Source organism: Scophthalmus maximus, chromosome 21 (genome assembly GCF_022379125.1).
Source record: "Scophthalmus maximus strain ysfricsl-2021 chromosome 21, ASM2237912v1, whole genome shotgun sequence".
NCBI classification, from domain to species: Eukaryota; Metazoa; Chordata; class Actinopteri; order Pleuronectiformes; family Scophthalmidae; genus Scophthalmus; species Scophthalmus maximus.
This window is the reverse complement of record NC_061535.1, coordinates 4,951,019-5,020,000: the sequence shown is the minus strand read 5'-3', so window position 1 is coordinate 5,020,000 and position 68,982 is coordinate 4,951,019. Positions and strand designations below refer to the sequence as shown.

The following is a 68,982-nucleotide window of genomic DNA, read 5'->3' as shown; positions in this document are numbered from 1 at the left end:
GCATGTCAGATTTGCAAGCACACACACACACACACACACACACACACACACACACACACACACACACACTTGTGCAGCCTGAACGGTTGAAGCTGCTGCTGTTGCTGCTGCTGCAGAGCCGTGACTTATACTGCGGACCCAAATATGGCACAACGTTGTTTAATGGTTCACCAAAAAAATTCAAATAAACCCGATTGTAAATTCCATCCACCAGCCGCTCTGAAAGACAGTTGAAAATTGTTTAATCGGAATTAAATTGCCCGCGTGGCTGCAAGAAAGAAGTGATGACTTACATACGCACGTTAAGTTAACACAGAGTGTGAATGTTCGTCGCATTGCAAAACTGAGCGGCGTCAACAGCATGTGTCCATGAAATTGTAATGGCGCAGCCTGTGTGCGCCTCTGCAGCCATGAAGCCTTCAGCAACAAACCATGTGTCCCTGCATATTTCAGCCACACAGTGTTTCTCGTGACGTGAACACTTAAGTTAAACTCCGCAGAGGCAACCCCCCCCCCCGCAATAGTTAGATATACCAGGGTGAAGCTACAGGCCATATGGGAAGAGGTGGGAGAAATTACATTTTCCCTTATTGTAGTGAATTTAAAAAAACAACATGACGACCTGACAAAGCTCCTCTGCTACGTGGCCCATGAGTTTGGTTTTTTAAAACACGAAATTACAGTGCACGCATGAGAATATACGGGATATATACTTTGCCTTCTCTCTTTTGTCGGTATTAATATTTTTTGGACCTATATCTACACGAGCTCCAAGCGATTCTATGCTTTGCAGCGTATACACTTGTGAAGCTGCACAGACATTGCAGGATTGATGGGTTTAACACCAGCAAGAGTGTTATTGCTTATGCTGAGATTTTCATTTGTTTTTGCAACCCTAATTGGAAACAAATGTGGTATTAATTTTAATCCCCCAATTGAAAACCTCCCAAAGACTCCATTTAGTAACACGAGCGTGATACTTTGACACGTTGTGCGTGGAGACAGGCCGAATGCTGCAAAGCCCCGAGATGCATCAATGCATCAAAGAAATAAGTAGTGCAAAGGTCAGGGGCTCATTACGTTGTAATATCCATATGATCATGTTGTCATTACATAAGACAACAGTGATAAGGGGATGTTTTGATCAGGTTTATATAGCAGCTGGGTCCTGGTCATCCTCACATGTACCTTCATGTCCAGATCGTGGTGGTTTTAGGCGCTGCCTCCACTGGGGCTTTAGCCGGCATCCTCCTGCTCAGACCCGGGGTCCGAGGGAGGGATGGCGGCCTGTATGTGGCGAGGACATGGGAACAGCAATGCAGCTGAAAAAAAAGAAAATATGTATATTTAAAAAAACAAAAAACATAGTCAGTGTCTCAGAAGGAATGAAATATATATATTTTTAAAAGCACTTCTAATGTGGAAGCATTTTTCTAAAGAAAATATAAACTACTGTTGAAATGTACTTGCATACCTCTGTTTGTGTGGGTTTCCTGAAAGCACTCAAGACCTCTGCAACAAAATAACATGAGAATTGTGTTTGTCATATGTAATTATCATTTTTATTTGTAGTAGAAATTTAGGACTAGTAGTAGTCGTATGTATAATGCGTGTCTTCCAATAACTGCACAATGATAATTTCCAAAGACTAAATGAACACCAGTTTATGAGTGAGTATAATCTTTCCAGGGTGACGCAAATCCCGCGTCTTTTCTTGCCTAAGCGCGTGTAAATGAAATGTAAATCCCCTCGGGTTGATGAGTGGCCCTAAAGCGATGAAAACGCATTTAGAAAAAAAGAAGAAAAAAAAAAAAGACACGCAATTGAGGTGGATTTCCCTCGCCAGAGGGGAAAGTGCGTGGTTTGGGGTCATGAGTGGGGGGGGGGGCGAGTTGGGGAGGGGGAGTGAGGGAGAAGGAGGAAGAAGGAGGAAGGGGAAAACCAGGACCAGAGGGCTTCTGCTCCGTCATGGAGCTCAACTCCATTTGTTAAAGGCTTTCCTCGGGACAGCGCACAGCCAGATGCAGCCTCGTGCTGAACGGCGCACGGAGATCTGCGGCAAACTTTCGAACACATACAATTCAATCAGTTATCAACGAGCGCCGTTCGATGACGCGTACCAGGCTCCAGAGGAGCGGTGAGGCCACAGCGTTCAGGCGACCACACTCTCATATAGAGGCAAACTAAGTCTAAGCTCATGTAAGGCTGTTATGTTGCATCAAAAAACAAAAACCCTACTCTTCTTTTTTTTTCTTTTTCTGTTGACCTATGGCCCCTTATCAGAGGTTTATTTATGAATTATTCATCAAATTTAAGTAGGGGAAAAGATATTTACACAATTCCAAAACTGGTGGCTTTGTGGAGACAATGTATCTGTTTATTTGTTAATATATTTAGTTTGTCAAGGTCGAGACACTGCACTTAAACTAAAAAAGTTTCTGTCAATTTGATAAAATGTAAATGTAAATGTAAAAAAAAAAAATCATAAGGCTATTGTCATTCAGTCCAGTTTTCATCTGAGGATAGAAATGTATAGTGTGAAACATGCACCTGACATGTGTGTTCCTCAAATAAGACAGATTTCAGACCCAGTGATATTTTTTTCAGTGACCAGTGACCCTCTTCTCAGATATTGAGCAAAGTTAAAGTTTGACATTCCTGTTGTTCATTTGAAGAAATTGTCTAATCCCATTACCCGAATGAGTGAACATGTCTCACGTCTCATCATGCCCGTTTACGACAATCTTCTCAAACAGATATATTCTTCTTATTCTTCTTTTTCTTCTTATTCTTAATGTTGTTATTTTATTTATTTTATTTATTTTATTTATTTTATTTATTTTATTTATTTTATTTATTTTATTTATTCAAAACAATAACATTTTCTGAAGCAAAACGAATCAAAATCTTGGAAATGTAAAATTTAATTCAGCTTTTAAAGTGAACCCAACCTCTACATTAACATTATAAAGAGGAAAAAAGAGGGAAAATGTCCTGCAACCATTCATAATTAAGTCAAACTATTCATGCCACTATTTAAATACATATATCTCAGTTTATTTGAATATAAATTTGAAGAAAAAATATTTAAAAAAAAGAAATTATGCAGTCCTAAATTAATAGAATCTAAACCTTGGAACAAAAGGAAGTGACAATTAATTAAAATGTTCCAAGGCCTGAAAACTAATATCTGGACACTGGCTCCCTTTAAGAAAAGGACAGGTCAGTTGAGAACATCACACACTATAGGGGGATTTGAACAGGCCACAAGCAGCGGTGACCTTTGACCTCTCATACCAGGGACTTAGAACAAGGAGCCCTGGCTGGATTGGGGATAAAAGGCGCACACACACAAACACACACACACACACACACACACACACTGTAGAACACACACGACTGACACATTGAGAAATATATGGAACTCACTTTTACAAACTTACAAAATAGAAATTATTCTTCATGACAGAACATTAGCAGAGTTCCCAGTTACCCAAATCGTAGTCAGGCCCCAGCTCGTCGATTATTAATTAGCATGTCAGCGCCACTGCCCTTTGCCTAAGTCGACAGATATTCTCACCCAGAAACCAATATGTCAAACGTCAGGCAGATGAAAAACAGCCCCACTGCCTTGCTGCGGGGCAGAGGAGGCGCGATGTGTCAGGAGCCGATTTGAGCGGATGAGCTTTTCTTCCTTCCTCCTCTTTAAGTGAAGTTTCTTTAAAAATCGGCTCGGTGAGAAATATAATAGGACGCGCTCGGCGCTCGTCTGGGGCCTTCGCCAGATAAGGTTTCAGCCAGCGTTTTTCGCAGCAGCCACTTCTTGGCGTCAAGTTATTCAGGATGTGGGACAAAGGGGAACGCTTTGGATTCAACACTCATTGTAACTAACTCCTGATTTAGGTCTAAACTCCAACATGTAGCCAGAAGGTGTTTCAACATCCAAATAAATAAAAAGCAGGAGACGCTGCCTCAAAAGATCATGTCTGTAGTGCTTATTGGTTAATGGTATTATTTCTACCTGCAGATTTAAAATATGCTTATTTTTCATAATGTGTTTACAAAGATAATGTATGTATTCTGTCCATGAGTTTGTTCACAAAGAGTTACTAAGTGGATATCGCTTTCATTATTGACTCCTTATTGTTCTTATCTCACTATTTTGCAGTGTACCATACAGGCTAAATTAACCATAACCTTTGTTGATTTTCATTAACATCAACAGAATATTATTTCATTGCAAAATGTTGGAATTTATTTATGGGTTTATTTTTTTCAGAGCAGTTTCTTCTCGCTAAAATCAAACATTTTCTGATGTTCTTAGTTCTTCTTGGTGTGTCTCTGTCCATGGTTGTCAAACAGGTGACGGCTCCTGCTGATGCAGCTCAGATAAGCACGGCCTGTTACAGTGGATCCTCTTAATAATTTGGCCTGATTATTAGGTTTGTTTGGAGTGTAACCGGAGTCCGCAGAGCTCCTTCACCCTGGGGGGGGGGGGGGGGGGGGGGGGGGGGGGGGGGGGCAGTGTTTAAATAAGGATGTTTACCCCAGCCTATATATGTTTAAGTACAGTGGTGACACAATGGAGGCAGGACGGGGGGGAATTTATGCCTTAATAAAGGTTAAGGATTTAATAAAACACACTATAAACCCATGTGTCCCAATAAAAGCAACTGTTTCTCTATGTGCTCACTTAACACTTCCTTACTTTGGACCCTTTCAAAATGTCCCTGCCCGTCAAGGCCTCCTTTTGTGGAGCCGTGGTTGAGCAGCTTGTAAATAAATTGGTGAGTCACTGAACAAGACCAGAGTCTCCTATCACCAGTTGTGTGCACAAAGAGAAGTTGTTCTGCCTCCTGAAGAGGAAACCATCGGACGCTCAGGTCTGAGGAGCTTTCTGGGGGATTTGTTAATTAACATGCCACTTTTTAACCGGAGTTATCTCAGAGCCCTTTAATACATTTAAGAGCAGGTCTAGACTGTATACTCTCTATTTTAGTATTGACAGAGGCCCAACAGTTCTGGGCAGGAACAAGAAGATACTCACTTTTTCGAGAAGAACCGGGATCAGGATGGACGACCATCTGCCTACGCCATGGGGTTTTGGAGGGGTGGGATGGGGGGTCCGGGTGGGGGCAGGAGGAATGACAGGAGAAAAGAGCACAATGCATGTCCCACATCAAAATGTATAGCAATATTAATTATCATTAGACAATTAATTATGAAAATAAGACTAGTAATATGACTACCTATAGTGAGACTAATGATAAAACTATTAAAATAGGCTAACAGTAACAATTATAGCAGTTGAAGATTATAATATCATCATAATGTTGAGACGCAGGTCTTCCTTTCTTGGATATTTGAATCCAAGCTTTACACAATACAGAGCCGCTCATTTTTTTGTCTATCAAGTATGTGGTCTATATATGTTTATAATATTTTTCAGGTTAGATGTGTGGAAGCTATTTGAAAGACAGAGAATGAACTGGAATAAAAAGCAGCTGTTAAAACCTGAAATGAAATTAGATTAAAGCAACTTCCACTCATCAGTTGTTCTCCTTTCTTTAAACTTTTTTGTTTTGCTTTACATATCATTTTTTTGAATGCTGATTGAGGATTTAGCTGTCTTCCTTTTCAGATTTGGAAACTTGCCACGAAACACCATAATCCAATCTGCAGTTTTATTCCAGTTTTGGCAACATGATGCAGCATTTTCTTCTCTTGGTCTGACTTTTTTTGTTTTTGTTTAATCCTGTTCAAAACATTAGAAAGCAGATAAGGTGTAAGACCGGAGAGGTTTGTGACCACACTTGGATGATATTTTAAAATGTTTTACAGAAAGTCCCACAGAGTCGACTGTTCAATGAACATGGCTCATATGAGACCTCACACCCCAAACCCTCTGTGACCATCTGACCTGATGTACAAACATTTATTTGAATTAATAAATTGTTTTATCGTGGCTTCGTTAGGATCCATGTGTTCTGCATTCATCTCTGAGACATTTTATGAAAATAAATTTAAAAAACGGAACCAAACCTCTGGCTCAATAAAGTTTTATTTGACAGGTTAAAAAGAAAGAAATGCTGCTGAATGAATGAACTGCCACACACCAGGTATTTACTTAACGTTATTCAATTGGAGATAGGATCTGATAAGATCAGACCTATTGGTTTTGGAGATGAATGTAGGCCTACTAAATTATGATATTACGTCTGCAGAAAGTCCTCAGAGTCCAGTATCCCAAAGGCAAAAGGAAAGACGGTTGTTGGCAGTTAATGTTACTCAAGAAAAATAAAACCTTCAATGAATGAGGCTAGAAAAGAGCAAATGAAACACAATAAAACATAAGCTGTTCGATTCTCTCCTGGGAGAAGCAGGAAACTTACCTTTTGGATTTTGAAAGTCAGCTCGGTTTTACAGCTTTAAAACCGAAAAGAAAGGAACCAACTGAAAAGGTACAGGTCAAATATGACACATCCACTCAGACAACCACATTTAAATTTACTTTTATATAACTCCAGCCACAAATGAAAACACATTCATGTGACGCATCAGTGGGTGGTGTCGCCTTCTCTTTGTAATTTCTTTGAATAAAGTTTAAAACCAGGAGCTGCTGATCTCAATAAATGCATGCATATAAAAAGGTGAGTGAACTAAACTTATTGGCTCTTTCCTCCTCTCCTCTCGTTGTAAAATCACCAAGGCGATATATGTGGTTTCAGGTGACACTTGAGTCTGAGCCGAGCTCCTCTCCGGCGGGACTCCGGGTCCTCGGTCGTGCATGTGGCGCAAAACTGCGGTGCGCTTACATAACGCTTCGCCCGTTTATCACGACGCCCCGTTAACGCAGCACCCCGGCGCGGATCTCACTTCCTTACAACATTTCGTTGTACGGAGGTCGTTTTTTGTTTTTGTTTTTTTGTTTTACTGTAACACAGCACGCGCTCAACGAATGACGCAGGTTATTCGAGTTAACGTGCGGGCCCCATGCGGTGCGTTTAACGCGCCGCCGCGACCACACCGCCCCGCGCCGGTGTCGGGGTGTTGTGGTTAGAAAATGCTTCTCGACGCGTGATCCTGGGACCTCCAGGGGTCCCTGAATAGACTCCGGGGGGGTCCCGTTGTGAATACACTCCATGTATTTCTTCAGTGGAAAATTTATTCACACGGAATGACCTCATTTTAATATGAATATGAGGTTCTAATGAGGATTCGACTCCCACGAGTGTTTGATTTTTGTATGTGCAATTGAATCCATATTAAATCAACATACAAATCACACCGTATAGTTTTTAGGGGGATTTGTTTGTGTGTATAAATAAGTGTGTGTGTGTGTGGAGGGTGTTTTCGAATGGCGTGAAGACGTCTTCCGAGTCCGCGCGTGCGGAGACGAAACGAAATCAACCAAATCCGGAGCGTGTTGCGTATAAAAAGATGGACAGAGGAAATGTGTGCGGTTCCCCCCGCTGTGCCCCTCTGCTGCAGCAGCCGCCGCGCGGGGGGGACGCGGTCTGGCAGCGCCCCCTGCCGCCCGCGAAGAGGAGTCGAATGATCTCTTAAAGGGGATGTCTGTGGAGCCGGAAGAGGGTTTTAAGGTGGACCGGCGCAGTTAGCAGCATGACGAGGACGCTTTAGTATGATTATTTGTCTCCCTCCCGACCCCTCCCCCTCTCAGCATAAGGTTCTCACACGGCATCCTGAACTCGAGACCGTTTCATATTTTGATTTCATTCTTTTTTTAAATTTCTCCGCCACCATCAAGCGTCCAGTGTCCTGCTGCATGGGGCTGATCATATCGCGTCTCTTGGATCAAGTTGAAAAATAACACTGCTTATGAAATAATCTCTCTCTCATTCCAGTTTTTTTTTTAAGGGGAATTTCCTCGAACTAACCACATCGAGCGACCCAGCGTTGATCCACACTGCTGAAACTCCGTGGAAAGATGAGTGATTTACTTGTCTGACATATATATTTATATTTAAGGACTCAGAACAAAATCAAACGGTCGAGGAGATTCATATTTTGTCATAGTCTGTGTTGTATATTGCTTTATGGTGATGCAGACCATTGGCTCATTCAAGTCAGTTGGACGATGATCCAATTGGTCGAAAAATATCCTGGCAGCACAATAAAACGTAGATTTAATCAGGTCTCCCTAATCTGGAATAGTCCACATTTTGTTTTTAAACGCTGATGAAAGAGAACAGACAAAGTCTGTGGCCCTGAAGTGGACCAGTCGACCGGAGTTGGACGACACGGGGTCAGTAACGGAACCGAATCAGTGGTGTGAATTCCTTCATGGCTCGACCTCTGTCTCAGGGGTGTGAAGGTTGTAAATAAAGAGCTCATCTCCCTCCTGTGATATAGTTTATACATATACAGTTTGAACAACACTACATGGAGCATGACAGGTCCCTTCTGGTCATTTGAGCCCAGGTTTCATAACAACTGGACGATCAGTCAGAAGTGAACACGGGGGGAGACACATCACAGAAAGAAAGCCCCCTGTTCCTCTTTCTCTGAAGTTCCTTCTGTTTTGTTTAACATCATTGGGATTTTCTTTGCTTCGATAGGGTCACGCAATATATGTATATATATATATATATATTTTTTTTTTATCTCTGAGGCAAAGGGCACCCCAGAACACCGGCCTCTGTTCACCTGGAGACGGATTTATTTTTTCGAGAGCAGCACGCGTAAAAACCCTCCAACTCCTGCAACGCTGTTAAAGCCTGTCTGTCTGCCCGGTGACCTCGCGGTGTTCACGGAATGTTGGAGCACGAGAGACAGAATTTTGATATCAACGTTTGGCGATGCAGACTTATTGATGTTAAAAAAAACGCTTTTTGGTAAAGACGACCAGTGATCCACTCTCCCCCAGCAGCAGGACGCGGAATATAGTGGAATGAGGGGGACGCGTGTATTCTCGCTGAAATGTAAAAAAAACAAAAACCATTGAAGGTCTCAGACGCTTTGTGACTGCAGAACAGACCTGTGGGATCAGTGAAAGCAGCATCCCTCCCTCCTCCCTCCTCCCTCCTCCCGTTTGCATACAGTCCCCCTCTCTCGTCCTCACCTCCCACACGTCTTGTATGCAGAGCACCTGCCTTTTCATTTCCCCTCCTCCCTCCTCCCCCTCTTTTCTTTTGTCTGGAACTTTTTGTCTTGAACCTCGTCGTCAGACGCAGCTCTCTCTCTCTCTCTCTCTCTGTCCCGAGCCGCGGCCTGTCGGACTCAGACATGCTCGGTCTTTTGGTTTACGCGTTCGTTTCTCTCCGTCCCTTTTTTAATCCCACGTCCGCGGCGGTTCGTGCGTCAGGCCACGAGGACTCACCGTGGTTCATCGGGTGCGTCGGCGCCGGCGCCTCCTCTCTCCTCCGGCTGCATCCACCCGAGGGTGTCCGTGACCTTGACCCGGCGCCTTGCTCTGCGCGCTGTCTGGATGACGGGTGAGTCGTGAGTCGGGGGCCGAGGAGCAGCTGAGGCAGATGGATGGAAGACACTCGGGTTAATTCTTGTCTAAAATGACGTTGAAAATCCAATTCTTATCATTTTAGTTTTGTTTGAATAGATTCCGTATTGGGAGCATGCCATTTCTTAATGGTGACACTAACAATCGTGTGTTACAATGATCCCCTATCAAAAACCTTCGTTGTGTTAAATACACAGACAGACTAGTAAAAATGTTGATAAATGTTGTTAAAAAGTATGAAAAGAATCATTCTTGTGAATTCCTCATGTAGTGTGTGATGTTCTCAATCTGAAATAGATCAGAGAAGGTCAAGTCAAACACCATGCATAGGCTAGCTTCTGAAATAAGAGAAGCCCATATTTCCCTGCATTTAAAAAAAATCTCACTATGAGCAAATACAGCAGATAATCTGATGTATAAAAAGTATAAAAGTATATATAATCATAAAAGTGTTTTTTTTTTTAAAATAAAAAAGCCTTCAAACACAAAACCTGGCTTTTGGGTTCAGTTTGTACAACTGAAACATCTTGTTGATAAGTCTTTTTTTTCTTCATTATTTGCAATAAGACGTAATAAAACCATCTTTTTAAAACATAAGCCATGTCAACATGAACACACAGTTTTGCAAAAGTGTGTTGATGAGCTGGATGCATGTGTATATGACATTTTATAACAATTACCCTTTATTATTTGTTGTTGAAGGTACCAGGTGGCAGCGTTGACCTTTGAGAGCTGTTACTGTGGCAACCTGCAGCTACAGGGTCTGGTCTTCATTGAATGTCTCAGCACATCGACGTCCTCCAGCCGGGGGTCAGATGAGAGGGAGAGACAAAGGTGAGACATGACTGCAGCCTTTTACTGTTTATGATCCATAAACCTGCGTCACTGTCTCCTTCATGCACCAGAAAATCATGAAACATTCATTTAGAGTTTCAATGATCACCTCAGAATTTACAGCCACTGTGCATGTCACTACCAGCTTGTTGTGCCGTCTATTTCCTTTTCTTTTTTTTCCTCTTCTCTCCAGTGATGTGTCCTTGCCCGTCGGTGGTGGACAGGGGACAGTAGCGCTCTACAGGACAGAGGGGTCGTTCCTGCACAGTGTCAGTCTGTCCACGTCTCCAGACAGAGTGCGGGCTGGGAAGACTTTTGCCCTGGGAGTCTCTGGAAACCTGGCGGGACGTCCCGACCAGCCCACAGGTCAGCCGCTGCTAAAAATGTTCTCGGAAATATGACTCCTCAGTTTGAAGTTGACCTCTGTGTTATGAATACTCGCTGATTCGGCGAAGAAGTTTGTTTTCAATAAAGTTTTTGACTGCTTTACTTATAAGTGAAAATTAAATATAAATGTTCTAATTTTCCTTACAGTTTTATATATGTGTGTGTGTGTGTATGCTTGCTTAAATGAATGCTATATGTCATTATTATAATATTTAAAATTGTATCATATTATCATAAATTATTACTATAAATGATCATTATCCTTAAAATTGCTAAATAAATGCAGGGCTGCTTCACCTGCAGACACAATTTTTGAAAGACAGCATTTGTGTCTTTATTTATTTCAACTTTTAAAGGTTCAGTCATTTAACAAAAAGAATAAAGATGTACTTGAAAATACAGTCATGAAAAAATAATCACTGTACATGTTTGGCTATGAACTAGAATCAAGCTGCATTAAGATGTGTATTTATCAATGTGTTTTTAATGATTTTTTTATTTAATTTTTTCAAAATAATTTAAATATATGATTTTATAATTATAAATAACAAAAAAGCTGATTGAGATCTAATCCTAATATGATAATCATTTTGAGAGAATATTTTATTCATGTTGTGTTGAACTTTATTCGTGTTGAGCTGTATTTCATTCAGAATGTCCTTTTAAATGAGTTTTTATGCAAAACAATCTACTTACAGAGAGACAAAAAAATCTCGGCGTATTTGATAAATGTTTAGAAAATTATATAAAAAATAATAGCATACATCAATGCTTTGTTTTCCCACTTTTAAATAAGTTTTTTCCCCTCCTGCTGTGATTTTCAGGGATTCCGAGTCTGGCGGGTCAGGACCTCTCTTTTGTCACTGTGGAGTTTCTGGACACGGCCCCGAAAGGTCAAAGTTCACATCATGTCAGCGTATTGGAGGATGGTTCTTTTTTTGTGTCTTCTGAATGGAGTTTGGAAACTCCAGGAGAATATGAAATCAGTGAGTCAACAAGAAAAAACTTTTTTATAATTAATATGAACCATATAGATTATTTTGTGGTAGAACCGTCTCCGTCCCTTATCTCTCTGGTCACTTCCTGTGTAGATGTCAGTGTCTCCAACCTCCTCTCCACGCTCTCCTCCACCCTCCGCCTGTCCGTCTCGCAGCCTGCACATGGCCTGGTGATCTCCATGCTCCCCGGGCCCCTTGGGGTCCCCTCCTCCTGCGTACACCCTCAACAGGCCACCTCGAAGAGCGCGGCCACGCAACCGGTGTTCCTGGGCGACCCTGTCACACTGCAGTCGCTCGTGGGCGAAGGTCTGGCAACTGGGTTCTGCTGGTGCTTTGATCGCGAAAAGAGAGAGGACAGAAAAGAGATGGAGGAGGAGAGAAAATGTGTTAAGACCACCTGCTTCCCAAACTCTGACTGTTTGAACAGCACTTTGGTATGTAGGATTAAAAAATATTATTATATATTAAATCAGTGATAATATAGTACAAATAAGTGATTTCTTACAGTGTCTACAAAACGCCATCATCTTATATATACGAGGCAACTTTGAAATATACTACCAGTGAATTAATTATGTTAAGGTCAGTCTGAAGAAAGACTAGGAAACAAATTAGAAATATATCAAGATAAAAACTTCGCTTTTGGTCCATCTTCCAGTCTTTTGTCATTTAAAAAATTCTGTAGGCATTGCACCTTTCCAGGGCTGTTTTTATAACAAATCTATGTGCATTCAATATTTTTTGGGAATAATTATATATATGTAGAATTTATAATTATAACAGGTTTGGCAGGAACAGTTCTTCTGCAAAATGCCTTTTGAAAAATTATAAAGATGCCAGATATGCCATTACAGCACAGTGCTTGTAAAACAGACTTATACATTTATAAATGTCACAACAAAAAATTCTTAATATACTTTTACTCAAATTTATATCACCACTGATCTTTCAGAATGAATAGAGGTCAATGGTCAACACCTAGAATGAAAAAAATTACAAAAACATCAAATAGTCAATAACATTGGCAACTATTATTAAATGACTCTTCTCAATTGTTTATCGAATTCTTAATAGTCCTCTCCTCCCTGAATGAGATAGGGACATGACCAAACCACTGCGCACACATGTTGCTGGGAAGAAAAAAGAAAAAAAAAAGTTTAAGTTTTAATCTGACAAGTGTAAAATTTTGATTTTAAATTCCTCCAGAACTGGACGTTTGAAACAGAGGGCGTTTACACAGTGACAGTGAACGCCTCTGGAGCCACTGGGTGGACACAGCAGGCAATACATGTCGTGAGTACTCTGCTTTCCTTCAGTGAAAAATATAATATAAATGTAGAATTATCGATCAAAGGGCTGGTCATATTCTTCACTTATAATATAGTCAATAAATCCTATAAAAAGTCCAAAACCAACATTTTTATTCTTTCTCTTAATACCTTTTTTTTTTTTTAGATATTTTTCCGGCATTTTTATTGCTTTATTAAGGTACAGGGCTTACAGGAAAGGGGAGAGAGAGAGTGGGGAGGACACTAAATACTTTCTGACTCCTCATTGGTTCCTAAAAAAAACAGGTCACAAAAATATACTGACAACATTTAAACAAAAAAAAGGATAGATAATTTCTTTAAAAACAGCTGAGAAATAAAGTTCATAGCAAATTTTATTGGACTAAAATCGTGTTGTTTTTTGCGGGGGGGACTATTTTCAGGTGTCGATTGATACACATTTTAGTGCATTAGCAAGTATTTACAGCAGCGGAATGGTCCACGTAGGATTGAATTAAAAATGAGCGACACTGCCTATGTTCTTTGGTCATCCTAATGTACGATCACATCACCCAGTGCAAGAATGTAGATTATTGTTATTTTTAAATAGTGTTTTAATTGTGTTTGAAAAGAAGAATAAGCTACATCTCACCAGGCTTTGGCTAAATAAGAACTTGATGATTTCATTGTTGGTTTAAGTCTTTTCATGGAATTTATATACATGCATACGTATAATTCTTGATATAAACAAAAGCAAGAATTTAAATGCGCTTGTGCTTTTGTGCATATTGTTTTACTTGAAACATGATGCGGGGCTCTTGCAGGTGGCTGCGCTACCTGCAGTTTCCGACCTGAAAGTGAATGTTTGGAGGAATCCTCTGAGCGCCGGAGAGAGCATTTCTCTCGACGTGGAACTGCTCACCACCATGAAGCACCTGCTACTCCTCGACCTCACAATAAATCTCGAGCATGACAGCAACGTTGACAGCAACGGCCGCAGCACTGACGGCAGAGACACGAGGAGTAATATAAGTAATGATGACACAAGTGTCTTCAGTGATGAAATTGAAAACATCTATGCCAACGCTACTTACTCTAATAACAGCGAGAGTCACATGAGCAAAATTATCCAATGGGAAAACATCACTGATCACGACTGCAACTACAGTAACCATGGCAACATCATCAATGATCACAATTTCAGTCAGGGCCACGGTGATGTCTGTTATCATGGTGGCACCCACCACCTCATCCCTCTGCACCCCCTGCAGCCCTCCCATCGGTCCGGCTGCCGCCTGCGCTTCCACCTTTGCTGCCGCCTCCCCAACGCAGCGGGACGGTATCGCCTCACTGTGTCTGTTCTCTCTGCTCCTCATCCTTCATCGGTGCTCCTCTCCACTGTCCTGCCTCAAGCCCTGATGGTGTATGAGCACATCCGGGCCCTGAGGCCTTCTGGGAGTTGGACGTCAGCGGTTCCCACGCACGCAGAGTTCAGCCTGGAGGTTGACGGCCAAGGTGGCCGCATGGGGTCAAGAATAATCTGGACTTTTAGTCTGGATAATGCCCCTGTGGTGAACAGGACAACTGAGGAATGGCACGTAAATGTGTCTCTTCCATCAGCGGGGCGTTATCGTGTCACAGTTAAGGCCTTTAACCCAGTCAGCTGGGCCTCGTTTCACACACACATCCTGGCTCAGGATCCAGTTGGAGAGCTGGTGCTGAACGTTCCCCGTGTGATCAGAACGCAGCAGGAACAACCGGTTGTGTTCAGAGTCGCATCCGGGTCCAATGTGACCGTCTCCCTGCTGGTGAACGCAACGTCGCTTTACAGGAACAGCAGCTATGTAACAGGAGAAGAGATGATGGCGGTTTTGCTTTTCAACCACACCGGGACAGTCGTGGCTGAGCTTCGAGCCGAGAACCGAGTGTCTTCTCTGAACAAGAGCGTCAGAGTGTGCGTTGAGGTGAACGGGAAGTCGTCAGCACAGGTTAGAGATAATCCAAACTGGCAACCAACCACCAGTCAGAGTCCTTCTCACAGCCCGGCTGACAATGGTAAGGAGGCTTTTTTAACTAACACCCACTGAGCGGAGCATTTTATAAAGAGTTTGGCTTTCATGTTTTTGTAAAGGTTGAAAAAAACACACATCAAATTTCTAGAAAAAAATTGGAACAGGCACCACGCAATATACTGTAGCTGCACAAGCTTCGGTTCAATTAAAGCGTCATGAACAATGATCAAGTAGATTAATGTTCATAATGTGTCCTCTGACAAGTTTTTTTTTACGTCATTTACCATTTTTCTTATTTCTCTCTGATGGAGCATTTACATTTCTGTGGCCAATAGATAACCTGTCGACCACGTAATATCTGTTTTTTTCCTAGCAGTGCGGATTTATGCAGCAAAGCCAGCCTATGCCACGAATACAGACGTAACCTTCCAGGTTGTGGCTGATGCACCGGACCTTGTGGAATTCATCTGGCAATTCGGAGACTCCACATCAGCCAGAACCACCTCAAGAACCGTCACCAAACGGTACCACAAACCTGGCAGGTACGTTACAGACACAATATATGACAGGTGTGTTTTAATTGCAATAATGTGGGCGTTTTATTCTTAATTGCAAAAAAAAAGAAGAATTGTAGCAAGATTCTCATAATTTTTTCTGCAGCAGCTCCTCAACATCAATTTTATCCGAACAAATATGATATGTTTTGCATTTAAATATTGTGTTTCCTTTAACGGAAGACATTCTCTGAAAATCAGGATTGTCTGCTTTGCATATTTTTCCAAAAAATTTTCAAGCTATCAGTTCGAGAGCCCTTGCATTTAAACCAACAAATCTACTCACAGTTCGAATCCCTCTCTTCGTCGTAGGTTCGCCGTAGTTGCAGTGGCGTCTGCTGGTCGGACGTCCGTCACCTCCGAGGCGTTCCCTCTGGTGGTCCAGAGAGCAGTGAGGCTCAACAGGCTCGTGCACCCGGCCTCGGTCCTGCAGAATGGGACGGCGACGGTGAGCTGCCGGGTCAATGCCGGGACTGACCTCAGCTTCCGCTGGAGCTTTGGTGACGGCTCGTCCAGGCTGGGACAGAGCGCAGAGCGGCACGTGTTCCACAGGTGAGCTGCAGAGTTTCACTTGATTATTGATGGTATCATTTCAAATGTACATAATGCTCTGGCTACTTGTTACGCACCAGTTTTATACTAACGTGAATCAGAGACATGGTTACTCATTTCTTAGTCCGTCAGTGATGAAACCTTCACTGACCACTGTGATGTGTACTTGTGCCTGTGTTTCTCTCATCAGAACAGGGGAGTTCAGAGTCGAAGTGACTGTGTCTAACCTGGTCAGTTCTGCCTCCCTGAGCAGTCACATCTTCGTTGTGGATCGACCTTGTCAGCCTCCACCTGTCAAAAACATGGGTCCTCTCAAACTGCAGGTACGTCACCAGCAGGGCTGTTCTCTTCACTTTAATACGCAAGAAGAGTATGGCAAAAAAACCCAGAAAACTCTCCTTCCTCCCTCTAGGTGCGGAGGTATGAGGTCATCCGTCTGGGGGTGACCTATGAGACTGAAATCGACTGCGACGCACCAGGAGGCCTTCAGTACACCTGGACCGTGTTGGACTCTGCGGGCCGGATCCTCAGTTTGCCTCTGACGGACACACACACACAGGGTCTCACACTGCAGAGCCACCTCCTGCAGTATGACACCTACACCGCCACAGCCAGGGTAAGTAGCGGAGAGCTGTCGTGCACGGAGGAGGCAGAGGACATTTTTAAAAGTTAAAAAGCCTGGATCCCGGATAAACTTGTCTTGTGGACTGAGTAAGTGTTGGGTCATAGTAAAAAAAAAGATTTAAATGAGTATGGGTCAAAATGAGAATATGAGCAAGTGTGAGTGATTGTCTATGTGTAGATCATGGCCAACTGTGTGTAGAAATAATTTTTGGATATGAATTGATTTGAACTTGCTTTTACTTGAATTGACTCCCTAGCCACCGTTTCTCTGCAGGTCCAGGTCGTAGGCAGCGTGGTGTACAGTAACTACAGCGTGAGGGTCCAGGTGATGCCGAGCCCCCCCGTGGCCTTCATCCAGGGCGGCACCAACGTCTTCATAAACAACGGGAACGCAACCGTGCTAACTCTGGACGGGCAGAGGTCTCACGACCCCGACTTCCCCATGAACCCGCTCAGGTGGAGACTCCAGTGGTGGTGGTGGGGGTGGGGGTGGGGGTCTCTTTCTGGTGTTTTGAGGAAAATCCCCTACAGTTGTACTAACTGATTATCTTTTGTTTCGATCATTCATCTCTCATTATTATAAACTCATTTTATAATATTCACACATACATTTGGAAGTGAACATCCTTTCTCATCCTCTCCTTACAGCTACAGCTGGACGTGTAAACCACTCAGCTCCATCGCCACCACCTGCTTCAACCGACACATTTCCACTTCCTCCGCGGTGCTCACGTTTCCCGTTCGTCTCCTGAAACACGACTTTGACCAGTTCCAGTTCACGCTCACCGTCCACAGCGGAGAGCGCTCAGCTTCGTCAGACACCTTCCTCACAGTGGTACCAAACCTGCTCGGGTGAGAGTTACAAAAACTCACTATGTTTCAAGTGTGTTATCCAGTTTATGGATGTGTATTACCCAGAAGCTGATCAAACTGGCAAACCTGTGCCGTTCACAGTTAGAATCACAGTTGTGTGTTTCTGTCCTGAATGGAGGCTCTAGCTTGCCTTAATTCAACAGTCAAAAACATTTGCTATATGGTTATCGAAAGTAATTGTTTTGCACAAATTCAAAAGAAATAAAAATATAAAAATATAAATATGTTTTTGAGTGAAGTCTGTCAAGAACAGTTGAGGATAAACTAACTTTGAACAAAACTGAACTGATTAAAATCTATAATATAGAGAAGGCTTCTAGTCAGATTTTTTAACATTTGTGTTAATGTTTCCAAACCAGGAAGTTGTCAGTCGACTGCCCTCATTGTCAAGGAGACCAGGTGAACTGGGATCAGTCGTTCTCCGTCGGCGCCTCGTGTGAAGACTGTGGCGTTTCCCACACACACCTCCGTCACACCTGGAGTCTGTACCTGGTCAACGCCTCCTCCAGGCCTGTCACAGAAGGTGGAATAAGAACATCTTTATCCCGCTGAGAACCGAGTTCATCGAGTAAATTGCCAGTGTTATATTTACCCAAAAATATACTTCCTGAATTTGATTTGAATCCGTTCTGTTCCAGTGCCGTTTTGCCACACAGTGGATCTCGGCGCTCCTTCCACAATCACAGTGGATCAGACTCCGGGGACTTCCGCCCTGCATCCACCTCACGCAGATACTCCACACGACGCCCGAGCTGTCCATTCCTCAGCCCCTGCTCTCCTGACTGAGATCGCCCCTGAAACAACTGGAACCAGAAAGCAAAATGTGGGGCCGACTGACAGCTTGACATCAGCAAAGAAGAGTCGAAACTTGTCAACCAAAGCTGGTGTGTTAGTCTGTGAGATATAAAAACCACAACCCCAGAGTCTAATTTGAATATTCTGAATCGAAAGTATCACTCGGTCACTGGACTTGACTTCCCCTCCTTCCTTCTCAGAGTCTGAGCCCTCCACCGACGCAGCTCCTGTCAGCATAAGAACAACAGGGTCAGGTCAGACTGGTCAGCTGTGTCCACTGCTGTTGTTTAGAATATAAATCATTTTATCCTGCTAGTTACTTAGAATTACATATCACCATGACACTGGGTAAATGTCTAGTTAGAAAATGGGGACATCTTGGACATCAATATGGAAATTAATAAGGAAGTAACACTACAAAAGGTCACAGCTATAGTTAGAATAAAATGATTCAACAGCTCATCCTCTTTATTTCCAGGAGAGGAGCCCTTATATGATTACCAGGGAGAGTTGGACCCTGCAGAGCATCATCCCTCCACTGAATACATACCACTCACCCCTGACAACAGCGGAGTCCTACATCCTGAACTCTTTGGCCAAAGCAACATTATCGGTGATTTCCCAACTCATTCCGGCTCCTCTGCCGAGTGGGAATCTTCTTTTCCCGGCCTGGAGAGCGGGGACATGGGAGGTCGACAAGGTGAGGGGGAAAACAGCTGTTACCAGTTGTATCTGGGAAATGATGAGCAGTGAGACTGAAACAAAACAGCAGAGTTGTGGACCGTGGACCACATAAACGAGCCAAACAATGCTTATCAAGCACTTTCACACGAAACAGTCAGTTGGTTATATTTTTTTTGTCTCAAAATGAATGGCTATAGCAGAATAAACAAAATAATTATTCAGAATTTGCAGAGCAAAAGCAGTCAGTGTGTGAAAGTTTGTTTTCCAATCTGCAGTTGGTCCAAAACAAGTTGCTTACTTGATTGTTGTTTTTTTTTAGGGTTTAATTGAATAAAATTAAATGAAATTAATGACATGCCCTTTTTATTTTCCTCATTTTGCAAGTGTTTATTGGGTATCTTTATTGGTGTTGTCAACTCATGCGTTACTTGGTTGCTGTAATATTTAGCTTTTACTTCTATGGTATATAACTTAATTGTTAATTATAACTTTATCATTAAGAAAGGTGCTATGTAAATTAAGTCCATTTATTCATTTCATTTCCTTATCTGATTGTAACTATCATATTTACAGATGCATGTTCCGTGCAGGTTTCCATTGTGTAACTCTAATGCGTAGTAAAGCCGAGTCTTTTACAGAGTCCGATTATGACGGTCCCTTCCCAAGTGTGGAGGAGGGAGACCCCGGGAGCTCAGCAGGAAGACCCACAGGTACAGTACATATGACTGTGTTCTAATACTAGCCAGCTACCCAGCGTGAGAGGTTGTGTTATTGACTCGTGTGTACTCTCAGGTGTGGACGGTGAGACCCTCAGTCCCGGAGCTGACTCAGTGTTTGATCCGGCTGAAGGTGAGGGGAGTAATCTGGTGGTCTCCAGACCCTCCGTACTGACCCAGGAGCCGACTTTGCTCGATTTGCCCCGGGACTCGGTGGACAGAGACGTTTTTGAGTCCTACACGTACACAGGTACACTATTGAGGAAACTCACCCACACACATTGATTCTCTCTGCCACTCTTTATCTCAGTCTTCAGTTGTCTTTCCTTCTCTCTCTCCATCTTTACAGGAATTTCCTCCCCTTCAGTCAGCCTCCGACCGTTCAGCCTGAGGCCGGGGAGCAGATACATGTTGGAGGTCACTGCCCGTGAGTCTCTCAGCTACCAACAAAGACAATTTTGATAAAATGTAACCTGAAGATGGAATGACTAATAAACATGAACTACAGATTCAACACAGTCCAATATAAGTCCTAAATCTTTCATCATCCATGGGACCTTTTTATGAACACAAAACCAGCAAGTTGAGAAAAGAAATACAGTACAAAAGAGTCCCATCTGTGAACACACTCCTAAAAGAATGTTGCCGCCCAGACCACCTCCATATGTGGTTTGAGTGATCAGGTTTAAATTCGTCTTGGGTGAATTCACACCTGCTCTTAAAGCTGTCCACTTTTTTTATTTATAATTTTACAGATTTCATCAGCCAAGCTTGGGCGGAAAAGGCAATATTTTATTTTGTAATGGAACGTTGCTACTTTGGTGTCTCATAAAACCATGAGAGTTGGGCACCCGAAACACATGTTGATGCCATCAATTTATACGATATAAGCATATACAGTGTTAAATGTTAATGCTAAGTGAATGTGACAACAGCAAAATGCAATCCTCTTAGATGTCCTCATTTGTTTTGTTCACATTTGCTTTTCCAAGAGCCCACTTTAATAATTATATTCTTCGTATTGTCCAAAAAGAGATTTTTGGATGGATAGTTGTGGTTAGTCTGATGTTAGGCCATCATTTTTTTTTTTTTCAAACTAAATTGAAGGGACGGAGATCTGGATCCTAATCTGATTGTTGCCTTGTTTAACTCAGAATCTCGTAATAGTCTCGTCGGTCGGACTCAGCTGTTCCTGAAAACCAAGCCTGTTCCGAGGGGCATGACGTGCCAGGTGCAGCCAGTCAAAGGGATGGAGCTCCACACACATTTCAGCATCTTTTGCACCTCAGGGAAAGAGGTATATCCTGTCTCAGGCACAACCACACACACACACACACACACACACACACACACACACACACACACACACACACACACACACACACACACACACACACACACACACACACACACACACACACACACACACACACACACACACACACACACACACACACACACACACACACACACACACACACACACACACACACGTACTTCTCAATCAAAGGCAGATTTGACTCTCCTGTGTGTTTGTATACGTGTGCGCTTGTGTGCTTGTGTGTGTGTGTGTGTGTGTGTGTGTGTTGTGTGTGTGTGTGTTGAAGGATTTACTGTATGAGTACAGCTTCAGTGTAGGAGGCAGACGTCCCAGGGTCTTGTACCGAGGTAGAGATTTCCAATACTACTTCAGCCTTCCTTCAGGTGACCCGAGTGATGACTATAAAGGTACACACACACACACACACACACACAAACGGTCATGCTCACAAACACACTTGATTGGTGACTATCAAAGTACACCAAGATCCACAATCTTGACACACAGATTTCCTACTGATTAATACATTTTTTGTTGTCGGTTCCATAGTAACCATTTATACTGAAGTCCGAAGCGGCACACATGGGACAGCCACTAAACCCTGTCCTGTCACCATCAAAGTTGAACCAAGCTTCCTCAGAGACACTTCTCCTCATCATGATCCCGATCTGGAGCTGTAAGACTCACAAATGTCACTACATCACATTAGATATGGTCATGTTTATGGGTCATGCACTTCATGTGTTTTTGTAATAATTGCTGGTCAATTGCATCAACATATTGTTTCAGACAGCTGGAGTTTACGTAAGACACTTGAAACCCTTAAGATTTTGAGAAAAGAGATTGTTATTCGTTTGTTTTTTGTTTTTAATCAAATTTATTGCATTCAAATAACCCCGTATTACGTATTTATACAATCTGTCAGCTCAAAAGTTGAAAATGGCCGCTTGCAGATCTGTAACGAATTCCTAAATTATTAAATAAAAATGAAAAAATGTTTGCTTAAAACCTAAAAAAAATAACTGTGCTAACTATCAAGTCAAACCTCACTGCAGATCAGCTACACTGTGCAGTGTGTGTGTGCAGTATGTTGCTGTGGTGTCATTACCTCTGTCTCTCCAGGTCCGGGGCAGGTCTGAGGAGCCTGTCGGCTCTGGTCGGGCTCGGAAACAGTCAGGAGATCCGGAACCACGTCCGTCTCCTCTCCGGCATTCTGAACAGACTCAGCCTGGAAGCCGAGGCCAACGCACAGGCACAGAGACACGTGCGCAGTGTGCTCATTGGCACAGTGTGTGAGCTCGAGGGCGGTGAACTGGTACACACACACACACACACACACACACACTGACCTACACTTGGACTCAAAGATTAGAAGAACCACATTTTTTCTTTCAACAAATCTCCTTTGTAAGCACATCTTACTCTCTATTTGTGTTTCTCCGTTACACATATTTACCACATTAAAAAAGAAAATGTTATTAAATCCACAGGCATCAATGGTCGACAGCATCTGCACCCTCCAAGACCTCCTGCAAGTAACGAATCAGGTTGGTGGACAGCTGTCATCTTTCTATGGACAAAGAGAGGCATGAAAAGAAAGATTTGATCTTTTACATACTTGCTCTATCCTTTTTGTTATTAGGTAACATTAGCGAGTGCCAGACGCGCGACAGTTCACGTTCAGTCCGTCTCAGACCTGTTTTGGGAGTCGAGTGCTCCGGGCCCATATCACCTGGACCAGGAGATCCTCGACGCCCTGGTCGTCCTGCTGTCACACATCCTGCGGGCCGCTGTCGCGCATCGCGACCTCGGCCCCGAGTCGCCCAATGCGAGTAGTATAGCACAGGTGTTGGAATGGGACCCACCCACCGGGGATAACACCAGACGGACCAGTGCGTCTCCCAGTGGCCGCACGCCAGCGTCCCCCGACGGTGAGCACATCACACAGGGACGGTCGACTTCGGCGCAGCAGGCGACACGGCTCGTTGTCGATGCCCTGCAGACTGCGTCCGACCTGATGCTGGTGAGCGACAACAAAAGGAGTTTTGCACATGAACACATGTTTTTGCACACTTTTTTTTTTTTTGGGAAGCCATATTTATCGCGGGCTGCACGGTGGTGTAGTGGTTAGCACCTTCGCCTCACAGCAAGAATCCCGGGTTCGAATCCCGGTTCAACCAGGGCCTTTCTGTGTGGAGTTTGCATGTTCTCCCCGTGTATGTGTGGGTTCTCTCCGGGTTCTCCGGCTTCCTCCAACAGTCCAAAGACATGCAGAATGGGGTTAGGTTCATTGGAGAATATAAATTGACCGTAGGTGTGAATGGTTGTTTGTCTCTGTATGTGGCCCTGTGATAGGCTGGCGTCCTGTCCAGGGTGTACCCCGCCTCTCGCCCAATGTTAGCTGGGACTGGCTCCAGCGACCCCCCGCGACCCTTAAATGGATAAAGCGGTAGACGATGAATCAATGAATGAATATTTATAGCTCGACTACTGACATCCATTGTCTTTTGAATTTTGCAGAAGTACATTTTGTTCCACAAGGTCGAGCAGCACAGAATCGGAACAGGCCTGCTCGTCTTGCACGCCTCCTACCACCAACGGACGTCCACAGTCGTCCGCGGCGGCTCTGCCACCTTCTACGCGCCCGCTCCTCTGATCCAGCTGCTGTTCGTCCATCGCGGTGGAGCGGCGGGGAGCAGGGAGGAGCGGCCATGTGTGCTCAGCGTGCTGACTGAGCTCGCCCGCGACCCTCACACCCCCGGCGATGTCCGGCTCGGCGGACCAGTGGTCGACCTGAGTCTGTTCAGGTGCAGCGGGAGGAGAAGGGTCCCCGTCCGTTCCCTCCTGCAGCCAATCGACGTTGAGCTGCAACGTCCACCGGGAAATGTATGTTGCTTCTTCCTCTTCTTTTCTGTCGTTTTCAAAAGTGGAAAGGTTCCCTTTGCAAGGTTATGCTTACATGCATTGTGTCCTCGAGGTGCATGCATAAGGAGAGAAAAAAAAAAACAGGGACTCACAAATAAAGGAAAAAAACCCTGCTCTATCTGGCTATGGGAGCTCAAATTGCCAGAGCACATTGTTTAATGAACCTTGGTGACCTGGTGGAGCCATAAAATGCTAGTTATCAATTACAAAATACTATACTGGTGTGTGCATCAGCTTCTTGAATGATTAACTCCAACGACATGTGATCACACCTGCACTGCAGAAGAGCTCTGTGCGCGAGTACGTCCTTCTCCGCAGCCGGGTCAGCTACCACAGCCTCAACATCACCCAGGACCATCTGCAGCAGGCCGTCCAGCTGAGCGTGGCGTTCAGGCCGCTGCCCGGCAAAGTGTTTCCCATCATGCTGCTCTTCAGGTAGACTTGCAGTAGCTTGGGTTGATGGTTGAATTTTTTTCTTGCTTTGGGAAGAGCAACGTGATACAAAGAGTTTTTGAGCTAACGGTACGAGTGTGACGCAAAACCAAACCGAGAGTCTCTGTTGTGGCAGGATGTTTGAGAGGCCGACTCCCAGCATGCACCACCTGCGCAGGGTTCACCACTGGGAGAGCAACAGCACACGCATCACTCTGCCTCCAGCCTATTTCAACAGTAAAAAAAAATCTTCTCCTCTCTAATAATTTCCTATCAATTCTTGTGTTTACATTTGTTTACAATATCTCAAACAGAAGTAGAACATAAAACAGGATGGCGTGTGCCTAAAATGTGAATGATGCATGTCATTATAGGACTTTATTTGATAATTTTATTACTATTATTACCATAGTGACAGCTATCATGCTATATACAATACTTAGTATACTTACTATTGGCACTTACCACAGGATCTGTAGTCTGATCTAGTTTGCAATTCACTACCCACTGTAGACAAGTCATTATGAAAATATACAAAAATCAACACAGTGAAACAAATATAATGACCATAAAACTCTTCATTCAGTCAATAATCATTTTCGTGACTAGCAATCAATGTCAATACATTTTCTGTGTTGAATTAAAAGACAAGGATGACGTTAAAGATAAGATATAATTGTATTAGAGAGAATTCACTATATGACCCATTCAGTGAGTGTCAGATTATTTACCTCTAGCTGCAGGGGTCGGTCACCTGGCGCTGCTGAATGCTGATTTTGGGAAAGCGTCCGGACACAAGCACATGAGTGACCGGATCAGCTACAGCCTCACAGTGGTCAGCAGTCAGTGTTTGTCCTGGGACGACCAGCAGGGGGCCTGGACTCACGAAGGCTGCAGGACACAACAAACAGACACAACCACTGCTGTGAACTGCAGGTAAGGCCTGGAGTCAAGACCTGAGTGGAAATGCACAGATTTGCAGAGAAAAATTAATACCTACATTGACATAATGACGACTGACATGATTTAATCACGTCTTGCTTGCTGGAATTTGCTGTGTGTCTCAGTTGTGTTCAGTTGAGGCCTCTGACCGTGGTGCAGCAGCAGATCCAGAGCAGCCACGGCACAGCCGATCTGGACCCTTTCCTAAGGTGACCTCATACTCCCGAGGCTGGGATGACAGATGGAACAAGATTCTTTTTAACATCTTAGTAAACGGAGGGAAAATATGTTGGGCAAGCAAGGTCATTCTCTCTTTTTTTTTTTATAGTTTGAGGTTCTTTTTTCACAGTAAACCCTCCTCCTCCTCTCTTCCCTCCCTGTCCCGTCAGTGTGTCCCATGATCTGACAGTGGTGCTGGTGCTGGTGCTGTGTGTGTGCCTGTACGTCCCCGGGTTGGCGGCGTGTAAGAGAGCCGACGTCATCTCCGAGGAGAACGGAAGAGTCCACTATCTCCCTGACAACTCTCCCGTTGACCCACATCTTTATGCTGTGACCATCCACACTGGCCTTTGCTCTGCAGCCAGTATGAGTGCTAAGGTAATTCATCTTCATCAGCAACTCACCGCACATAGATGCTGTGAAAACATGAATACATTTACTTGAAATTAGGTTTTTAGTAAGTCTGGTATGACTCTTATTAGCTATTAGATGTTACTGACAGTTTTCATCAGTGTCAGGGTTGCATCACCAGTACCTCCATTTTGCTTGTATACAAAAAGAAGGGGGTCAAACTATTCACTATAAGAAGTTTCCATATTATGGGAATAAAAAGTCCCATTAAATAAAAGCTGGACCAATTTTGTAAAAAGCGGTCACCTGTACAATATAATTCTGGGGTGCTCAGTGGTGTTAGGGGACATTATGAGATTATGATTATGAAATCTAGATTAAATTCACATTAAGTCAGGATGACATCTTGTTTTTTTCCCTCCCGTCCCATCATAACATTGACTCCATTCCAGGCTTCCCTCCAAAAATATCCAGTCATCTGTAGCTACAAGTGGAAAATTCAGTGTATTATCTTTTTGTTGAGTGTGTGTGTGTGTGTGTGTGTGTGTGTGTGTGTGTGTGTGTGTGTGTGTGTGTGTGTGTGTGTGTGGTTTGGTTTCTCTGATTGAAATGAAGCGAAGCCACAGAAGCCTGATACTGTAAGTCCAGTGCTTATGTGTGTCTGTTTATCTGTGTCTGCACGTTTATCAGGTTTACATAGTGCTGTACGGTGAAGATGGATTCTCACACACAAGAGAACTACAAGTCCCAGGGTGCACTCTGTTCAGGAGGAACGCTCGAGACACATTTATTCTCAGGTGAAAACTTCCACAATCTCCAACTAATATCTATCAACAAGATTAAGAAGAAGAAAAGCTGTTACTTTTTTGTTTTAAATATGAAATGAATATTCATGCATGCTATGTATTTTACTTCATAATGCTGCCCAATTATTAAAGAGGCTCTAAAATTATCAGGTTTGATTTCCTTATTCCGAAACACGTACTTAAGTGTAATCTTTGCGTCGGACTACGCAGTGCGGCAGACAGCTTGGGCCCTGTGTGGGGGGTTCACATCTGGCACGACGGATCGGGACTCTCCCCGGACTGGTACCTCAAACATGTGGAGGTGTCCGAGGTAAGGACCACATATATCTTGTGCTGGAAAATGTGCTTGGTGCTTGGACTATAAAGACGGCTTGTTTGTCTACTTTCAACTCAGGTGAACCGGGGGCATGTGAAAGGTCGCGCCTGGCTCCTCGTCACTCAGTGCTGGGTCGCTGTGAACAAAGGTGATGGCCAGGTGGAGAGAATGCTGCGCGTTTGCAGCCACGGACTGGGCTTTGCTGAGGTGAAACACTCGTTCACGTCTGAATGCTCACACTCTTATTCCACACTCCCGTGTGACTCTGCTCTCCACTGTGTGTGCTTGCAGATGTTGCGCTTTAAATTATCCGACCTCTTGGCCGACTTCCACATCTGGATGTCTGTGTACAGCTGCCCCTGCCCCAACTTGTTCACACGCACTCAAAGACTTAGCGTGTGCCTGCTGCTGCTGCTGGGGTACGCGTGTGTCAACACAGTAATCATATCACAAATGGATGATCAGGTGGGTAAATAAGACCATGAGAAGTCTGAAATTTGCCCCATGAGGGGTTTTAAAACATTGTTAACCCTGCAGCTGTCATTTCGAATCCCTTGTTTACAGTTGCCATTCGAGCTGGGTGTCCTCGATGTATCTGCCGTCTCGGTGACAACAGGTGTATTGAGTGTGGTGGCAGTGTTGCCCGGAGCAACGATGATATCTTTTCTGTTTCGACTGCATGAGGTCAAGCTGACGAGGTCAGGAGCCCAGCACGCAAAAGACGGAAAGACTGACAAGGATTATTTTGAAGGTGACATTCAGACTTTAGCTTCAGCACAGATGATGACATGATGCCCATCACAACAGATGTCAACTCTCTCCTCTGTTTTCTACAGGGTGACATACACCCACTGAGCATCTTTTTAGGAACATCGAAGTAATACAATTATTTGTGGCAAGGATCCCACAAAGATATTGGAAACATACTCCGATACGCCCTAATACGACATGATGTGGTCTTCTGCTTTTGTAGAGTTACCTATCAGCCTTTCAGTCAGCTCAAACCAATCCTGCTATTTTCCTTTGACCTCTCTGATCAACGAGGCATTTATATTTTTTCTTCTATTTATTCCTTTTTGCGACATTCGGTGTAAATTGTTCCTAGAGACTGAAACCGCATCCAAAATACTCAACATAACCAATACTCTTGCCACAGTCTTAGTCGATGAAAACACATTTTTGTTATTTGATGTGAACATTTACTGAAGCTCCTGGCCTGTTTTAACATGACAATGCTGCCACACGATTTCCTGTTTGGATGATTTCATGAGTAAGCAGGTGCACGGTGTAAATGAAGGTGGTTGCCCACCTTTATGCATTATTCCACTTATGCTCTCTTTGCATTTTGTTGTCTCCTCACCTCTCTTTCCATCTTTGTACTTTATTTGTCATTGTGCTCACAGATGGCCTTTCAGTAAATCCCAGTGCATTCCATCTCTCTTGGAGAAGTCTGAAGCAGTGGATACAGGAGGCCTGGAGGAAGAAACACCAGGTAACACTCAGAGTATCAATCTTTTTCATGTGTCTTTGTTCTCAAGGCATTTTGTCATCCCTGTTTCTGATCCTTCTCTTTTCTGTCGCAGGGCACAGACCTGCTCTCGGTGTCCACTTCTATTCTGGAAAGTAAAGACACAGATAAAGAACCCATGAACCAACCAGATGTGATCGTGAGAAAAGGGGATGGTCTAACAGTTGAGAGCAGGACGGGACCAGTGCTTCGGAATTTGTTACTGATTTCTAAGGGGGAAGATGCTGATCATGTATCTCAGATTAAAGAGATTGAAAGGAGCATGTTTTGTGGAACCCAGAAAGATCCTGTGTCCAGTATGAGAGATGAAGACAAAGTGAAAGCGAGAAGAGTTGGACCAACGTACCAGCGGTGTCACTATTTGGCCTGGGCCCTCTGTCTGCTGCTGTCCCTCTCCTGCCTGGCGCTGTCTGGGGTACTGGGAATGAGGTAGTCGTCGTGTGATGGCGTTAAGTGGATGATTGTCAAAAAGTACAAATGATTAATCGTTAATACTGACCCTTTTTTGTGAGTCAGATTCAGCAGCAGCAAGGTTCTGCTTTGGACGCACTCTCTTTTCTTCTCCCTGATTTGTTGCATCTTCTTCATCCAGCCAGTTGTGGTAAATGAATGACTGCCTGTTAGATAAAAAGGTGTATTCCCTAACCTTGATTTGAAATTAGAAACAAAACAAGATTAATTCAATGTTTAATAGTCTTTGCATTGAAAATGTTTGTTCTTTTACTTCTCCAGATACTTATTGTGGCAGTGACTGTCTCCTTCTGGTACAGAAAGAGAGCGGACTTTCATACTTTTTCCAGAATTGAAGAGTTACAGATACAACTGTGCAGCCGCAACAGTGCAAATCTACCAGAGGAGCAGTTCAGGCCTGAGGAAACATACTCATACCTTCAGAGGGTGACAGCCAGAATCGATTTACTTTTTAATCTGTTTTGTTCTTTTCTTTTTAAAACATTAAGTCTATTATTCCTGGTTCACAGCTGCTCGCCACTCGCCAGCGAGCTCGGTACCTGCGTCTTGTGCGCCCACCGACTGTGGCTGAGCTGAGAAGAACTCGTTGGAGAAAGAGGAGAGAGACTCTCATCCATAACACCCTCAGGTGTGTGTGTGTGTGTGTGTGTGTGTGTGTGTGGTCACCTGTGTGCACATGATTTACATTTGCAGATGGAATTGTCGTTTTTTTTTGTTTCTTCCAGGGATTTGTCTGTCTGTGTCTCCATGGTTGGCCTGATGCTGTGTGTAACGTACGGCAGCCCGTTTGGTGACCATTACCACCTCAACAAAGCTGTCAGAAAACAGTTTTTAAGGTCACACACGCACACGCAAACGGACACACACGGACGGACACGGACACACACACGGACGGACACACACACACACACACACACACACACACACACACACACACACACACACACACACACACACACACACACACACACACACACACACACACACACACACACACACACACACACACACACACACACACACACACACACACACACACACACACACACACACACACACACACACACACACACACACACAGCTGGCATGCCAAGAACTCTACAATCGTATTTCATCTTTCAACAGGATTGACTATGAAAATGACTTCATGTCCGTACAAAGGCACGAGGACTGGTGGAAGTGGACACGGAGCAGTCTGCTAAATTTACTGTACAAGAATGCATCAGCCAAAACCGAGGTAAACCATAACTCAAAGCTCGAAAGATAATCTAGTGTCATGCGACTAAAAGCGGGCTGATGAAAACAGTTCTGGTGTCTGACACCGCAGAAAATGTGAAAATAATCCACCTGTATGTATGTATGTAAATATCTTTGATCCATTACAAAATGGCCTTATTTGTAAAATATCCAATTCCATATTTGATCAATATAAATCCAAATCAAACACAATTCACAACTTGATAGTGTGGTGTCCTTTAGCAGTCACACATCTTGATTGGAGAGCCAATCCTGTGGAAGATGGAGGCGGAAGCATCCAGCTCGCCCTGGGAGCAGGTAAGTAACAAGTGGAGAAACCTTGGATGTCTTCAGCAGAAGTATTTATTATAAGATTTCAATATTGAGGAGACTTTCGGTTCGCTACACAGATCAACAAGTTCACAGTGTATCGCGTCCCAAGACAGTCTCCCTGTCTCCAGTCTCTGTAGGAGTATCTAGCTTTGTCAGAGTGATGTCGTCATCTCACAAACAGAATAGCTATCTCCATAGTAGCACTCTGTATTCGCCACTATGTGTCTTGCACAAATTCCGCGATTATGAAACGCCTGAGACTGCCTTGGCCTGCCATAGATTCGATGACCTTGCATAGTGCATGAGAACGGTCAGCTTGCAGTTTCTCAAGCGAGGACAGCAATTCCTCTACACTATGTTTCAAAATGATGGCAGTTTGAGAAATAGCCACCATATTTTTCTTGAATTGTCTAGTGTATTCAACAGAATACAGTGTATTGTATTTTAGGTTACACTCTTCACTCACACTGCTGTGTTTTACTCTAAAACCTTCTGTGGAGAGTGAAGTTTCACAGATATGGGCCCAGGCCACTAAATGGACAGAGGAGTCCAGGGGTGGATTCTATATATTTTCAATGTAGAAAGCAGATTACCTTTACTGTCACTTTCCTGAAAGCAGCCACAGAGTTCTGACGAGTTCTGCGGTGTGATGTGTCGCTCTGAGAGTGTGTGTGTGTGTGTGTTCTGTCTGTGACCTTTCAGGCCTCTGATGTGACTCTTGTACCAGAACGTTTTCGCTCGTTCTTGTCAGGGAGCAGAACGTCCACTTACCCGCACTCCATTGTTACGGTTCCCACGGCAACGCCCCCAAGCACATGTGGTCGCCTGGGCTGCTATTCGGGGCCAAGCACAACAGTTGGCTTAGGCCACACAAAGTGAGAGTTACACAGGCACCCACACACAGGGTGGAGGGTATCGCTAAAATAACTGCTTGTAGGATCAGGTGTAGATCATATCAAGTATCATCATTATCCTCATCATCATCATCAGGTCCGACGCTGCATCCAAACTGAATCTCCTGCACTCGGGTGGCTGGTTTGGCAGAAGGACGGTGGCCCTGAAAGTCCAGTTCACCTTGTTCAGCCCTGCTCCCAACTTGTTCACCAGTGTGACCTTGCTCGCTGAGCAGAGCCCCACCAATGTCCTGCTGCCCTCCTCTAAGGTCCAGTCAGCGAGGGTGTATCGCACTACTGCTGTGTGGGACTATGTTGTTATGGTGTGTCAGGTAAAATACTCCCATTACTTTCTACCTGTCAAAACAACTGCCTGAGGGAACCAATTCTAGAAGAAAAAAATAAGTTAAATTAAATAAAAAGTGATGAATCTGTTGCTTTGTATACAAACACAAAGTTACACTGCATGATATTCTTACTCTGCTCTAATACATCTCACCAGAGTTAAGGTGAGTTTTTTTGGTCAACAGCGCGAATGCTCCTCATGTTTTTCTTTTCCTCCCCTCCAGCTCATCTTCCTCTTCATGTCTCTGCTGCAACTCTGCATACAAGTGTGCACTGCGAGGCAGCAAGGGCTGATGGGATACTGGAGGACACCCTGCAACTGGCTCGAAGTGAGTCTAATATATATGCATAAACTTATACAGGGGAAAAAAATATATGTTAAAAAGACTTACACAGACACAGCTGGGACACACACACACACACACACACACACACACACACACACACACACACACACACACACACACACACACACACACACACACACACACACACACACACACACACACACACACACACACACACACACACACACACACACACACACACACACACACACACACACACACACACACCGTGCAGCGCAAACAAGATCACTGTGACCGAGTAAAGTAACCCGAAGCTCTTAAACCAACACACGTTAAGTAAACCACGCAGCCATGCAGGAAAAAAAGTATTTGAAGGTCCAAGCTCACTGCAGGAGTGTGCCCGATCGTAGAATATATACACCTCACTTTTCTTTTTGTGTCTCTCCTCTGCAGGTCGCTCTGCTGACAGTGAGCCTAGTGTACTATGTCTATCACATCCATCACTCCATCATTATCATGGATGCTGTGGAGCAGCTGCACAGACACAGGGGACACGTCGAAGTCAGCACCTTGGCTTCCTGGGAGCAAGTGAGCGAAAGGGTCACGTGAAGGCAGGGAAAGGAGGAATGGAGCAATAGGAAAACAAATATTTGATGTTGCGAAACATTTCGCCGCCCGTCCTGATATAATTTATTACGGTACCTTCCCTCAAAGAAAGGAAAGAGAGGATAAGTGAAGTTAACTGGCAGAATGTTGTTAAAATTAGTCATCATTCTCTTTGAAATGTTTGCTAAACACACACTTCTTGAATATACAAGGAAAACCCAAAGAGGTCCTGTTGTGTGAGGGAAATTAAAGAGGACAGCAATGATCACCAGTGATTGAAATGTGCCCCTGTCTCTGCAGGACATTCGTACTCTGAGTGGCGTCACACTTCTCCTCCTCGCCACGAAGTGTGTGACTCTGCTGAGGGTGAACAGGACCGTTGGTTTCTCTGCTACACTGTTGACCCGCTCACTCTCCAGTCTCATGTGGCCCACGGTAAACACAAAGGGCAGCAACGCAAGTTATGGAGAATTTACACTGGGGGATCCTCACTCACAGGCAATACACAGGGGACTGCAAACCAAATGTAGTGTTTGTCATATCATATGGGGAATAATGTGCAATTCCTGTACGTCGTCACATCAATGCAGTTTTAAGATAATTAAGAAAAGGTAATCCTTTTTTAGTCCCAGGGAAATTTGCAATGGTAAATTTGATAAATAAGAAGCATCGGTAAAAAAGTAACAAATAAGTGAACATGTAATATTAAGATTAGGAGCAATATAGACATAAGGAAATATAAACTGTAACAATATTGTTTTTAAATTATGTAAACAGGATTTATATGATAAAAAATTCAATGTCCTACCCATACATGTAATGCTGATATTATTTTTCTATGATTTCACCATCACCCCAGGCGTGTGGTTATTTATCATCAAAATGTGAGACTGTTATGATTCTATATTGTGGATTTGTTAGAACTGATCCTCACTACACAGACAGACAGACATAGACTGAAAAGCTGCACCTTCTACTGTCCTAGGTTTCGGGTCTGATCCTGCTGGTGGGGCTGTCCTGCGCAGGGAGTCTTCTGTTCGCACAAAGCTCCGGGGCTTTCAGCTCCATCCTCCGCTCCCTTCAGACTCTGCTCTCTCACCACTGGGGCCTCAGACGTGCCAGGAGCCTCCTCCTCTCTGGGAGAGATTTCCTTTACGGCGGAACTCTCTATCTGTCTTCCTCTGTGGTGTGGACAGCAGTGGTAAATATTTAAAATATATATTAATTTTTCAATATTGTGAATGAATCGATAGGAGAGTACAGTCTACAGAACACTCACCGGAGTCTTTCTTGTAGTTGATAGCTGTCGTGTCGTCCTCGGTCAGAGGGGCCAAAAGGTCTCAGAGCAGGAGGGACGTCTTCACCGCAGCAGAGTTAGCCAGCTACGTCAGACGGAGGGTCTTTGAGTTCGCTGGGCGGCGGAAACCAAAATGGACTGATGACCACGTGGAGAGCAGGGTGAGGAAAAAGCTGCTTAGGCCTTGGAAACAGAAGTGAATCAGGTTCACTGTATAACTTATATATCTCCATAAGGAAATGCTAGAAATACATACATTTTTCTTCACTATACAGTATAAGTTGCGCTTTTTTTTTATATCTACAGCATATACAAATCAAACTACCTGTGAACAGACAAGCAACAAAACGGTGGTTAGGATTATTAATAGACTGCCCAATGCCACGATCACTGCTGCAGTTCTGTGACCACATTTCCAAAAAAAATCCCGTCAACTCTTTTTTTTTTTTTCAGATGTACTACCTTGAAGAGTTTGAGAGCCTGGTAGACGAACTGTTGTTCAGACTCACCGCCCTCTCTAACGGCCTGCACCACACTCTGCCCCCGAAACTCCATCACTACCTGGAGGAGCACAGTCCCGTCACCTCGCCCATACAGGAGCCTTCGAACACGGACACAAAGGTGAGCCATGCTCGAGTCAAACGTGGAGAACAGACGCATGCCTGCAGTGCCTTGGCACACATACATGCTCCTTGTATGTGTGTGTCTTCTGGAAAACCAACATTGTTTCGACACTTTGTGATTCTTTTGCAGGAATTTGCAAGAACACAAATGAAAGAAGAAACAATCAGGTATTGAAATTAGTTCTTAAGCAAATGTTTGAATAACATGAATTACGAAATCATGAGCTTTTTTTCCCTGAATGATGCTGCATTACCAGGTCCAAGCTTGAACTAGAGATGCTGCAGTTGCCTCAGCAGAGAGGCCAACGGAGGTGCAATCCCTCCCTGGACGTTGTTTCGGTATTTGATAATCAGCAGCAGACTGGAGGAAGAGAAGAAGAAAATTCAGATGACGGAGAGCTCCGGAGTTATTTCAGGGGACAAAACTGCCTGTCCCCCCCAGAGTCAGCATCAAGCATCAGGATTTGGACACAAGATGTTCTGGAGAAGCGAGCTGACCAGTGGACTGGGACAACTCAGGCCACCCACACTGAGGTGGTGGTCGAGGTTCTGGTACACGAAGAGCCTGGAAGTGCAGGAGGGTCGTAGCTGCGCGTAGCAGATACTGTAGTTCAGGCTTGGACACAGCAAGCAATAAAAAAAAAAAGAATTAGAAATCTCGAAATGCTTTGTAAGAGCTTTTCTTCTGTTTACATCTATAGTCTTGTTCGTGTCCAGCATCTTATTTTCTTTCGATCAACTCTGGTAAATGATTTTATCTGGAAGATTTTACCTCCTACTAGCGAAACCAACTGATATAAATCTTACAAGATTTTTTAAAATCCTTTATAAGCAAGTTATTAATGACTTTGTAATTGAACAATTTGTCATTCTGGTACACAAAACAAATATAATGCTTTGTGATACACAATTGGAAACATTATTTTGTTTCCAGGTTTCCAGAAAATAGTTATAAATACAGGGATGTGGTTTTTTAAAACTTAGAATATGGATTAATAGTTACAATATTATTGAGTTCTATGTAAACTGTCCATGGTGTCCATCCTGATTCCTTAAGAGCCGACTACCATGTTCAGATGATGCACAGCAACTAAAGGGATCCAATACATAAGTAGAGTACATGTTATAAATGTGTATTTGTATTCAAGCATCAAAGTGTACAATATAAAAAATAAATATATCACAAGAAAAGTCTCTTGGATGTTGCCTCGCACCACAGGAACTGATACATCCCAAATATAATGATTTGTTCTCTAAATATTTTACGCTTTCAGCCTTACGCAAGAAGAATTGTGATGAAAATACATATTCATGTTTCCTTCACGATGTCTCAGAAAGTACTAACAAAGTTACAGATCAGTCTCTCTAAACCAAAGCACTCGAGTGAAACAATAAATAAAAAGATCCAATCACAACGCCCAACGTACCTGACTCAGGAATTGAGTGGCGACTTGCGATTGGAGCACGGGCCGACGACGAGGGCCAATCACAACGTGGCAACTCAGACAAGTTCCAGACGGAGGAGGCGGCCTGCGCGAGTTCTGAAGTGATCAGTGTGGATGAGATCTCGAGTCCGGAGGCGTCCCACAGACAGACACACACACGTCAGTATTAATCCGGACTGCGGGTCGGTGCTGCAGACACGTTTGAATTAGCCGGCTACTGTCCGGGAGGCATACGTCGCCGATACGCGGCCGCATCATCCGTGTGGACAATGAGGAAGGTCGCCCTGCTGCTGCTCGTGCTGCTCGGCGTTGCTCTTTTTGCAACTGTCAGCAGGTGTGAAGAAGGTAAGTGCGATTAGTGATTAGTACACACCTGCGCAAGTTAATGAATTAAAGCTACACTGTCTGTTTCCTGGAAGTTATTGTAACTAGCTAGCTGAGTTACTGGGGATACTGTAGTTAGCCATGTTAGCAAGCTAGCTAACAGGATGGATAATGATAACGAAAGTGCCACATGCACAAATATGCAATTACCTGGCCCCTTGAAATCTCATCCAAAAGACGAAATCAGTTTGACCTCACTCTTGTCAGTGGGCAACATTGTGCTCGCCCTCAGTCACTTGACAGGATATATGCTGCTGTCAACCTGCTACATGTCACGTCCTCACCTGCCCTGTCTGAACAAACACCATCAAACTCCTCCTGAAATCAACCTGTGTGCATGTTTTTTTTTCTTGCCACAAGATGTTACAGAGGAGAGAGAGGAGGCTGATGAAGAGGACAGCGATGATGATGAAGATGAGGATGAAGGAGATGGCACAGAGGTGAAAGAAGAGAACGGGGTGCTGATTCTCAACGACAACAACTATGAGCTTTTCATTGAGGGGAAGGACACGGTCCTGGTAGAGTTTTATGCGCCGTGGTATGTTCCTTTGCTGTAATGGTATTACCCTTAATTTTGGTGGCTGTCAAAATGTAAAAAATTGAGGAAACCCACAAATGAGTTGAGTTGAAATTGTCCAAAGTCCAAACCATTTTCCCCCACACAGCTTCTTTCTTTTCATATCCTGACGAGCTTCACAATATTTCTGTATTATTTATTTTGTCCTTTGCAGGTGTGGCCATTGCAAACAGTTCGCCCCGGAGTATGAAAAAATCGCAGAGGCTCTCAAGGAGAACGACCCGCCTGTGCCTGTGGCCAAGGTGGACGCGACCGTAGCCAGCGGGCTGGCGAGCAGGTTCGAAGTGTCAGGCTATCCCACCATCAAGATCCTCAAAAATGGGGAGGCAGTGGACTATGAGGGAGACAGGACGCAGAAGGGTAGGAACAGTTAATTTAGTCGAAGCATTCTCTCAGCACAACACTTCTTCCTTTTTAAAAAAGATTCTAAACATCAATATGTTGAACGTCTGTTTGCTGCAGCCATTGTGGATCGGGTGAAAGAGGTGGCCCAGCCAGATTGGAAGCCCCCTCCTGAGGCGACACTGGTGCTGACCAAAGACAACTTTGATGAGACCGTTAACAACGCAGACATCATCCTGGTGGAGTTCTACGCCCCATGGTTAGTCTGTTGGTTATGAAATACAGATTGTCACTGTAAATGTTAGGTAAATTAATAGCAGCTCTTAAGTCTAATGAAGTGTCTCTCATTATTTGCCTGTCACAATCAACCTGCAGGTGCGGACACTGCAAGAGTTTGGCTCCAGAGTACGAGAAGGCCGCCAAGGAGCTGACCCAGCGCTCTCCTCCCATTCCTTTGGCCAAGGTGGACGCCACCGTGGAGAGCGAAATCGCCACGCGCTTTGAGGTCACGGGCTATCCCACCCTCAAGATCTTCAGGAAGGGCAAGATGTTTGACTACAACGGACCCAGAGAGAATTATGGTAGGGCTTGTACTGAGTCACACCTTTCTTTGGTGTTGTCCGTGTATGTGAAAGAGGGCTTCCCACAGAGTTAGATTCAGTCTGTGGCAGGGGGTGAGGGGGTACAGGCCGATAAGGGTTGATTAGTATGGTGGTGAAAGAGAGGGGGAGGGGTGGGGGCTGCTGAGAACGAAAGTTAGAGATCTTTATCTCATGAGAAGAGAAAGAAATTGGACTGTTCTGAAATTGTAACGGAGCAAATTAGACTATGGCGCTCTGCCACAAGCAAGTTAATTTCTATTCATCCACCTCACTTTCTCTTCAGGCATTGTCAACTACATGGGTGAGCAGGCGGGGCCTCCCTCCAAACAAGTCCAGGCAGTAAAGCAGGTACAGGAGATGATCAAGGACGGTGATGAGGCCGTTATAGTCGGCTTGTTCTCCAGCGAACAGGACGCAGAATACGAGATCTACACCGAGGCCTGTAAGTAGTGAGATTATCTCTGTAAGATTTGTTTAATGCTTTTGTAGTTTGTATTTGTACTGTGGACCATTTTACAAAACATATCGTACAAATTATCTCCTAATTTCTTGCCATAGTGTTATGAAATTAAACCTGTACAGTTGAGACCCGTGGATGTTATTCTCACTGTTGCTCGTGTCTGGCAGGTAATGCACTGAGGGAAGACTTCACCTTCCGTCACGCCTTCAGCTCTGAAGTGGCCAAACTGCTCAAAGCATCGCCCGGTCAGATTGTCGTTGTTCAGCCTGAGAAGTTCCGCTCCAAGTATGAGCCGGCGTCACACTCACTCACAGTGAAGGTACATTTCAGTTGGTTTATTTTTCTTTTAACTAGTTGGATTGTAATTGTTTTATTGGGGTATGAAACCCTGGCGTTCTCTTTCTAGTTTTAATATTAGTGGAAGAAATAAACAGTCAGCAATGCAAGGTTTAATTCTGCCATTTTTGGTGCTGCTGTATCCAACTCTGTAAAGAAATCTCTGGTTTCACATTATAACCTAACAACTTTTTAACTGCACAGGACTCGACATCAGTGTCCGAAGTGCAGGAGTTCTTCAAAAAGCACGTGACTCCCCTGGTGGGCCACAGGAAGCCAAGCAACGATGCGAAGCGCTACACCAAACGCCCCCTGGTGGTCGTGTACTACGGAGTCGACTTCAGCTTTGATTACAGGAAAGGTGAGTTTGTTAAACTGCAGTTTTATTTGGTCTGATCTCTGTTGCAGCTTAATTTGGCAGATTTAATTGTTTAAAATGTAGAATAAAGATTCCAGCCAACCTCTAACGTTGTTGTACAGTAACACAATCTCATCAACCAACAACAAAATGTTTTAGCAATTTGGCTCTTAATTTCAATCCTCTATTGTTCTTTAGCTACGCAGTTCTGGAGGTCCAAGGTGCTCAAGGTGGCTAAAGACTTCCCAGAGTACACGTTCGCCATCGCCGATGAGGAAGACTTCGCGGAGGAGCTGAAGAGCATGGGCCTGAGTGACAGTGGAGAAGAAGTGAACGTGGGAATTTTGGCCGACGGTGGCAAAAAGTTTGCTATGGAGCCCGAGGAGTTTGACTCTGAGGTGCTGCATGACTTTGTTGTCGCCTTTAAGAAAGGTGAGTTGTTGTTGTTTTTTCTTCACATTTTGTAGAAAGTTTCACATATAAAGTGAGACATTAATTTGATCGTCGAGAGAATCAGTTAGAAATGAATATCAATTATATGGACTAATTTGATTGGCTCCAATATTCTTTCTCAGATTAATATGTAAACAACTTCTTTGTCTTTTTCACAGGAAAGCTCAAACCCATCATCAAGTCCCAGCCGGTGCCAAAGAACAACAATGGTGTAGTGAAGGTTGTGGTTGGGAAAACCTTTGACGAGATCGTCATGGACACGAAAAAGGACGTCCTGATCGAGTTCTACGCTCCCTGGTGCGGCCACTGTAAGAAAATGGAGCCTGATTATTTGGCTCTGGGCAAAAAGTACAAAGGAGAGAAGAACCTGGTGATCGCCAAGATGGACTCCACAGCCAACGATGTGCCAGACGAGAGCTACAAGGTGGAAGGCTTCCCCACGATATACTTTGCCCCGAGCAATGGCAAGCAGAGCCCTGTCAAGTTCGAAGGCGGAGACAGAACAGTAGAAGCACTGAGCAAGTTTTTGGAAAAGCACGCCACAAAACTATCACAGGAGAGAGATGAACTTTGAACCGCTCTCTCCTGACCGGTAGCTAAGAACTCTTGCTGTGCTCGGGCAGAGACTTGGAGGACCCTGAGGTGTTAACGGTGTTACTGAGTTGCGGTGATGATTACCACGGTCAATCATAATTTTAGTTTCTGTTCATTCCAAGAGATTCTGCTTTCTTTCATTTCAAAAAAAAAAGGCATGTGTAAGAACTGTTGAAGATTTAAGTCTTTTTAAATAAATCTTTGAAAATGATGGCGGCGTTGTGCCAACACTCAAACGTGACTCTGTGTTACTTCGAATGATTACAGGTACAAGCCAGAACAGGTTTGTCAAATATATTTCAAATGAAAGGTTCAGCATTGCAAACACTTAAAAAGGTATTTTTTGTAAGTGTTTGTCTTAAAAAATAAAAATGCCAGTGTTCAGTCATTCTCAATAACAGAATCTCTACAGGCTGTCGGGTTAATCACCTAACGGGGCTATTAAAAAAAAAAAATGTCTTGGCAGTAGAGTGGTGCACTTGTAACAAGGACATCTGAAATATTTTATTATCTAAAACTGCTGAACTTTACAAACTTGGCCGGCTAAGTTCATCAAGTACTGAACATCATTACAACTTCTACGTGCCGTATGTACATAGGAGCAGGGAATCTGGATTGCACATGTTTTTACTGGTTTTCAGGAGGAACAGTTCGAGGTTCCTCACTGATCCTAAATGGGCTCAAAGGCACTTGGGAGATACTGAACGAGTCTGTTCTTGGGCTGCAGCTCAGGTTGGAGGAATGTTAGGAAAACTCCTGTGTGAACCGCAGTTGGAAGTCGCAGATCTTCTGCAGCACCATCTTCAGCTTCTCGGTGGGTGGCAAGATGGTCATCCTGAGCAGAGGAAGACAGAGAGGGGCTTGAGTTAAAGGTGTGGTTAAATGCTTGAAAATATTCTTGTCTCGTTTAAATGACAAAAAAAAAATCCAATGTGTAGTGAGACTGCCTAAGTCGCTGTACTAACCTGAAGTGTAATGTTCCCTCTCGCTGTCCAAAGCCGCTACCTGGCACCAGACAGATCCCCTCCTCCTCCAGCAGCCTCATACAGTAGAACATGTCTGGGACCTGACCCTCTTTCTGTTGACACACACACAAACAAACTCATATTTTGTACAGTCAAATAAATCAGGTTGATGCGGGGTGTATATAGAGCAGACCTTGGCCTCATCAATGGCCTTCTGAGGCAGAGTGATGCGTGGGAAGGTGTACATGGCCCCCTGGACCGGATTACACGTGATGCCAGGCACTGTGTTGAAGATCTGTTCTGTGAGTTGGGCCTTCTCTGCCAGAGTTGCTAGCACTGCTGTCCGCTCCTGGAAAGGAAGCAAATGGTAAAACTGTCAGGATTTACATGTCAAGCCAATGGTAATATGCAAACAAAAAAATGGGAGGGGGGTCCGTATGAGGATGTGGAGGCTGTCAAACTCCGCCAAGGAGGTTATGTGATTGGTTCCGTTTGTTTGTTTAGTTTTTTGCGAGATGGGGCAAATCTTGACTTTTTGAGTTTATGACTTTTTAAATTATATGTAGGTCAGCTGGAGATGGGAATGCAAGTGTTCTGTTGAAGCAGCATACAGGTCTGGGTGCCCTTGTTTAAGAGGCGACCAAGTAAGATATCGGTGGTAAACTGGTACATGTTTCACAGTAAATCATCCACATAACTTTGTGTTGTTAAGTGTTTTCACCTCACATGCACCAGTTGGAGTTACAGTAAAATGCCAGTCTCCCACTATTTACATTTTTATTGATCTATGAACCTGTGGGAGAACTGCTGCTTCAAAAAAAACAAAATAAAAAACAAACACTGGTTGTCTTCTCCACATTTTGTGCAAGTAAAGCTGCATTTGGAGGAGCCCCTAAAATGGAGGGGACTTGTTTTGAGGTTTAGGTGTGGACTTCTGAGTCTTTTAATAGCAGACTCTACTTCCTGAGGAATTTGAGATCCTCTAATGTGTGCAGCAGGATGTTGGAGATGTTCTATCAGTCTGTTGTTGCAAGTGTACTGTTCTACTGTACTGGAGCAGCATCGGAGCCAGCGACACGAATAGATTGAACCAACTGATCAAGAAAGCTGGCTCCGTGATAGGCTGCAAGATGGACGCGTTTGAAGCTGTGGTGGAGAGGAGGACTATGAACAAACTGTTATCCATCATGGATAACCCGGACCATCCTCTCCACCTCACACTGGACGGACAGTGGAGCTCCTTCTCCAATAGGCTGATTCAGCTTCGCTGTCACAAGGACCGTTACAGGAAATCTTTCCTGCCACAAGCCACAAAACTCTATAACACCTCACATCTGACTGACAGATAGACCTTGTTCCACTGTCAATACTTCATGTAAATTCTGTGAATTTATTATACTTAATTTCTATATATTTTTTGGCAATTCGTATATTTTAAATTTATTGTGTAAATATTGTATATATTTTTTAACGTGTGATGGTTGTGCTGTGTGAAACGTGCTGCTGCTACACCAGAATTTCCCAGCTTGGGATGAATAAAGTATTTATCTATCTATCTAATAGGTACTCAGGATTAGTTAGCCCCCCACACCTCCTTGTGGCCAACAGCGGAAGGACACTATGAAGCATTACGACACACTGGACCACTATCTCTCACTCACTGCTGAACTCTGCAGGGTGCTCTGTATCTTCAGGTGAACGTGGAAGGGAGAAACAGAATACCAATTACGATGTAAGATGACTCGGGGAGAGGTTTCCTTCTTTGGGTGCACTGGCTGTGAAGATTTTAAATTTGTATTCTGTGTGGTTGACTGTTGCACTCATGAATATTTGTTCAATATTCCTGGTTACTATGGGCTGTCATCAACTCCTCTGTAAAGTCACTTATGACAGTAGGTGGGCCTTAAAAATATAGACAATGCTAAACATCGGTTTTATAAAGTCCTTGATGCTGAAGAATGCAGTTGTGCACTGCAAATACAAATAGAGCAATAAATCCTCAGCGACTGGAGACATGAACGACACACGTTTGTCTGACCACAAACACTACAACAGCCTGCATAATGCATGAAGCTCTAAATTGTTTCCTACTCTTTAAGATGTGATCAAACATCTCTGAATCTCTAAACGCAGGTCATCATTCACAACTGACCCAGTGCTGCGAGTGGACTTAAGCGAGCTCAACACAGGCATTGGCATGGATTACGTCTTGTGATAGTCTTGTGACAATGTAAGAATATTCAGTGTTTGCATGCACTCACAGGGATTCCAAGGTGTGTTTTTATCAAACCTTTGTGAACGTGGTGTAGGAGGGCTCATTGGGCTGCGGCGGGTTGACCACCAGGTCCAGGAGAGCCTGTCCGGGAATGGGGGGACACAGACGCACCGACACCAGTTTGATGAGTTGGGCCTTCACCTCGGGGTCCAAGTTAATCAGCTCCATGTAACCTCCACGGAATCCACACCTGACGACAAAAGGGAAGTCAGACACACTGAAGTCGGCATATTTTTTTAAACTTTTCCAGAAGGGCTCTATGTGAGAACGCACATGTCTGCAAATGTTGCTTTGGATATTTTACGGGAAATTTTCCTACCAGCCCACTTCTACGAGTTCCAACTACAAAAGGAGCAATACATCTTCTAAACTGGAGATAAGAAGGCACAAATGACTGTCAACCTAATGGGATCCTCAAACCACACAATGCTTTTGTCATGACTGCGTGTCTGATGGACACGAGCTACGGACACATCAACAGTGTGCTTAATGCATGAAGCTCAAATCTCTTTCCTACTCTTAAAGATGTGATGAAGCATCTCTAGATCTCTAAAATAGAAACAGATTAAGCACAGGTCACTTTTTTTCAGCAGGCAAAAGCTGATCATGCTTTCAGACATTCACCGAAGTCTGGACATTTTTTAGAACTTTTCTAGAAGGGCTGCATGGGAGAACGCAAATGTCCAAAAATGTTGCTATGGACTGCCCCTTAGTTTCCAGAAAATATCATTACAATATACAGCAGGACAATTTTTCTGAAGATTCACGGCGAACAAGTGGGCGCTCAACCCAGGCGCCACCCCTGAATGTTCCAGAAATTTTCATACTGCGTCCGACTCGGACAGTCTTCGGTGAACAGCAAACTCTGGAAAATGTCCAGACCCAATTTTCCGAACTTTTCTGGAGTTTATGTCTGAAAACAGCTAATAATTCATGCATCCATTCACACACTGTCAGGGGGCAAGTTTGGGTTCAGTGTCTTGCCGGGTGACATATTGTCAATTTGCGGAGTGAAGGAGCTGTCCCTCCTGTGTCCTGAGCCATGTGTGTGTGTGTGTGTGTGTGTGTGTGTGTGTGTGTGTGTGTGTGTGTGTGTGTGTGTGTGTGTGTGTGTAGCTACTCACTCTCCCATGTAGCATTTGGAGGTGGAGTGGAAGGAGGCCATCTCCACTGTGCTGGAGAACTCTGGTCCCATCTCAAACAACACCTTCTTAAAGGAGTGAAATTTGCAGTTCTCTGCATACACATTCTCCTGGTAGACCTAAAACGTGGGAGAACAACTTCAATGTAAAAATATCTGAACACACGCAGAAAAAAAATATGAATAACATTAAATTAATATAAACAAAACTAGCAAATCATGTTTTGTATTCAAAGTCTGTACACGTAATGAGCTAAGATGAGTATGTTATCAATTTCACATTATTATTAAAATGTACCTATGCATGACCATAGTGTAGTTAGTACTGGTGCTGTACTGGATTGCATTATATTGTTCAGTGTACATATATTAACATTATTATTATTAACATTGTTTTCGTGTGCGTGTGTGTGTGTGTGTGTGTGTGTGTGTGTGTGTGTGTGTGTGTGTGTGTGTGTGTGTGTGTGTGTGTGTGTGTGTGTGTGTGTGTGTGTGTGTGTGTGTGTGTGTATTGGGGGGACTTTCAAGGATATTATAATTTAGGCTGGATCGCATATAATGATGTGAAAGAAGACCGTCAGCCTTTGAAAAAACAAAACACCAGCTTTTGGAAAAAACTGTGAGTGTGGTGGGGGAAAATGGAGGAAATGTCTTGTTGTTAGAATTACTTCATCAGCCATGAGGAAGAGATGCTCCTCTTTAGCAAATCGTATCACATCTTCGATGCACTTCCTGCTCTGGACCTGACCTGTCAAACAGGAGAACCAGTGTGCGGTGATAAGAAACGATCAAGAATTTATGATCAAGAATTGTCTACGGGCTCAAGCTAAGTGCTCTAGAGCAAGTGAATTTACAGTGTTTCTAAACCCACTTTGGCTAGTTTAGAAGGGTTTTACTGAATAATAATGGGTGTGTTTTGGATGTAACATGCAATAAATCAATCCTATTTCCTGGTAGATTGGATTTTTCAAATAATAAGAGAGAACTTAATTGGCCAATTTCACTGGTCATTACTGCTGCATGTCCCTGTGTGTATAACAAACAGAGTGTAGGTGCATGTTACTATCTTGATCTGAGGTCAATGGCGAAAAACAGATACATTTTTTGTTGTTCAATAGCACAATCTCTCTCTGCTGCCACAGCATAGCACTTCATCAATGAGCCTGGCCATGCCTCAGTATAAGTCAAATATGCCCACGGTGCTAGTTTAAAAACCTGGGAGCTGGATTTTTTAAAAAAGTTGCATCAGTCTGAAACTAGCATAGAAACTTGCTCCGCTCCACTGATTTAATTTTCAAAATGGAGAAACTACAACAGACTGCAGACACACCTGTGGGGTTTCCAGGGTTGATGATGCAGAGGACGCGAGGGTCGCAGTGCTGCCGCGCTTCATTCAGGGCTCTCTTCAGCTCGGTGACGTCCAGCCCCCAGCACTTGTCCTCGTCCAGGTAGTAATTGATCTGCACGGCGCCAAGGTCAGCCAGGGCAGCCGAGTACAGAGGGTACTGAGGAATGGAGATCATCACTCCCGTGCGGTCGCGGCCCTCACCGCACACCAGCAACTTCAGCATGGTCTGGAATTCAGAGTTGTGGGGAAGGAGAGGAGAACAATTGAGTAGGTAGAAGGGACAGATACCTTTATTTTGGAAAATGTATATAAAGTTTCTAAAATTTGGACAACCATTAGTACAACCAATCAGGCCTGCTTATTTGGCAACATACATTGAGCAACCAGCTACAGACTAGAAGGCCGACATACATCCAGCAGTACATGTGCTATCTAACTGCAGAGCAAATCTACTTCTTGACATTATGAGTAAACGAACACGCCTATATACAGTATACAAATACACAACTGCAGGCAGCAGCAGATATCTTGCAGGGCAGTAATAGGGTGTGTACCTTAAGGCCATTCGGTAGCCTGATTAGTTTGCACAAAACCAGAGAAAGCTCAAATGACAGTGACAAAGGTCTGAGCGAGGACTGATGTCCCACGTGTGCAAAGTATGGCTCGGTATAAAATTAACAGAGGCTGACTTCAGAACAGAACCACAGGCCTCACTCCACCAGGTGCTGGTGAAACAGCTCTGGCCAAAGTACGTCAGTGCTTTTATGCAGGAGAGACAGTAAGACGTGTAACTCATACCACGATGGCATCGCTGGCCCCAGTGGAGAGGAAGATGTTGTCGGGGTTGGAGGGGATCCCGCCATCTCTCCTCTCTATGAAGGCCGCCACGTCCTGGCGGATGCACTCGATCCCCTGGCTGGCACTGTAGGCTCCTAGGGGACATGAGTGAACTTTGATATGGACAGGTACATGACGCATCGATCAGTTCGCGTTCTGTTTAAACAGTGCACGGACTCAGACGTCCAAAAATAAATGATTAATGGATACCCAAACGGAGGGAGAAGCTAGTGACGTGCATAGGGGTGGCTGCTAAAGTGGTTGGTGGGAACAAAGGGGAGTTGTCTGACCTATACTGTGGCCGCCGCAGGCCTCGAGAATACGCCGCGCTCTTTTCTTGGCGTCGGACGGAAACTTGTCGTCTTCCAGGAGTTCGGGGTAAGAACACAAAGCCAAGACCTTAAAAAAACAAACATAAAATCAAATAATTTGAATGTTGTGGCAGACACAAGCACCTCTATTGGCTTGAGGCAAAGGTAAACACAGTGGACCAACCTGTCTGAGAAACGTGATTGGTTTCTGACCCATGGCGTGGGCGTCGCCGATGTTAGCCTTGATGACTTCTGTGAACGGTTTCTTTATTCCCTGAGGAGGAGTAAAAACAGACACGGTGGGGGAAAAGGGGGAGAACCTGGTGTCTTTTTCTGTTATTTCAGTCCCACATACAGTGACAGAGACCATGTGTGTCTAGTCAGGTCGGTGTGAAGGAAGGACCTGACGAGTCAAGAGGAAGTTGAAACTTGATTTAGAGATATTGGTTTACAGGCCTTAGACATTCTCTAAACCCCCATGTTTCAAATCCTATCACGATAAAAGGAACACTTGTATTTGGTAAAGCTTCAATTTGTCCCACGCAGGGCCCTCAGTGGTGGGGAATTGAAATGAGTTCTAGGAAAATCAAATCAGAGCCACTTGCATTCACCTCACAAAGATCTCCCCCCCTGGGGCCCCTGAACACCCAGGCATACATCTTCTCTCATTGGCTCCCTTTTGTTTTACAAAGACCCTGGCTGGAGTCGGTTCTGGCCTCTGCTTGATGACGCTGCTGCTGCTGCTGCTGCTGCTGCTGCTGCTGCTGGGGCTCAGAAACACAAACTCCTCACTGTTCTTTGGTTGGGGTCTCACTCAAAAAATTGCTGGCTTACTAAGAAAGTGCATGAAGAGCTCACTCTATTCCTCATCTGAACCACTTTGCTCCCTGTTCCTCTGTATTGAATCAGCATGTCCCTTGTCTGCGTCTCTTTGGCCTAATTGGATCGTGCAAGCTCTGGTTTGGTGCCTGTGGGTCTGTTCGCTGGTCGCAGCGTGTCACATCAGCTGCTATTTATCAAACAATGTAACGTGCTCTCCAGTATGCAGATAACCTGTTTTCAAAAAAACATTCCATAACCTGTTTACTCAGAACACAGGAAAACTACGCTCATGTATAAAAGTCCTTTTAAACATCTTTTAAAAGACTCTGTTTCCATGAACCTTATCATGATTCAGCTCCCCTTTCTTTTACACTATAAAAAAAACAGGAAAAGGGGCCGCCATGGGCACATCGTGAACTTTCCTCAACAAAATATACGTCAAAATTATAATTTCTCCGTTCTTGCATGGTCGCGAGAGGGAGACCTGCGAGGCTCTTTAGGGTGAGAAATAAGTCAGACGTGAGTATGTTTGAAATGTAAGTAACTAGATGCGGCACGTTTCCTTTTCAGTCCTTGTCCCGCCTGCTCTCTTGCGCAGAACAAAGAGGCTGCTGTTCTGTGGGAAAGAGAGAAGCCAGTCGCATCCCCGGGTTCAGCAACGAGCTCTCCTGCTCTGTCAGCACCAGGCACTGATTACACAGGCCGGACCGGTGCACCGGGCCAAGAAGCCCTGTGTGTCACCGGGATGAATAGAGACCGGCCCGACCAGCGTCCCTAATTCACACGTCACTCAGTCTTATGAGGTAAGAGAGGTTCGCTCAGGCTGAAATAACTTGAACTGCACTCAATCAATCGCTTACTGAGGCAAATTGAAAAAGGACCACGGCTGCTTTGCCCATGTGATGTATCTAACTCAATACTATATACACCAAACTAATTTGTCAGTTCACTCGGAAGAGAAGCGGCACAGTCACGGGACATTTGAGAATCGGATGATTTTTTTGGGGGGGGGGGGCAATCTCTTGCTCTGTTATCTCTCTCCCTTTATTGTAACACACAATGCGGACTTGCCAGCAGCTGGAATCCAGACCCACGCCTGAATTAGCTCACTGCAGTGAAGCCACTGTCATGCCAGATGTCTGCGTAAGGATTTACAAGGGTCACCACTGCACCAGCACACGCATGCACTTGCATAAAATCTGCTGAGCCATCGGCAAAAGTCCCAGATCTGACAGGAAGCGGACCCCCACCCCCCTCCCCAGATGACTGGACAACTGCAGCCACACAAACCCACTTGACCTGACAGAATTGTTATTTTTTATTTTATTTTTTCTTTTCAACATTTGTGTGAGGTGCCTTCTCACAGGTGAAAATAAAAGGGAATGAGGAAACGTTTTTCTTTTCAGCCCATACAGTATTTGTGTCATGCAAAACACTATTTAATAGAAGTCGTGTTAACCTAGTACACTCTCAGTAGATGATGCATTAAAGCAGCTTGGTCTTAACTAATGTTTGTATTTCAAATTACACTCTCACTGTCCTCTGGACTTTGGATTTGACTGTCTAACATAAACTCCCTAAACAAAAAAAAGTTTTGGGATTCTAGTTACTCCAGTCGAACATTAAGCTTTGAGTTGGTTTTTTGGCTTTCCCTTTCTGAGTGGAGGAAAAAAAAAACTGGTGGACTACCAAGAACCAGAACTGGGGGCTACTGCTCATTAACCTCCTTGAAGAGAGAGAGAGGCCCCAGACGGTGCTGGGCCTCACAGCTGCAGCGATCTCTCCCAATGAAGTCTTTCCCGTGTGTGTGTGTGTGGGGGGGGGGGGGAGGAGGAGGAGGAGGGAGGTGGGCACGTCGCAGAGACAAAACAGGGCAGAGAATGCACCCCTCTCTTCTTATGTAATAACCATCCACAAAATACACATCCTCCACTCTCACCAGTCCTGCCACCACCTCAGGCTAGAGAGGAGTAAAGTGTAGAAGAACTCCATGTGCCCACCCAAGCTCGCTGCGTGTCCTGTGAAGAGGACATAACTGCAGAGAGTTGCATTACAGCTCATTAAAATGCTCCCCCTCCCCCCCCCCCCACCCCCATGTTCGAGCTGCTTGCCCTTCCTAAGTAAAGAACGGACAGATCAATATTACCACAGCAGAATGTAACAGGAGTTGTTTTAAACGAGGACTGCAGAAGCACAACATAACGGACGCACTGGTGAGAGAGCACTTTAAAAAGGCTGACCTACTGTCTATGTCCTGCCTCTCTACTCTCTCAGCCAGTCAGCAAAAAAAACAAAAAAAACCCACACTTCTTCCTCTCCCTTTAAAAAAAAAAAGAAAACATATTCATATCTGAAGGAACCAGAGTGAGGAGATAACTTTTGTGTTTGTTTGCTCAGTCTATAGCTGGCCTGTGCCAAATGCACCCAAAGGCACTTTTCATTTTCACATATTGTGAAGCTGCAGTGCTTTGTCAAATTTTTTTTTTTATATATAAAAATCAACAGCTTTAAGCTAAAAGAAGAAGAAGAAGAAGAAAGGGACCCGTATCTGTCTTTTGACTAAAGTTGGATTCCAGCTGTCGAGGCAGATCAACAGCTGTGCAGCTGCATCCTCCTGTCAGCCTCCCACACTCATGTGCGCGCCTCCCATTCCCCTTTGTATTTTCTACACAGCTGTATTGGAACTTTTTGACTGTCCATAAGATCAGTGGCAACACACACACATATGGTCACATTTCTTATTCTGCACACTTTACCTCTCGCAGCTCCTTCTCGATCTGCACCGCCCGCTGCACGATGGGGCCCCGCACCGCGTACTCGACCCGCTTCACGTTGGGGTTCATGTTGTCCAAAGTCAGCACCTTGCCCCGACGCGGGACCCCGTCCACTGCCTGTTGGGACATTTTGTTTTGTTGTGGTCGTCGTCGTTGTGTCACGCGCACGCTGCTGACCAGGGATATCTGGAACATGAAGAAGAACGAGACGTGAGAAACATTCAAAGCAGAGAGACGGTGCCAGTGAGTGAGCGCGAGCGGGTCCACGTTGTTACCGGTCGTCGCGCAGCACTGTCAGTTTGCGTCTTCGGTGTCTCCGCCTGCTCCTGTGAGCTCCGTCCGACAGTTGAGTCCCTCCGTGTTCATATTCCCACACGGGCGCCACGCCACGCCACGCCTCGCCCGCTCCGGCTCGTGGTTGGTCGGAGAGTTCGTGTCTTCTTCTCTTTTTTTCCCCCTTGTTGCTCAACCTTCGCCTCTGGCGTCGGCCTCGCCTTTGCCAAAATGACGCCTTTGCGTGCCGTCGGATTAATTACAGCTGTGATGCAAAGGGAGGGGGTTGTTGCGTGCTGCAGTGGGAAACAGGTTTGTGTGAAGTTTAAGAGGAAACTTTGAGGGATAACAGACTATTCTACTTAATTGTAAGGAGATGCCATTTTCGATGGGAAAACAAGTGACATTTAATCTGTAATTAATGACTTTTATTATAAATAAATTGCTACAAACAACTTCCGAGTTGCTAGTTTACGGATAACATCCCCAGCGTTACATTCTGCTTTCCCCACCAGAGGGATTTCTCATGATTAAATGGGACATTTTCAAACTCCATCCTTGATCCCAAATGAGTTGGACCGGCCACTCCACTGACATTGCTCTATTATCCTGCGACAGGAGCCCTGAGGGCAGCCGCAGAGCAGCAGCTCAGGCCTCAGTCCTTATCTTATTTGTGGACATATCAGTAGTATTAGTTGATACCCTGAGCTACCAGTCTGTGCTTTCTGATATGGGCATTTAGGGCAAAGTGCTTTCTTGGCTTGAATCCAATCTCGCTGGGCATTCCTTCAATGTGTCATGGCAATGACAAACGTTCTTATCTTATCCCCACAGGGGTGCCCCAAGGCTCAATGCTGGGGCCCCTTCTCTATGCAATATACACTACTTCCTTGGGTTCAGTTAGCCACTCGCATGGCTTTCTCAACTCACCGCTACACAGGCGACACTCAACTATACGTGTCCTCCCACCCAGATGACCCCGCGGTCTTGTCTCAATCTCTCCATCACATGTCAACATCAAAATCACCGCTTCATCCCTCACCCCAATTAATGAAAACCTGGGTGTCACATTGGAGGACCAGCTATCCTTCTCTGACCATGTTGTCCCCATGGTCGTGCCACTTTGCACCATATAACATGAGAAAACAGACCTTTTCCTTATTCAGTGTGCCACCCAAGTCTTTGTGCAGACCATGGTTCCCTCTGACCTAGACTACTGCAAATCTTTCTGGGTGGGTCCATGAATCAAATGACTAATACTTAAGTTGTTCTTAAGTAAACCAATTGAGAAAACCTACTAAGTTACTCTCCAGCACTGAAGTGACTGACTGACTTTGTGACACGTTCTTACATGTTAATGATCTTCTCATAATGTGAGACTGAGGAGCTTTGCATTTAGGGTTCTGTAATTGCCACTGTGAGATAAGAGAGTCTATCTAATGACCGACATCTGCACGGCATTGGTGTGTTGTACTGCCCCTTGGACAGGATGTTTCGTCAGGATTCTTTTAGTCATGTGCCCCACGCTATGAACAAGGAGAATTTTGAGGAATACCCTTAAAATTGAAGGAAACATATAAGGTTTACGTATATATATTTTTTAGGATTAAAGTCAGGTTGTGCTGCACTTTGTGGTTGGGTTAGAGGAAGACAGCAAACTTTGAAAACGGTTTCAATATGAACATGAATGGCAGCCAGTGGTAATCTCTTTGTGACTTTACTCTCTGCATTTCCCCAGCATCTGGGACCTTATTCATTACGCTTCCTTGTAGAAATTTTCAGAATTTTTTTTCATGAATTTTCCTAAATCACCATCTAAAGCCAGGACTCTTTGCTAGCTTTTTTAATAGCCAAGTTAGGAGCTTATCCTTACAATATTTGTGTATGTGACAGGTCTTTATTAAACATCCGCCTTTACACGGACGCTGAACCAGCATCCACTGACAGCAGTCAACAGAGTCACACACCAACCGATTAAAGAATGCAGAGCCACGAATTTGTAAAAGAAGGCAGCATAGCTGCTGAAGAAAAGAAATTAAAGTTTGGGCAAGAGAAAACTAGACTTTGTTTGAGAATGACAGAGTGAGAAACACAGAGACCACCTCCCATCTTGGATAGGGCTTAGGAAACGACATTTGATATCCCAAACTAAAACAGTTCACACACGAGCATGTCGTGATGCCCGTGACTTAAGTGTATCATGCTGTGCTTGTTTTGGCTGAATCACACGATACAGTGCGTTAAATTTAGCCTGTGGCTAATTTTACAATTACAGCTCCACGTCACATAATAAACAATATATTAAATCAGGCCCCCCAATTACTTAAATGTGAGGAATTGAAGATTAACAGGACCAATCTTAGTTGGTCTATAGGGTTAGGGTCCTTAGCTCACACTCGGAACATGTCTGAACACTAGCAGATTCCATTTTTAACACACCCAAGGCACAACTGGTGTCAAGGCCTCATACAACATGTCCTGCATTGTGTTACAATCCGTCTCTGCACGCAAGAGCATGTCTGTGTGGGTAATTCTTGTGAGTGCACCTTAGAGGAAAACCACTATAACACATTTTCAAAGAAGGGTTGACAAGTTGCAATGTTATAACAACCTGAAACAAGGGTTCATGTCGCTTTAGAACTGGAATTCCTTTGTAAATCATGTGCACTCTACTGTTTGTTATGTGGATCATGTGGTGCCCTGGCAAACAGATCAAGTTGGACTGTGACACTCGAGACGTGCTGACGGCGGGAGAGTGTGTGACGTAAGAGGAAGAGGGATTAAGGGTTAAAATGTGCAACAGCTCATTTTACCACAAGGGGAAGACAACCTCAACACCAGCAGGTAGACGAGTCACTATAACAATCAGTTCAGGGATAAAGGTGATGATCTCTTTCTCTTACCATGACGCCATTACATCATCCCATCTTGGCTTCCGACATACAGTAAGTCTAAATGTATATTATAAAAATGTGTAAGAACATCCAAAAACAAATACGTTTCTTTCCCTCCCTTCAAACAATAACTGTACATAATGTCCAGTTCCATTATATTATACCAACTGCGTTACAAAAGAAATACAAAAATCGTACTTGAAAACATGAACAATTTTATGTTTTGTTTTTAAAAATCACTGACAAAAGGGAAATGCAAATACAGGAACTGGAGTGCACTGACAGTACGTCAGATTGGAGTCCATGTCTGACAGATCCATTCATTCCACCAAATTTACCAGTGGGACCTACTGCAATCAAATTATCAAATAAATTATAAATTATCATATAACAAGTTTACTATCATCTTTTTTAATATTACTGTTAACACAAAAAAAATCTTGCCTTCATTCTCATAGAATTATATATTTATCTTTTTTTTAAATGGTTCAATAACTGTACACTGTGAGCAATGTTCAGTATCAGATAGAATAAATAATGTGATTCCATTCAGGGGCTAGAAAAATAGAAAATAGATTTCATTTACAAATTGCACAATGACACATTGAAATTTAGTTATTCTTGTGCACTAGAAAAGTAATAAAAGAAAAAAATAGTCAGTATATTTTCAGTCAAAGAAAATAAAAATCTAGCAAGAAAACAGTCATCGGAGTAGTTGTGTGGTATATTGAAACTATCATGATCGAGGTATCCCCCAACCACAAAACACCTCTCGCTGACAATGTAGATGTACGTACATGACCTTTGTGACAAGTCCTTAGCAAGGAATGTTGGGACATTTCCTTGGTGGGTCATCAAGACCTGGACTACATGATATTATATGATATATATAGTGTTGTATCGATGTTTTGTTGTTGTTTAATTGTTTCAACCAGAGTTTCGTAGGAAAGAATATCTGAGAATATCTGAGGCCTGTACTACGAAGTAACTTCAACATACCCAGGATATCTTGTGGTTATCTGGCTTCACTGAGTCAAACACCGGCCGCCCGCTGGTTATTAAGAGGCTCAGTTAACTCTGTGTTTTCCTACGAGGGAATGAATCCACGAATAAAGTACTTGATATGATATGAGAAGTAATGCAAATACCTGCAAGTAAATTCTATCAGAGGAGTGGGCTAAATGAAGGTGAAATGTCAACAATATAATCAAACCACAAGAATAGAAAATAACCGCTAGAAATCAGTTCCAATAATTAAAAAAAAAATGTTAAGGACGTATTGTAAACAAGTTCAGGCATTATGTTTCTCACTGAGCGAGCACTTTTGCTCCATTGTCTAATGATGAGATGCAAAGGTAATATAATGTGGTGCCCAAAGCAGAGAGGGGAGATGAAAATGATTTAACGTCATCAGCACTGTCAGGGATTCTGTTAAGAATCAAAGAATCTTTGTTCAGTTAAAATAAAGCTGTAATAGTTTAAATGTAGTCATTTGGTGTGATAAACTCTCCTTCTGTCAGAAGCTCTGCTGGTGAGCACACGTGAAAAGTCCGGAACAGATACATGATTCCACTGATCTATAAAACTATCTATTGCTCTTCATTCTTTGTCACTATACTCTAAACTTTTTTTGTCCCTGTCAGGATCCTCTAGGAATAATGACTCGATCTTAGTAGACTAAGTGCAAACAGCATACAGTGAGTTACCATGGCAAAAGGTGAACCACTAATGAATCCTGCTTCATAGTACAGGCCTCAGGTTTTCCTTAAATCAGATCATGGCTGATATACAAGGTTTGACTCACACACACTGGGTAGTGTGTGGGCGGTGCTCTCTATTGTTTGCAAGGACATAAATATATCTATTATACATTCTGTACTGGTCTGACTCGTCATTGCCGCCACACAAAGGACTCGCTCAGCAAAGAAAACAGAACTTTGACATCATTCATTCATTCATTTTAGTTTAAAGCAAATCAAGTGAATTTAATTCTGAGGATCTTGATTCTAATGATTCTACTTGATTAGTTGTGTGAGCAATGAGTAAAGTAAAGACCATAAAGACTGAGTAAAGCAGATCTGTGATTAATACTTGTAGTTCTCTTCCAGGTCACTAGATGGAAACCTTAAGTTTCACACGCAGTGAGTCCATCAGATCACAAGAGGGGGCATCAGAGAGTGCTGAGACCTTTAGAAAAGTAGAGTGTAAGGTGTATTATGTTGATTAATAAAAGATGAGACGAGGGAGAAGCACATACTGTGGATTGCACTAGTTATATGAAATGCAGAGTAGATCGAACCCTCACTGGCCTTAACTTACATTCTTCAATGGTTCATTTACCAACATGTCTGTTTTTAAATGTTTTTGCCACTTTGCGGTGTAACATGCCAAGGCCCCTCGACTCTGCAGGCAGTGTGATCGTGTATATGTCTGAGTGTGTCTACATGAGTCCGCAGCAGGGCTCCTTGTTGTTAGACTGGTCCTCCTCAGGGGCTCGAAGTTTCAGCAGCGGAGGATCTCCGCTGGCTGGGGTGAAGTACACCTGGCTCGGAGAGGCCACCTGCTCTGTTCCGGGCGTCACTTGGAGCTCGGGCTGGGCCTGAGTGTCTGTAGCCTCGACAGAGGGCTCCTCCTCTAAAGGAGGGGGCAGGGGCGGTGGAGGTGCATGGTATTTGTTGAGCTTGGCAGCTGCCCGCTGGCGTTTCAGGTCAGCAAGTGTGTGGTGGGACTTCTCTCGAGTCATGCTGTCTGCACCCTCGCCCTCTGCAGACCCAGACCCTGACCCGGCTCCGGGTGCGGGGCTTAGTTGGTAGGAGGCGCTGCGCTCCATGCGACCTCCACCGCTCCACAGCTCTCCAGGCACAGAGGCAGCCAGGGAAACGGATGTCCCTCCATTACCTAGGCTGGACACTATTTTCCTGTCTGCAGCCTCCAGTTCCTCTAAACGTGATGTTGCTGTAGTAACAGCAACCTGAAAGGACATTAGACAAAAACCTGTAGTTTAATCCGATTACACATCACATTGAAAATTGAAAATGTGATGCGGAAAAAAACCAAACTATAATAATGAGACACATTTTCTTAAAATCGATCTTCTCTCACCCTGGTGGCATGCTGGTTCAGCTCATTGTCCGTCTGTCTGTCCTCGTCGTCATCCTGTGGATCAGGTTGTCGGCCGCGCTCCTGCCACACAATGGCCTCCTTCTGATGCTCTCGTCGGTACAGACTTGAACGCTCGTTCACACTGACGCGACGCACCACTTTACTGTATGGACAAACAAGTAACTGGAATAGTAAAGCACTACAACCTCTGTGTGTGGCATTTTGCCCCCTACACTTCCCCTTCATCCTCAGCAAATGTACACTCTCACCCTCTGCTGCCGGTACTAGAGGCTCGTCTTTGCAGCGTGCCCTTCTGCCGATCCTGGCTCTTCATGATGGCATCGTGTTTGTGCTTCAGGTCCATTAGTCTGGCTCTCACCTCCTCATCCACACACACATCTGGAAAGGCAGCCGCAAAGGTTAACCATAGAGGGTTTAAAAGAAAGAGGTTGACAAGAAAGTAATAATTGAGGAGGCGGAAGTTATTATCATCCACATGTTTTTCAAAAAAGACTTTCTGGTCTTACCCAGAGGCGTCTCATCCAGGACAGACTTGGTGTCTAGACTGGCTCCATGGGCTACTAGCAGTTCCACCATCTGCATCTGTGGAATAAATAAACACAACACTATGCAATTAACAGGTTAGTTTGGAAAAGTGGTCGTCTCTCACGTTTTTGGTTTGTCTGCAGCACCCACTTGTCCCCAGCAGGAGGCGGCATGTAGCGGTGTCCAGCCATCAGAGTCCTTCACCTCCACCTCAGCCCTGTTCTCGAGCAAAATCTCCGCCACCGATACGTAGCCGTTAGCAGATGCTATATGGAGCTGGGACAGAAGTTCAACATGGAGCACACATAAAATTAAAATGGCTATGTTGACCATGGAATGCATTTTACAACTCCAGGCAAACAAAAAAGCAAACCACAATACAAAGTCCATATTTTTCCCACATATTTTCTATGAGTGTGATACATATTGAAACCACAAATATGTAAAACCCCAGAGCTGTTACATCTTCGTAGCAGCACACTGTGTAGACAGCTTAAATGTGTCCCTTAGTCTCACCAGTGTTGCTCCATTATTATCCTGAGCGTTTAAGTCGGCTTTATTCTGAAGCAGAGCCCGAATGTCAGCTAGCATGGCCGCCTCTTTAGCTCCTCTGCATTCATCTATACGGTCCTGAGTTATCCCTTCACACACACGGGGAAAACAACAAAGATACCAGTTAGCAAACAGATAACAGGGTACCAGTAGATACATAGATATATGTACTTTATTGATCCCAAACTGGGATTAGGATTGTATATTGTACATTTGTTTGTTTTCATCTCTCTTTGAGATTTGGGAGGTGTGAACATTGGCTCCTCTGCGAGCTTCTGCCACCTACAGTTTCCAGTAAAAAAAAGTCTCTGGGCAGGATTTGTGAAGAGGCGCTCACGTGCGTCTTCGGACAAAGCATAAGTCCACCATCAGTTTACTGACCCTGTTCAGCCATGACCATCTCCAGCAGCTCGAGGGTCGCCTCGTCCTCACAGAGGTCGTAGGGCATGTTGCCATCCGCGTTGACAGCCAGCAGGTCAGCCCCACTGGAAGCACGCATACACAAATATACAAAAACAATTGGATTAGAGTGCTATACAGTGACGGAGCTTGATGTGCTCGAGAGTATTAATTCACTTGCAATGTGTTCTGACATTGAAGCTGCAGCCACATTTGCATTGTTTATGTAAACTAGATACTCTGAAGGCACTCTCAGTCTGTTTATACTTTGGACTAGAAAGTTGGAACCATGAATGGAAGCATCGAGTGATGCCTATCATAACACAGTTTATACTAATGTCCACGATATCAGATGATGTATTTCTAAAAATCATAATTTTGGGACACCACTTTGACAATGATGAAACTCACGCCTGAATCAGGAGCTGCACCAGACCAGTGTGTCCACAGGTGGCAGCAGCATGCAGTGGTGTCCACAACTCACTGTCACAGGCATTCACACAGGCACCAGCATCCAGCAGGCACTGTACTATCTCCACAAAGTCATCAATGCAGCACTGAGAAGACAAGGCAGACGCAGCGATGCATGAAAATGTATATACACATAGGAATGCAAAGGGAAGCACAGACGGAAGACAAAAACGGTACAGAAAAAACATGGAATACACGTGCAGTAGGAAAACAAACCTATGCATCAACTATTACAGCGAAAAAAAAAACATACATGGCCAAGCCCTATACTGAGCAAGCACCAAGTTTTCCAAGGGGAAGAGCAGAGTCGACTTCTTTCATAAAGACGTCTCTGTGCTCGCAAACACCCCTCATGTACCTGTTAACTCAAAAAAGAGAAACAGACCCCAAGAGAAACCGGCCATCTGAGTTACAGAGGTTGCAGTGTACATTTTAGATTTGTGTGTTTCAAGGTCCCAAACACAGGGATCTTAACGTGACTAACTGTGGCCCTAACTCCTCCGACCACTGGCCCTCAAACTTCTAATGGTGTTTATATGTGTTCATGTAAACTGACCTAAGTTAAGTTGAGGTTCCGACAAAATAAAGGCAAACAGTACGTGGCGAGCACAAAGCGGAGCGGTGACCGCAAACAACATAAACACATGCAAGCAGAAAAGGTGACCTGCCTCGTTGAGTGGAATCTCAAAGTGTACAATCATGCAGGCAACATGATAATGGCTATTGCAAGGCTGTGTTTATATAGGGTGGGGGACATATGGGAGTGGGTACCTGAGCATGAGGCACTCGAATGGCCTAAACGCTGGAAACTGTTTATGTACAGTTTGAGGGTTTGCAAGTGGAATTGGTTTTGAAGAAGTGGGTAGGTGGTCATTTTGGTCAACACAACCAAAATTTGTTTCTGAATCTGAGAGATTATTACCAGAGGCCTTTGACATCACAAAATATGACTGCTTTGTAAAAATTGCAGGTGAAACGTTTTATTTTATTAGGTTTATGTGTAGGGTGTTAGTAAGGGATTGCAGGTGGGAATCCAGTGAAGGATCATATCTACAACTAGGCCACAATTAGGTAGATGTAAGTGCACAAGTGTGTAAGTGTAGGTGCATGTACCTGATGAAGGGCCGTCAGTCCATCCTCATTGACCAGATCTGGACTAATGCCACTGTTAAGCAGCTCCCTCACTATACGAACGAAACCAACACACACACAACACACAATTATAACAGACCACCGGAGTGGGGCAGAGTCCTTTACACATAAACGTTAAAACACTTGGCACACCTCTGCCTGCTGCCATAAACAAATGATACTGTGTGTGTCTGTGTGTATGTGTGTGTGTGTGTGTGTGTGTTTCTTTTAATCGTGGGATTTACAGAGCTCAATGTGCTTATCTCTCAGGAGAAATGGCAGCGGCTAGTCAATAAAACAATAAGACAAATGCATGTTTCATAATATCCCATTACTTTCAGACTGGGCCTGTTTCCACATGAGATCATGTCACTAGGTGACAAGGCCCTGGATTAGATTTATAACAGAAGAGTCTGAAACCACTCGTCATCCTTCATATACTTGACGTGACTTTTCTCGGTGAGCGTTTCCACCTACCCTCGTCCAGGTCATTGCGGGCGGCTGCATCTAGGAGGGTGACGGTGTTGGGGAACGTGACTTTGGTGGTGCGAGCCTTCTTCTTGTCCGCTTTGGCCCTCGACCCTCGTGCCGCATCCTTCTCCATCTGCACCCAAGTCTTCAGCTGCTGAGTGCGGCGCTTCTGGGCGTGCTTGAGGCGTTCGGTGGCACTCAGACGCCCGACTGTGGCCATCTCAGCCAGCAGCTCACCGTGATCTGCTGCCATGCCACCACGAACTGTCGCGGTGCTTCGCTTCTCTGTTCCTGTTTGTTTGATTTAATATCCTTGTAGATTAAGATAGTTTCCAAATTTTTCATATGCCTCCTATGTGCCACTTGAAAAGGCCTTCCTGCTTCAACAATGTCTGATGAATGATGAATGAAACAACATTTTTTTGCACCATCAGGTCACAGATATCTCCATGATTTCACAAGTAAGCAACACAGAAAATTGTTGCAATGTCTCTTTCCCATCTTCCAGAAGGACTTTTATCTTGCCAAGGAACAAAGGTGAGAGAATTCCGTCCAAAACACAAGCATCCAAGCAGTGGTTTGTGACCAGCTGTTGGTCCTCCCATCCATGTCAACTGTGGGTAACTTGGCCAAATGATTCACTGTGGATAAGAGAGGTAGAAGGAAAAAGAGGTGGTGCTCGAACGGCAGGATCAAACTACTCTCCAGGTTGGATGCGCCATTTTAGCTCCTAAATCATAGAGGCAGCAACTGTGTGTGACACTTGGATCCAGAAGTTTAAAACAATCCATAGTGAAAATATATAAAAATGAGGTAGGAAGAACCAGGGGGGTTTAAGCAATGACAATGAAAAGGGGCATTTTTAGATTCACACAGGGTGTACTTCAGAGAATGATGAGTGACAGCATTCAAATATATCCTGGTGATGACGAGTCCAAAGTCAACTTGCTGCTGGTCTTCATAATTAGAGAGTTCGGTGTGATGGCTTCAGTGACTCTTGTTTCTGTTTGCAGCTGTGGGCAGAGGGAGAGAAGAAGAAGAACATGTGAGTGCTGTGTTACGGTTTAATGTAGGCACGTTTCTATCGCTGCTCTCCTAGTCTCATCTTTAACCCCTGAGATCCTTCCCCCTACTCCCTCCCTCTCCCACTCCTCTCCCGAAGGAAACTTGAGACATTGGGAGGCTTTTCATTAATGATTGACACACCTTGAAGCACACACTTTTGCTGCCACTGGCATACACACGCGCGCATACAAGACACACAACACTGACAGGACGATGCTGAAAAGAGCTTAATTCGCCGTTATGTGACATGTTTCAGTGCAAGTACCAACTTTTGTCAGCAAGATCACTCTCATTACCCTTCGTTAACTTCCCAGCCAAGTTACGTGGCTCACACACCCACACACACACACTCTGCTCTTTCTAGGCAAATCATTTATTATTTAGGCCTGGGCCTGTGAGCGCTGAGAGGAAGGTCAACTAGAGGCACTCAGTGAGATAGAGAGAGTGACGGAGAAGACAGTAGACCTGGGCCACAGAGCCAGTGCAGCTGATGGGGAGATGAGTAGACCACAGCTCGCCATAAATCAGCTGATTAAAAACATGTGATATTGACCAGGTAGCAGTATAATATACAAATACCTCTTGGGTTTTTAATCGCCAAGAGCTGATACTAACAGGTTTAAGGATTTGAAAGTGTTTTGGGACATTATATTCAATTAATTCTTCCAAGAATCCTTCTTTAACAATACAATTTGTCAACTTTATTTTTGGTTTTGTGCAAATAAACAGTACAGTCCTGGTCTATGCTGCTAAAAGCAATGGAACATAAAATAATGAGATTACTGTATTTATTCGCGAAATCACATATTTTCAACAAGCTTAAAAAAAGACTTAAATCAACAAGCTTAAATCAAACTTGACACTGGTTGTTGGATAGATAAGGATTGATAATAAGTCAATAAAAGTGGTCGGGCATCAGTTTTTCCATAGAGCTCCCTTTATGACGAGCTTGACATTTGTAAACCGTGGCTTTACAATAGTTAGAAGATCATTTACTAGTGTTTTATAGATCTATTATAAATTATTTTTAATGTGATACATTTTTGTGTTAAGTGATTGTAATAAAACAACCTCTGGCAAGATTTTATCCTTTCCGTTTAGAAATAATGCAGTTATAAATGTTGGTGATCTATAGATAAAGGCTGTTGCGTGTCATACTTTCTAATAATCCAAGTAAATGGAATTGGTTCTAGATTTGCTGCAGATTTTTCCAGAAAATGTCCATTTTAGTGTTTAAAAAGCAACAGCATAAGATTGTCTTACTTTTAGTTTATAAGCGACCGACAAGCATTATGCCTTAACCACAAATGAAGACGTCTGTACAATAAATGGTGGCTTTTCAAAAAAAAAAGTACTAAAATATACGACACACAATTGTGTTACAGAGTTAGTCTAGAAGAGAAGAATGCATACAGACAGCGTTAGGCCTCTTACTTGAACAACCCTAAAATGTGAGAAGTCATTGCCTTGAAGGACAACAGTATTGTCATTTAGTTCCTTTGCTACGTATGCCTCCTTTACTATTTTTAGGATACCTAACCTCTAACCCTTTGTCACAAGCTACAATGCAAGGATTTCCTGAGACTGGGGTAATTATCTAAAACGGATCATTCGTTCAGAAATAACAAACAGGAACATATACAGGATTGAGACATGGACGACGAATGTTGCCTTCATTTATAACATACCAGTGACCCACGAGACGGAATTCTTCAACCTCCTGCTGGAAATAAGTCAGGGTATTCAAAGTGTCTGCAGGAAAACTTGTTCTATAACCTCGAAGGAACAATTACAGCTAAGGCCATACGGAGTTAGTGACCGGTTTCTGGTCAAGCACTGTTCACAAATGACAATGGGAACATGTAAGGGGGTTTAAAGGGTCGAAGGACTGAAGAAACGGGATAAATCCATGCAGGAACTTAACCGCTGCATTAGTGGGATAATTCCCAGCACAATCTGAAAGATCAGTGGAATAAAAATCACAACCTTGTGTGGTTCACAAACGAAACATTTTTTTTTTTAAATCGAGGAGTCACACTATTAGGCTGTATTTATGTTATACTGTGTGATTGTTTAGATCAGTTTAGAGTTCATGTTAAATGTTGATGAAAAACAAACCGACAAAGATATATCCAACCAAAACTGGGCCGTGTGCATGGTAACGGTCTGTTCCTCTGTGCTTTGCTTGTCCACATCAGACCTTCAATAAATATCTCTCAATTTTATTTACAAGATTATGTGCGTGTTCAAGGGACACAAATCAAAGATTTTTGCCTTTCTCTGGCTATTCTTTCTTCTCTAGTTATGCAGATATCGTAATTCATCGCATACAATTGTCTTGCAATGTATCAAGTATCGCAGAATTGTCATAACGTCATTGTAATGGTCGATGTGTTGTCATCATATTGTGAGTTGTGATGAGATGGATCCCAGCCCTACTTGACAGACACAGATGCACGCACGCACACAGAGGGCACAGGACAGTGTTTCCTCATTAGCGGTCTTGGCAGGGCAAGCAAAACAACTCAAATCTCAGCCAAAGCCACACTGTGATGGTTACTCTCGAGCCTGGCTGGATCAGGTACACAAACATGAAAGACACACCTTGTTCTACCAAGAACACGGGTCAAAAAAAACAAACTTATTTGCCGTCAGGTCCACAAAGACTTACAGTGCAGGCTTGGTAGTATTGATTCGTTTTGAATGTTTCATAGAACATTCCAATAAAAAGGACTACTGGAGGAACAACAGCTCTGCTTTTAAACACAATTGTAGAGGGTAATGTTATTTCATCCTTAAAACGCCTGAATCACGAAACATCTACATGAACCACACTTCACTGATTCCTCAATTGCACCGCCATACTAAACCAATGGCAACATCCATACAACTACGCTTTCCTTTAAAAAGTGAAACGATCACTGTCCACACAAGCATTTTAGCTCCAAATCAGTATTAATCTCCATCCATACTAACACATATCACATGAACATTCATGTACAGTACATTGAGCATGTGCGTACCGGTGTAAACAGGAGGTGGATCGTCAACTCTGCAGCTGGGTAGTTACAGAAAGTACAACATATAAGAAACAACAATGGTGAAAAGTTAGAGCAGGGGTTTCTTTTGTTGGAGCTACGACAAGGTGGAACTCGAACTTAAAGTGTGTATACAACGTTTTGCCTTCACTGCTGGTAGTCATGTCGTGAGTGATAAGGACAAATCAGAAAGGGAATGCGGATGACTGCATCATCACTAAGGGAGGAAGAGCATGAGTGTGTATCTGTGTAACTTGTTGGTACACACACAAGTACATGTCAGGCACAACTCGTACTTTCTCTCTGCTCTCTGGATTCTGTCTGCGTAAACCAGTACTCAACAGGAAGTCAAGAGTGCCATGTGTCCCTATTCATTCGTCCATTTTTTTATCTTTCTTAACTACGGTCTTTCAGTTCAGTATGTGCTGTAGAGCCTGTGAGTGGTGACAATCTGAAAGCCGCTTCCTGATCGGTGTTGTTTGAGAACATGATTTTGATACGACCAAATATAAGCAGGGCAAAGAAAATTCTGATACATCCTCACAGTCACAGCATGTGTTTTCTGTCTTGGTCTGACTGTGTTGCAACTCAGTTAGTCTCAGCAAACCTCACTCACCATGAGCAAAACTGTAGGGCTGCCAATTAAAATTCAATGATCGGAATCTGAAGTCTGAGAGCTCTCAATCTACAAAGTTTCATTAAGTCAAGCATTCTGAAGGGGTCCGTCAGTGTGTTGTGTACTTCAGGGGACATTTCATTCCCCACAGACTGAGCGGTAAGATGTCTGTGACGGGTCTAGGCAGCTGCTGCTAACTTGGCTTTTTTACTAGATTACATGAACGTCGCTGTGACCCTCAACGTCCCACTCAAACCTGATCCAAGAATGACGGGTCAACAAATGCTGCTTGATATTTGTATGAAGAAAAAAAGGAAACGAATGATCAAATATTTTAATTGAACAGCAAAATCTGATTTGACTGAAAAACATCTTAGTTGGGTACAGCCCCTGCAAACTGGGAGTGAAAGATCACCAGTTACTGGTAAATAAAGTCTCGGCTCTCTGGATATGCGTTTTTGGAGTCAGAAACAAAAAGGTTATTTTTCTAAATCTGGAACTTTGCCTCAAATAATCAAGAAAATAAGATAAAGTTATCACAGAGTTTCTTATTAAGAAACTAACTGACCTACCACATATCTTTATGTGCCCGTTCATAAAGATAAAAATGGATGATATGAGTGAAAGAAATGATATCGATTCCACAACTAAAGAGAAAAAAAATAATTACAGCAAAACTGTGACATTAATTTCTCTACGAAGTTGTGATCTTACATCACCGATGCATCTATGTCATGCAGATTTAGCTCTAATCAATAGACAACAACCAATCAACGGGCCATTCGAGAACTTCTGTGTCTCCATCACTGGATGCAGTGACTCCAGCTGACATTTTAATTGTCTCTGCTGGTTTTGCCTCTTGCAAAACAAGACCATACAAATATGGCGAATGGGGAATTTGTTGGTGGCTAAACTGCGTTCTGAGACAAACAGACAGACAGAGACCGAAGAGATGAGGTCACTGATATTGTACAAACTCCGTCATGGCAGCACACGTACAGCAAGAAACAAGACGAACTACTGTGTGTTTAGAAAAGTGGTGTCACTGCATCAATCGGACATTTGTAGACTGCTTGACTTTTTTTCCACCTACTGACCTAACAGGAAGGGCTGTCTGCAGCTGCTCACAAACATAAACTTTCATTCAACAGTTGGAATGAATAGACTACTATGATTTTATACACACACACACACACACACACACACACACACAAGCATATACATTCATCAAGTGGGTGGTACCTAAGTACAGAAACACAAGAGAACACGCAGCCAAAACTGTATGATGGTTTGCCATCATAGAGCGACTGTTGCTCGGCTGTTGTGTTCGACCACTGGCCCAGTGCGATGATGTGACCTGCCCGTTCACCGAAGCAAACAATGCTGAGTCAAAGTCCCACATGCAATGTGAAACAATGCCAAATAACCTAAATTGCCTGCCAAATATTCAGAAAGGCCCAGTTTCCCCCCGTCTCACTTGGGGGAAGCCGGGCCGAGTCATCAACTGGGACCTTGGGGTAAATGCAGTGGTCGCGTTTCGCTACTTTCTGACATTTTGCAGACTTAACTTTGAACCAATTAAATCAGAAAGTACACAAAACGTTAGTTGCAGGCTTGAGGGAGGGGGTTGGGGTGTAGTTGAGAAGAGGTGGGCACATTAAGTCCGGTCATGTGTAAAGGTTTCAGCTGCTCCATATAATCACTCAGAAATCTCCATAATACCACGAGTGGCAAGAGTAGAAAGTTAGAGGCCCTGAAAAAAACACACTGTGTGTGTTTGTGTGTGTAATGGAGGCAGATATGGAAATATTCAGACAAACAGACGAGGGGTTGAAGAGGACGGGATGTGGAATGAGAGGACGAGAAATGTGGAGGAAGGAATGTGAAGGAGATAGTAGAGAGTATTAGAAGGAGGAAGGATGGGGAGGAGACGGACAGACCAGCTTGCTTAAAACTCTTCTAACTGCTTCGAAAGCAGGAAGTAGGGCCATGTCGTGCATGGGCGCGGAGAGAAAAGAAACAGGGATTAAGAATCTTTAAATGGTTCCCATGTGGGGGGAGATGATGTGTAGGACATCCACCTGCAGAATCTCTCAATTTTTAAACTTACAGACACGGTGCCTCAGTAAGAAGAGACAGAAAAACTAGCGAGAGTTTAGGTGAGAGAAGGAATGTAAACAGGAGGCCAAACCCGGGCAAAAACTATTTGACCTTAAAATAACTGCTGAATCCTATCATGAAGAAAAAAAAAAACTATTTATATTGGGAAAATAAATCTTCTTATAAGGACTCCCTCAAGTTACACACTGGGGTCAGGTCCTCTTATTCATACAGTACCTAATAAAGTGCTTGAGATGAGTGTGATAGCACGACAGAGCGTGTGTGTGTGTGTGTGTGTGTGTGCGTGTGTCTGTGTGTGTGTGTGTGTGTGTGTGTGTACGCATAGAACCTCCAAGCTAATCTTGGCCTATATTATGAAACCTGCTAATATTTGACTGTAACATACTTAGGACCAGCGCGGCTGGCTCGACAGGAATAGATGACTGTGACTTTATTTAGGTTAATAAGAAGTCAATGATGTCGGCAGTGCTTGAAGTTGAATAAATACAGTACGTCCTCCTGTAAGTGATCGACAGACACCAAGACATTCAAGGACAATTCTCTTTTTCTCAATAGACTGGGGCTGCATCTAACGATCACTTTCACAATCGATTCATCTCGGAATGTATGGATCCAACAATTCAGCTTGACACGTGACTGGCCCTATTAAAAGATGTTCAATGTCGTTTTTTCTGCACAATCTATTGCAACACAACAACCCTGCTTTACAAAAAAAACAAAAGCTGCGCATGTGATGCTAACCTATTTGAACTGCTCATAGAGAGCACGTCGAAGAGGCATCGATCACACTGTTGATCGGTCGGTCAATACAACCTGCGGCACTTTGTCGACTCCACATTGAACCATGGGCCGAGGTTTCCTGTGATTACAACAAGACTTTGCACTTGTTGCCTCTGCTGCAACTGTTCACTTCAAACAGTTCGGTACGGTCACTGTAAATGACCATTAAACAAAAAAGAAAAGAATCAAGTTTGAACAGCAGCAACCCTCGAAGGCTCTGTGGACCGTGTGCCCCCCACCGGGGGGGGGGGGGGGGGGGGGGGGGGGGGGGGGTGGACGCGGGGCAGAGGATTAGCCAACTCGCCTAGCGAGCGGTCCACGGCGGGCGGCTACAGTCGGACAGGTAACGTCAAGCTGCCCGGCTTCACCCGTGGCGCCGGGGGGGCGGATGAGAGTGAACACCTGCGAGTTAACCCCCAAACTGAGCGAGCCTTCGTTGTCAAATAAAACACCTGTTGAGCAGCGACGAGCTATATTCTGTGACGCTAGCGTTACCTTAGCCTCGCGTTAGCCTCCTTCGCGGCTAACGCGCGCAGTCTGCGCCGCGGCGGCGTTCAGGTGAGTCAGCCGCTCCGTCGCCTCCGGGCGGTGACACGACACGAAGCGAGTTGTGAGAGGGCAGCGACGCGCGTCCGAGGAAAGTGGCGACGGGTTTTACCTGTAGAGGTGAGCTGACTGTCGGCAGCGGCTCCCGAGCAGGTCTCTGCGGCTGTGACACTGAGTCGGGTGCGGTGCGGTGCGGTGCTCCTGCTCCCGCTCCTGCCCTCGGGGG

General features: G+C 44.0%; 5 protein-coding genes and 1 long non-coding RNA gene across 10 annotated transcripts in view; 4 read left to right on the top strand and 2 right to left on the bottom strand.

Moving 5' to 3' along the window:
- Window positions 1-8,661: 8,661 nt before the first annotated feature.
- LOC124849765 lies at window positions 8,662-14,610 on the top strand. Its single transcript, XM_047329975.1, has 8 exons — window positions 8,662-9,455; window positions 10,181-10,312; window positions 10,506-10,678; window positions 11,524-11,685; window positions 11,791-12,131; window positions 12,904-12,990; window positions 13,790-14,493; window positions 14,607-14,610. The coding sequence occupies exons 1-8, from the start codon at window positions 9,247-9,249 to the stop codon at window positions 14,608-14,610; spliced, it is 1,812 nt and encodes a 603-aa protein (XP_047185931.1). The 5' UTR covers window positions 8,662-9,246.
- Window positions 14,508-35,921, top strand: LOC118291343 (polycystic kidney disease 1 like 1). Of its 4 annotated transcripts, none has more exons than XM_047329940.1 (49): window positions 14,508-15,020; window positions 15,351-15,519; window positions 15,844-16,083; window positions 16,274-16,406; window positions 16,496-16,699; window positions 16,982-17,163; window positions 17,356-17,559; window positions 17,940-18,103; window positions 18,219-18,464; window positions 18,576-18,629; window positions 18,854-19,075; window positions 19,698-19,769; window positions 19,852-20,025; window positions 20,125-20,202; window positions 20,930-21,072; window positions 21,383-21,503; window positions 21,646-21,772; window positions 22,219-22,411; window positions 22,587-22,643; window positions 22,739-23,119; window positions 23,617-23,982; window positions 24,305-24,456; window positions 24,590-24,690; window positions 25,191-25,389; window positions 25,521-25,604; window positions 25,785-25,992; window positions 26,656-26,762; window positions 26,982-27,081; window positions 27,166-27,294; window positions 27,379-27,552; window positions 27,652-27,838; window positions 28,491-28,579; window positions 28,671-29,044; window positions 29,132-29,216; window positions 29,348-29,512; window positions 29,596-29,714; window positions 29,812-29,922; window positions 30,212-30,323; window positions 30,566-30,640; window positions 31,358-31,530; window positions 31,646-31,880; window positions 32,118-32,222; window positions 32,655-32,789; window positions 33,108-33,242; window positions 33,793-34,008; window positions 34,104-34,265; window positions 34,558-34,725; window positions 34,858-34,895; window positions 34,985-35,921. In XM_047329940.1, the coding sequence occupies exons 1-49, from the start codon at window positions 14,825-14,827 to the stop codon at window positions 35,313-35,315; spliced, it is 7,995 nt and encodes a 2,664-aa protein (XP_047185896.1). In that variant the 5' UTR covers window positions 14,508-14,824; the 3' UTR covers window positions 35,316-35,921. The 4 variants fall into 4 exon arrangements, 3 of the variants coding, with proteins under 3 accessions (XP_047185896.1, XP_047185894.1, XP_047185895.1); XM_047329938.1 differs by having other exon boundaries at window positions 14,690-15,020; window positions 30,569-30,640; XM_047329939.1 differs by lacking the exon at window positions 29,132-29,216 and having other exon boundaries at window positions 14,690-15,020; window positions 29,386-29,512.
- Window positions 35,922-36,232: 311 nt separating this feature from the next.
- Window positions 36,233-40,514, top strand: pdia4 (protein disulfide isomerase family A, member 4). The gene is made up of 10 exons (XM_035618788.2): window positions 36,233-36,517; window positions 36,917-37,094; window positions 37,288-37,493; window positions 37,596-37,734; window positions 37,851-38,056; window positions 38,361-38,519; window positions 38,705-38,856; window positions 39,078-39,234; window positions 39,430-39,663; window positions 39,843-40,514. Exons 1-10 carry the CDS (start codon window positions 36,442-36,444, stop codon window positions 40,256-40,258), a joined length of 1,923 nt encoding a protein of 640 aa, XP_035474681.1. The 5' UTR covers window positions 36,233-36,441; the 3' UTR covers window positions 40,259-40,514.
- A 44-nt stretch (window positions 40,515-40,558) lies between these two features.
- On the bottom strand, window positions 40,559-51,255 carry si:ch211-217a12.1 (alanine aminotransferase 2-like). The gene is made up of 12 exons (XM_035618791.2): window positions 51,027-51,255; window positions 50,734-50,937; window positions 47,340-47,429; window positions 47,135-47,243; window positions 46,806-46,939; window positions 45,990-46,233; window positions 45,328-45,407; window positions 44,643-44,779; window positions 43,534-43,708; window positions 41,437-41,592; window positions 41,244-41,356; window positions 40,559-41,113 (listed from the first exon to the last, which is right to left on the bottom strand). The coding sequence occupies exons 2-12, from the start codon at window positions 50,878-50,880 to the stop codon at window positions 41,023-41,025; spliced, it is 1,476 nt and encodes a 491-aa protein (XP_035474684.1). The 5' UTR covers window positions 50,881-50,937; window positions 51,027-51,255; the 3' UTR covers window positions 40,559-41,022.
- Window positions 48,543-49,372, top strand: LOC118290974. Its single transcript, XR_004786517.1, has 2 exons — window positions 48,543-48,780; window positions 49,052-49,372. It is a non-coding gene; the product is annotated as an uncharacterized LOC118290974 (long non-coding RNA).
- A 2,858-nt stretch (window positions 51,256-54,113) lies between the features above and the next one.
- The window catches only part of ppp1r16a (protein phosphatase 1, regulatory subunit 16A), a 14,911-nt gene continuing 42 nt past the window's right edge, over window positions 54,114-68,982 (bottom strand). The window contains exons 1-11 of one of the 2 annotated variants that reach the window (XM_035618789.2): window positions 68,869-68,982; window positions 60,597-61,603; window positions 60,102-60,172; window positions 58,929-59,074; window positions 58,500-58,603; window positions 58,083-58,207; window positions 57,717-57,842; window positions 57,548-57,623; window positions 57,290-57,419; window positions 57,021-57,183; window positions 54,114-56,889 (exon numbers count right to left, since the gene is read on the bottom strand). The exon at window positions 68,869-68,982 is cut by the window's right edge and continues 42 nt beyond it. In XM_035618789.2, the coding sequence (XP_035474682.2) occupies window positions 56,359-56,889; window positions 57,021-57,183; window positions 57,290-57,419; window positions 57,548-57,623; window positions 57,717-57,842; window positions 58,083-58,207; window positions 58,500-58,603; window positions 58,929-59,074; window positions 60,102-60,172; window positions 60,597-60,843 (1,719 nt within the window). In that variant the 5' untranslated portion in view covers window positions 60,844-61,603; window positions 68,869-68,982 and the 3' untranslated portion in view covers window positions 54,114-56,358. The other variant, XM_035618790.2, reaches the window with a different exon arrangement.

Bases quoted from the DNA above. Each gene is read 5' to 3' on its own strand.
- LOC124849765 (XM_047329975.1), top strand. From the start codon at position 9,247: ATGCTCGGTCTTTTGGTTTACGCGTTCGTTTCTCTCCGTCCCTTTTTT. The intron at 10,313-10,505 runs GTGAGACATGAC...TCTTCTCTCCAG, and splicing joins GATGAGAGGGAGAGACAAAG to TGATGTGTCCTTGCCCGTCG. The intron at 10,679-11,523 runs GTCAGCCGCTGC...TGTGATTTTCAG, and splicing joins ACGTCCCGACCAGCCCACAG to GGATTCCGAGTCTGGCGGGT.
- LOC118291343 (XM_047329940.1), top strand. From the start codon at position 14,825: ATGATGGCGGTTTTGCTTTTCAACCACACCGGGACAGTCGTGGCTGAG. The intron at 25,605-25,784 runs GTGACCTCATAC...CTGTCCCGTCAG, and splicing joins GATCTGGACCCTTTCCTAAG to TGTGTCCCATGATCTGACAG. The intron at 26,763-26,981 runs GTGAAAACTTCC...CGGACTACGCAG, and splicing joins CGAGACACATTTATTCTCAG to TGCGGCAGACAGCTTGGGCC.
- pdia4 (XM_035618788.2), top strand. From the start codon at position 36,442: ATGAGGAAGGTCGCCCTGCTGCTGCTCGTGCTGCTCGGCGTTGCTCTT. The intron at 36,518-36,916 runs GTAAGTGCGATT...TCTTGCCACAAG, and splicing joins TGTCAGCAGGTGTGAAGAAG to ATGTTACAGAGGAGAGAGAG. The intron at 39,664-39,842 runs GTGAGTTGTTGT...TCTTTTTCACAG, and splicing joins TGTTGTCGCCTTTAAGAAAG to GAAAGCTCAAACCCATCATC.
- si:ch211-217a12.1 (XM_035618791.2), bottom strand. From the start codon at position 50,880: ATGTCCCAACAGGCAGTGGACGGGGTCCCGCGTCGGGGCAAGGTGCTG. The intron at 47,244-47,339 runs GTTGGTCCACTG...TGTTTTTTTAAG, and splicing joins CAATCACGTTTCTCAGACAG to GTCTTGGCTTTGTGTTCTTA. The intron at 44,780-45,327 runs GTAATTCTAACA...CCCACGTTTTAG, and splicing joins TCTTCCTCATGGCTGATGAA to GTCTACCAGGAGAATGTGTA.